This window comes from Gymnodraco acuticeps, unplaced genomic scaffold, assembly GCF_902827175.1.
Source record: "Gymnodraco acuticeps unplaced genomic scaffold, fGymAcu1.1, whole genome shotgun sequence".
Lineage (NCBI taxonomy): Eukaryota > Metazoa > Chordata > Actinopteri > Perciformes > Bathydraconidae > Gymnodraco > Gymnodraco acuticeps.
The window spans coordinates 81,090-153,178 of NW_022991434.1; the positions used below are offsets into that span (position 1 = coordinate 81,090).

A 72,089-nucleotide genomic window follows, 5' to 3' on the forward strand; every position below is an offset into this window, starting at 1 on the left:
TGTCTCTCAAAATCTTTACCGGCACGCTGATGTCACTTTCCACCAATGACACGTATCCGGTTGACAAAAATGCAGTAAACAGTGGGTCCTTCAACCCGCATGGCTCGCTAACCTTCTGACAGGGAGAGATGACAGGTGAGGGAATGCTCCGGTTTTGGGACAAAATTAACATGAGATCACTCCGGTCATTGTACGTACTTCGTCTCACTGGAATATTAACGGTCAGATTGAATACAACATCGACCCAATTTCTCCGGTCAATGACGGGAGAGTTTTGAAAGTGACAAAACACTGTTTCATACATTTAAAACACTTAAACAATTAAACAATGTTTAGGATTCAGGCACCTTCCCTGGCTTGTAAAATGCGGTGATGCGCCCTGGAGGTATCAGACTATTTAAAACATGTATACCCAGGATTCAATCACTTTTCCTGGCTTGTAAAGTGCTGTGAAGCAGCCTGTTCTCTGGGTGCAAGAGCCATGCGCTGCAAGGAGATATCTGGGTGTGCTCTGTGGCTCTCACAGCCCGCTTCTCTCTGGCTGCTCTCTCCCTGTATTCACAGCACTTTTCCCCAGCTTTCAAAGACTTATTGCTGGGTGGAATAGCCATGTGCATCACCCTGGGTCTCTGCCTGTGTGCTTGTGCGTGTGAGACCCTCCTAAGAACAGTGACTCTGCTGTACTTATCTTCTTGTACATTTCATGAGTCAAATGTGGACGAAATGGACAGTTTCCTGTCCATATGACCGGCTGTTTATGCAGTCAAATGTGCATTTGAATTAAAACAGTTTAATGCACTTTTAACACTCATCTACCCACGATTCAAGCTGCTTTTCTGGGTTACAAAGTGCTGTGAAGCAGCCTGTCCTCTGGGTGAAGTCTGGGTGGGAGAGCCATGTGCTGCAAGGAGCTATCTGTGTCTCTGTGTGTGAGTCTCACACCCCGCTTCTCTCTGGGTGCTCTCTCTGTATTCACAGCACTTTTCCCCAGCTTTCAAAGACTCATTGCTGGGTAGAAAAACCTTGTGCATCACCCTGGATCTCTGCATAGGTGCCTGTGAGTATGAGACCCTGCTAACAGCAGTGAACCTGCTGCCAGCATTACGAACATATCAATCAGGCGTTTTAACACTTGTTTCCATGAAAATGATTTGTATTCGCTATCATGGGGCTATATAAATCAAATTGCGGGTAATTCGGAGCAAAATTGTACCTTTTACTATTTAAATGTATTTGTATTATATATTTTTGGGCTATAAAAGTGACATTTCTGGGTGACTTTGTCAGTTTATGGAGCTTAGCCCACAATTCCCGGAGGTTCCAAGCCGAATTTGGGAGCTCATAGGCGGCCTGCCATGCGCCCCCACCCGTGGAAAGAAGAAACAAGTAAAGAAAACGGTCAATTATATCTTAAAATAATCAAAAATGAAGTTTAAAAAAATTCTCGAAAAAACGACTAAGTGCCAACGGAGGAGGGGCTCAAAAAAGCTCAACCCTTCGGCGCTTCGGGCCGAAGCCCCGGACACTTTTCCACACTCCCGTTGCAACTTACAACGGAGAGGGGAATCGAGGCCTCCCTTCCTCCGTCAAAAAAATGCATTCATCAATTTCAAGCTGCAATCCGCACGAAATCGGAAACCCGGTTTTTGAGAGGACTCAGAAAAAAAACGGCTGTTTCACATCATGGAGGAATGCATCCGGATACAATTGTTGCATGGAGACCCCCCAGCATGGTTCTTACCAAACTTTAAGTTTTTTAACTGGTCTCTGGAGGAATGTAAGGGGAGTTGTCAGGGGACTCTACCCACCTTATGAGACACTATTTTCGGATACTTTTTTTCCATTTTCACCCCTTTTCTCTGGTTCTCCGAAAAGTTAACTCAGACTTTTTCCGACTCCGGTGGAAGAATATGAGGAGAGTTGTCAGGGGACACTACCCGGGTTATGAGGCACTATTTTCGGATACTTTTTCTCCATTTTCACCCTTTTCTATGGTTGTCCAAAAATGAACTCAGACTTTTTCTGACTCTGGAGGAATGCAAGGGGAGTTGTCAGGGGACTCTACCCGCCTCATAAGACACTATTTTCGGATACTTTTTTTCATTTTCACCCCTTTTCTATGGTTGTCCAAAAATGAACTCAGACTTTTTCTGACTCTGGAGGAATGCAAGGGGAGTTGTCAGGGGACTCTACCCGCCTCTTGAGACAGTATTTTCGGATACATTTTTCCATTTTCCCTGGTTCTCCCACAACTTGAATCTGACTATTTCGCCTGTGTCTACCCGGGTTATGAGGCACTATTTTCGGATACTTTTTTACATTTTCACCCCTTTTTTATGGTTCTCCAAAAAGTTCAGTTAATTATTACGATTTAATTCAATTATATAAACATTTTGTACATCTTTTGTCCACGTTAGCACACAAAACATTCACACAAAACATTCTCTCTTTTAAAGGTCCCATGACATGATTTTCTGGTTATTACCCGTCCCCTTGTGTGTTATGAAGCTTTTTCTGCATGTAAACGGTCTGCAGAGTCACAAACCCTCAAAGTACACCCTGTAGTGAGTAAAACTCTAACACAGAAAATACCTGTCTGTGCTGCCCCAGAACGCCTCGTTGGAAATTCCTCTTTTTCTAATTTTTTCTTCCTGAGTAAAGTGATGTAACGGATGGTACACACACACACACACACACACACACACACACACACACACACACACACACACACACACACACACACACACACACCACACACACACACACACACACACACACACACACACACACACACACACACACACACACACACACACACACACACACACACACACACACACACACACACACACACACACACACACACACACACACACACACACACACCCACACACACACACACACACACACACATACACACACACTCACTGCTCAGGCTGAGTTCCTCTGTGTCTCGCTGTATCGCAGACCCCATGCCATCATCATTTTCTGTTTAAAGCAGCTTTGCTAGACTATTATAACATGCATTCTTCACATGCTGCAGATATGGATTTGAAAAAATTCACATTTTGCAACATAACACAAGTTAAGGACATGTCTTGACATAATAAACATCTAGCAAAGCTGCTTTAAACAGAAAATTATGATGGCCTTTGAACACAGATTCATTTCTGCTTCTGCTTTTATCCATCAGGTCAAAATAGGATTCACACACCTGACATCATTGTGATGAATCAGGCCTCAGCCTCTTCAGCACATCAAAGGATTTAAGAATAAACAATTACAATCCAGTGCCTCTTGTGAACTGGCAACTCACAATTCCACACATTTCAATTTCACTAGCAAATGGGACTTCATGCTTAAAATGACTGCATGTGCAAGCATGTACATTAGGGATGTAACGGTATCCATATTCGTCCCGTAACTTCACGGTTCGGACGACACGGTTCGGACGTCACGGTTCGGACGTCACGGTTCGGACGTCACGGTTCGGTGCATGAAATCACACGACGAATACGCCTTTTTTTTACGAGTGGGAAAAAGGTCTGTCATTCAGGGCAGTATCCATTACACTATTTATAATCCATGGGGCGGTATTGCGCCTAAAAGCTGTTTGCCAGCCGCCCTTTAACAACAAATGAAGAAGAAGAAAACACAACAAAACGAACAAAAAACAGGAAGAAGAAAAGTTAGTATGGTGATTTCAGATAACACACAGGAGCTAGAACCCACCTGCTTCTTTTAAATCAGCTGTGTGGGAACATTTCGGGTGGTGGATCAGACGAGGACGGTGTGGCTGCGTTGTTCGACAGCTGTATGCTAATGGTAACACACGCCAAAGCTAAATCATATCAGAAGGCATCACCGGAGCCCGGAAAAATACAGCAGAAGTTCAACAGCTTCTCCCCGCTGTTTTTAAGAAGCCAATAGACATCAAAGCTGAGAGACCAAAATAAATAACGGAAGCTTTTGGCATATGTTTTTCAACTGCCATGCACCCTTATGCAATAGTGGAGGACCCTGGCTTTTATTGATAGTGATTGAAAGTGATTGAAACACTATCTTATTATTTATTTTGTAATATTTTCAAGATATTTCAATTTAGTTTTACAGCTTATTGAACCTTTTTGTTTGAAATCAGCCATTATAGATAATATGGCCATCTGAGTGTGTGTGGTAGCCTACTGTTTGTTTTGTGTAATAAAGTTAATTATTCAAAAAAAGGTTCCTTATGTTTTAAACTGAAACTTGCACTACTACAAAATAAATAAAAAACAAACCTGGAATTATGCATTTGGGACTTTTTTTTGCTTTTTCTTGTTGTACCGAACCCGTACCGAACCGTGAATGCTGTGAACCATTACACCCCAAATGTACATACATTGAAGTTTTAACTGATCACTAACAATGAACTTGAACAGTAGAAATAGTGGATATGCCCCACTTTTGAACTGGCAACTTACACATCCACACAGTCTTTGATTCTCTATTTCAGAAGATAACTTATATGCTTAAAATGAAATAAATGCTGTGAGGCTTTACCTGAGCACTAACCACAATGCACTAGAACAGGCGAAACATAGATTAAAGTCATGTCTGGCTTCCCCATTAACATTCACAGCAAAAGCTTTGTTTTCCGAGACCTTATGCGCTGCGAGCATCTAGAGCCAAGTTCGTGAAAAGATAATCTGAATGGCTTCAAAGGTATACCTTATCTCCTTTGGATAATCCATGTTCATTGCATACAGTAGTCCAAAGAGGAAAGGCAGTAGAGAGGTCTGGTAGGTCATGAAGTACAATGGTCCCTTCCAACACAACAGCCACGTCTCGCAAATTTGGCGATATGGCGGCATCATCATCTTCAATGACGGTGAGGATGGCCACAGACACACCTCTGAGCAATCGTTCTTCATGGTCAGTGTCCTGAGGAAAAGTAAAATATGCACGAATGAGTGCTATGGAAAACTAAACCACAAAATACATATCCACTGATTCTAACTTTAGCACCAAGCTACTGATTCTCACCATTCAGCATTGAGGTTATAATTGCAACTTGACAGCACGGCGGCTATCACCACCAACCTGGTTGTGCCGAGTTCTATAAAGAAGTATTTTCTGACAAAGAACACCAGACAACAATGGCCAGCTGTATCGGGTTGGCTGTTGCTCAAACAGCGCTGATATTTATTTTAAATGTTGGGTGAACTCATCGCGCTCTGGTTCATGAGGTGAAAACATCTCTGGGCTCAAAATTCAATCTTACACAAAGTGTAACTCGTAAAGTAACTCGTGCGCACGAGTTACTAAAGCGTGCGCACAAGTTACTAAAGCGTGCGCACGAGTTACTAAAGCGTGCGCACGAGTTACTAAAGCATGCGCACGAGTTACTAAAGCGTGCGCACGAGTTAATAAAGCATGGCCTCGTTTTGTGTGTGTGTGTGTGTGTGTGTGTGTGTGTGTGTGTGTGTGTGTGTGGGGGGGGGCATTTGTTTATGATAGTATCGTTCGTTCCGGTGCACTCCGGCAGGACTATAGCACATCGAGATTAAGATTAAAGACATTTCTTTCACTTGGGAATACACTTAACTATGGGGAACCAGATTTGTTTAAAGTACTGTTCGTGGTAATTTGAAAAAAAATGCCGGTGGTGTCGGATACACACGAACACGCACACAGAGCGGAGCTGAGCACACACACACACATCATGCGCCCCGGTGACAGGACATCTCCTTCATAAAACGAGGGAGAATACTCTGGTAGTTCGATGTGTGTATAGGTGTATGTGGTTAAACGTAGTAGCCTCGATCTCTATTCAGCGGTTCTAATGAAGGGAAACGCAGTGAAGTAAACAGTAAAAGGCACAGCTCTTTGCAGCTGGTGCTGCTCTTCTCAGATTCTGCTGAGTTACACGTTACTGCCTCCAGTGCCCTGTACGACGAAGCCAGTTCAACAGACCCTGGACCTGGACATGTTCGATTTACCCGGCTTAACTAACCCTAACAAACGCGATGTCGATAAGCGGTCCTACGAAGCTGGTTATCAACTCAGTAAATCAACCAGGGTTTCTCTGTCCGGCTGAGAGCGCGTTCATGTGAAAGGGACGGGGTTAGCAACATTTGACCAATCACAAACATGGAGACGCGTGCTGACAGCGCAGCGTCATACTTCATGAATGAATAGTGTAAATAGCAAATCCTGCTTCGTAGTACAGGCCACTGGTGCCGCAAAGATTTCATAAAGTGAAGGAGGTTTTCCTTCTATAAAACAGCTGTGGGCAGACACTGTGAGTCACGGACAGGAATCCCTCAATTTAAATAAAACGAGGCCACGCTTTATTAACTTGTGCACACGCTTTAGTAACTCGTGCGCACGCTTTAGTAACTCGTGCGCACGAGTTACTAAAGCGTGCGCACGAGTTACTAAAGCGTGCGCACGAGAAAGTAAAACATGGCCACGTTTTATTTATTTTTCTCTCTATGAACCCTCCAGGGCTCCGTAATTATGCATAAAATGATCAGCATAAGCTATGAGGTCATAAAATGTTTAAGCTACATTAAGCAATATTACTTGTATTGTGTAAGTTTATTTCCTACAGTTAGTATTACTTGCCAAACACTCCAGAAGAAACTTGGTTGTGTCATCTCGGCAGGCCTCTCAGTGCTTCTGTCTTTCGGTGAAACACAATGTCGGATGTCTAAGGAGTACCCAGTGGAAACACACAAACATATCAATTAGTTTAGTACCGTAGTGAATTTATACAAAATCTGACATTCTGTATAGTAGTGAGGAGGACAAAGAACAGGTCAGATCCCAGTAGCATGCTTCAGTAAAAGACTGGCAAAACAAAACAAAAACTGCAATCCTGCGGACAATTTTAATTTCTACTTTTATAAATTAAAAAATACTGTTATAGTTCTCAAATTCCACCAACTAAGAACACCAAGCAATGACTTTTAACATCCATTTCTACTGAAGCCTTTCCATCAAAGTGTTTTTGCTCCTACAATTGTTAGGCGAAGGAGAATTTCATATTTTCAAACGGGGGGGAAAGGGCTTTGGTGGACCCGGCTCTGGCCATTTTCCCCTCAACTTTTACATGCTATTAGATTGAGGCACTTCACTCACTTTTTCATCAAGTTTTTCCAAGAGGTCTTCCATCTTCTGTCCAAAAGCTCCCTTCCTAGCCCGGTACAGTTTCAGCAGGCAAGGCACATGTTTGTCAAAGGCTGCACCGAAGGTCCCCAGGAGGTCTTTGCTGGTGATCCGATTAAATTCTTCAGATATCTGAAAAACACAATAACAAAACAATGTAATTTGATTGTAACCACAATGTCATGTTTTTTCTGTGCAGCAAATTCCTGAGTAGCTGTCTTGTTCAAAGTCTGCACCATCTTAAGGGGATAGTTTGGATGTTTTGAATTGAAATTTTTTTTATAATTTTGGGGACTGATTTGAAAGTGGGGCGTAGTGTGTTGGAGGGGCCTGTAGTGGAGTGGTAGGGCATAGTATAGTTTGCCAATTGACTGACATACACAGTCAGTGTGAATTAGGGCTTTCACCAACTAATCGACTAGTCGACTACCTCTACCACTAGTTGGCGCTGTAGGCCATAGTCAAGTAGTCGTGAACAAAATGGAGACAAACGTGGGATATGAGGATGCCGACATTGGCGCTGAGATGCAGCAAAATGCTCCAGCAAAACACGTCTGACATTCAGGGGTCCTCATCTTATGCGCAAATGCGCCGCAATAATGCGCTCTACAGTTTCAGTTTTAGCTCTGGCACTAAAAGTTCACGAGCGTGCTCCACTAACACCCCCCCTTTGAACAGCTGTTTGGACCTCATTTCGAGAGCAACAAGAAAAAACTTCTCAACAGTGGCGCGGATGAGCTACGGGATTACTGCCAGCAGACACCCCATATCCCCACAATGGATAACCCTCTGAAGTGGTGGGCACAAAACGCAAACCGCTTCCCCCGTTTAGCCAAGCTTTCCAGGAGCTAGCTGGCTAGCCACCAGCACCCCAAGTGAACGGATGTTTTGCATGTCAGTCAACACTGTCACCCGACAGTGGTCAAGCCTCTTTCCCTCACATGTTGATGCTTTTGTCTTCCTTAACGCACACCAAAAAACCTGGAAGGGTGGACATCGTTATCAAGGAGGACATTCCTTGTTAGGTAAAACACACACTTATCTATGACAAGGTAGACAAATGTCCCAAGAATCCCCAACTTCACATCCAAATTCGGCCACATGTCAATCAATCAATGTTTATTTATATAGCCCAATATCACAAATGTTACATTTGTCTCAGTGGACTTCACAGTTTGTACAGAATATCAGTATGACAATACGACACCCTCTGTCCTTAGACCCTCACATCGTACAAGGAAAAACTTCCGGAGAAAACCTACAGTTTAAAGGGAACATGGGAGAAACCTCAGGGAGAGCAACAGAGGAGGGATCCCTCTCCCAGGACGGACAGACGTGCAATAGATGCCGTGTGTAAATTGAAAGGATAATACATTTACAACATAGGTAGTCCAAATGTTTGGAAATGCATGTGTGTATAATAGGAAGATGAATCCACGAGGATATCCATCCAGGACTTATGATCCAGGACCACAGCCACGACTCAAGATCCAGGGCTCGCGATCCAGGACACAGGACCGCAGCAACAGGATCATCCATGACTCCGGATGCCGGCGTAAATAGACACCAAAAGAAAGAAATTTGGCAAAGCTGGGTTAATCGGAACATGAGAGTACACAGGTATAGACAGAGAGAAGGAAGAAGTAAGATGACCCCCGACAAAACTTAGCCTATATCAGCAAAACTAGGGGCTGAATCTAATCAGCCCTAACTATAAGCTTTATAAAAAAGGAAGGTCTTAAGCGCACTCTTAAAAACGGATAGGGTGTCTGCCGCCCGAACACAAACTGGAAGCTGATTCCACAAATGTGGAGCTTGATAAGAAAAGGCTCTGGCTCCCATTGTACTTTTAGAGACTCTAGGAACAACCAACAACCCTGCATTCTTGGAACGCAATGCCCTAGTATGACAGTAGGGTATAATGAGTTCTTTAAGGTAAGATGGCGCCTGCCCATTAAGGGCTTTGTAGCCGAGAAGAAGAATTTTAAATGCTATCCTGTGTTCTATAGGGAGCCAGTGTAAGGCAGCCAGAACAGGAGTAATGTGGTCCCTTTTCCTAACTCTGGTTAGTACACGAGCTGCAGCATTTTGAATCAGCTGAAGCCACTTGACTGACTTCTTGGTACACCCTGATAATAAAGAGTTACAATAATCCAGCCTTGAAGTAACAAATGCATGGACTAGTTTCTCTGCATCGTTTTGAGGCAAGATATGCCTGATTTTTGCAATGTTACGTAGATGGAAGTAGGCAGTCCTTGAAATTGATTTTATGTGGGCGTTAAAGGATAAATCCTGATCAAATATAACACAAAGATTCTTTACAGTCTCACTGGAGGCCAAATTAATGCCATCCATAGTTAGTATATCTTTAGATAATTTGTTTCGTAGATTCTTCGGGCCAAGTACAATAAAAGCAGTTCCCTGTATGCCAACTAAGTGCTCTAGTCTTTGCAATAGGATATCATGGTCGATAGTATCAAATGCAGCACTGAGATCGAGCAAAACAAGAATAGAGACACGTCCCTTGTCAGAGGCTATTAGAATGTCATTTGTGACTTTAACCAGAGCTGTCTCTGTGCTATGATGTGTTCTAAAGCCAGACTGAACATCTTCAAATAAATCATTGTTTTTTAAGTAATCACACAGCTGTTTAGCGACTGCTTTCTCAAGAATCTTTGAGAGGAACGGAAGATTAGAAATAGGTCTATAGTTGGCTAAAACCTCTGGATCGAGGTTGTGCTTTCCTGTCCCCTGTACTGCTGATCCTGTGTGCTGCTAAGTGCTAATTAATTGTCTGCTTCTGGCTATCGTGTCTGGTCTGATTTGGCATTGCCTGTGGCAGTATCATCACCTGTCCTACCGATCCTGTGCTGCTGGACGCTACCTCAATTGTTCACTTTTGGCTACTGTGGTTGGGCCGGTTTAGTGTTGCCTACTCTGTTGGTCCGCTCCCCTAGTGGGATTTTAGTGACTGGACTGCTGGGCAAACTCCTTTGGTTTAGTTATTCTTTCCTTCACCAATTTAAACTATTTTGTGTACTTTGTTCTCTTTCATTAATAGTTTATTTTGTTTATTCCTATTTTCTTTCGTTATTTTCTTTCTTTACTTTTGGCTTATGTACATCTAGTATCGATATATCTTTGGTTAATTCATTTTTTGTTTTTGTTAATTGAAACACGTCTCTTGTTCCATGAGTAACCGAACCTGTGTGTCCTAGTGACTTAAAACTTGTTATATTTCCCTGGGTGAAATTCCCGGGGTGGCGTTGTCCAAACTACTGTTAAATCAATGCATTTCTTCTGCGGCCGCTGCTACACTAACAACTATACTACATTTAACACATGTATCGGTACCAGTAAAGGAGGTAGGGGAATAACCAAACATTCCAGGTAGAGCAGGAAATAGCACCCGAGGGTGGGGAAAGAGCCATGGCTAGCTATCAAGCTAAAGTAGCTATCGTTAGCAAACCCGAAAAGAGTGTAGGCAACTGTGGAGTTACAGTCGCTAAGAGAAGGAGAGTTGTGAGTGCTTAAGCTGTAGTAACGTGTGATTACAACATCAGGCAGTTGCCGTGATCAAGAGTTTTAAAACGATCGATTAAGTTAAGATAATAAGCTAACGTACAATGACCGGAGTGATCCCATGTTAATTTTATAGTAACATGTGATTAAACTTGACGTGTTTTGGTATGTGTCTGAACCTCTCTTTAGTGGTTCATTAATACAACAGATATTTCAACGTGTGCCTACTATGTTCATGTACTGTTGAGATTAATTTCAGTAGTTGTGTGCTATAATGTATTTACCAAGTGTGAAGAGGAGGGAACTTTAGAATAGGGAACCTGTTCAGGTCCAGTAGAGTCAAACTAATAGCTTATTGGTTATGAACAAGACTTCACTTTAAAATAGGGAACATGTTCTTAGATATAAATACCATTTGTTTTGTTATTTAGACACAATTAACACTTATAGTTTCATGTCTTGTTACATAAGAATAGATCATATTTGTTAAGTGTTATTATGGGAGAATTACTATTCTTGTGGTACTACTGCCTTATTAGGCCCATATTGAGCAGAGCATATTAAGACCAAACCTCATGTACAACAACTTCCTTACTTGCAATAAATAAGCACTAATTAGAGGATAAACTCTCAACTAATGGCCTTGTACAGGGAGAATATGGTCATGTAGAATAAGGCATTAATAAGTGTTTTATAATGACTAATAAAGAGCCAATAAACTGCTAATATGCATGTTAATTAACAACTAGTTCATAGTGAATTTGTGTACCTTAATATAAAGTGTTACCGAAACATTTATTATTTTAGAGCCAGACAACATTTGACACAATGTCTAGTTTATTTGTACAGAATCTTTCAACAACAGAGCAAAACGACAGTCTTTACATCAGACAGGCATGAAGAAAATGCATATTGAAAAATAACAATATTATCCAAAAACATAAGGAATCAAAATGTTTTTTTTACAGATCTAAAGATATTGTAGTTGTTTTTCCAGCTGACTTCTATGTTAGGATGAATCCTTGTACATTTCAGGAACTGCACTTTATGTTAAATGTGTTTGGGCTCTTGAGTGTGAAAAAAGCCAAATATATGTTCTTTTTATACAAACCTAACATATCACAAACTTGACCACTTGTCACTCAGAAATGTAATCCTCATCACCTTTTCTCCAGGTGTTATTGATGCTGAGGAAATGAAATACATGATTTTAACATTAGCACCTTACACTTTACCAAAGAGAAGCCTCTTACATATGATGCGGATTTTTGTTAAATTCAGTCCATATATTAAAGGGTTGAAGAGCGGTGGGAATGTGATCAAGTACAGAGATAAAATAATACGCAACACGCTGGGAACACCGCTCATATCAAACCTGCTCTGTATTATTTCAAAGAAACCCCCAGAGGAGAAGTTGAACAGGGAAACAAGGTGAGGTGTGCAGGTGCTGACAGCTTTCTGTCTGGTCTGTTTGGAGCCAGAGAAACACACTCTGAGGATCTTAATGTACGAGTAAAACGTTAAAATTACGAGAGCAGCTATAACAGTAAACATGTAAACAAGTCCATACACATTATTGACTGTAGTGTCAGAGCAGGCCAGTTTAACAACCGAGAAGTTATCACAGTACACTTTGTTAATGATGTTCCCACACAGCTGTAAAGGGGCACTCAGTGATATCATGATAACTACATTAAGAATGGGGAAAAACCAGGTTAGAGCAATAAACATGGCAGCTTTGTTAGAAGTCATACGTGTGTTATAATGCAGAGGATGACAGATAGCAAGATATCTGTCATAAGACATGATGGCTAAATTATACATCTGTACATTTACATATGTATACAGAGAGAAAACCTGCAGGAAGCAGAGCGGAGCAGAAACAGTGTGAATGTCAGAGAGGATCTGAACCAGAAGGGATGGAAACAACCCTGTACTACCACACAGTTCATTTACAAACAGGCTGCACAGAAAAAGGTACATAGGTTCATGTAAGCTCCTGTTCACACAGATAACCACAATCAGAGACGTGTTGGCACCTATAATACACACATATAAACAAATGACAATCATGAAGAACAAGTATTTAAAAACCCCTGTGTGGAAGAAGGCACTCATTATAAAATATGAAACGTGAGTAGAGTTCACCATGATCCTGCTCATTCAAACATGTAATGAAACAGATGATATACTCATCTCTCCTTAAAGTCTGTATGATGTTCAGATCAGAATAACGGAGCTCAGTTAGTGGAGGACATTGTGTGAAGCTGCAGACTCACTGAGCTCAGACCCCCTGCTGCTTTGACCTTCTTCAGTGAGGGGAGCCAATCACAGCACTCCATCCCTATTGTCAAAGGACCCACTGACCGACCTGTAACCATAGTTTAGAAAAATAACATGCTAACATTAGTCGTAATTAGTTTGGCGCCTAACTGCCCTTAGTCTGCATTAGTTAGAGTTGTTTGTATGACCTAATTTATGTATGTATTTAATCAAGGACCATGCATACAAATACATTCATCTCAGAAAAAGAGAAGAGATGATTTATGCCAGATTTGAGGTAATATCTAATTTCCATCTGCATTCCTGAGGTATATAACAATCAACAGTCTTTACATCAGGCAGGCATGAAGAAAATACATATTGAAAAATAAGATAAGATAAGACTTGATTTATCCAGAAGGAAATTGTTTGCCAGAGTAACAAAATACAATAAACACAATAAACACAGCAGCACAACAGCAAAACTGTACACTAAAAGTGCAGCAAAAGAGCAATTAAACATCTACAGACAACATGAAACATAGAAACATAGAAACATAGATGGTCACACAATCAATGCAATTATTAGCAGTATTTAGTAGTTAGTAGTGCAAAATAAATAAATAATTAAATAATAGTATTATACAAAAACATAAGGAATCAAAATGTTTTGTTCACAGATCTAAAGATATTGTAGTTGTTTTTCCAGCTGACTTCTATGTTAGGATGAGTCCTTGTACATTTCAGGAACTGCACGTTATGTTAAATGTGTTTGGGCTCATTGCTCGCTAGTAGTAGTACACATGCCGCTTTCGTCTCATTAGTATGCATGAAAAAGTGACAGGTGACACGCCCCCAATTATGCAAATCAGCTAAGTCCCGCCTCCCATTGATCGACATCCTTTGATGTGGGGGTGAGGGGTCATCACAACTTGTCACTCAGAAATGTAATCCTCATCACCTTTCCTCCAGGTGTTATTGATGCTGAGGAAATGAAATACATGACTTAAAGATTAGCACCTTACACTTTACCAAAGAGAAGACTCTTACATATGATGCGGACTTTTGTTAAATTCAGCCCATATATTAAAGGGTTGAAGAGCGGTGGGAAGGTGAAAAAGTACACAGATACAAAAATACACAACATGCTGGGAACACCGCTCATATCAAACCTGCTCTGTATTATTTCATAAAAAGCCCCGAAGGAGAAGTTGAACAGGGAAACAAGGTGAGGTGTGCAGGTGCTGACAGATTTCTGTCTGGTCTGTTTGGAGCCAGAGAAACACACTCTGAGGATCCTCATGTACGAGTAAAACATTACAATTATGAGAGCAACTATAACAGTAAACATGTAAACAAGTCCATACATATTATTGACTGTAGTGTCAGAGCAGGCCAGTTTAACAACCGAGAAGTTGTCACAGTACACTTTGTTCACATGAGCAGAACAGAAACAGTGTGAATGTCAGAGAGGATCTGAACCAGAAGGAATGGAAACAACCCTGTACTACCACACAGTTCATTTACAAACAGGATGCACAGAAAAAGGTACATAGGTTAATGTAAGCTCCTGTTCACACAGATAACCACAATCAGCAACACGTTGGCACCTATAGTGCAATGCCTGCCAGGCGTTTCTTGGAAAGAGCTTTTCCAGTTACCCCACCCCCGAAACACACAAACAGATGTTCTGTGTGTCTAAGGGCAGCCGTGCGCTCCACATAATATGCCTCTAATTCGCCCTTGCATCCTGGCCGGAGAAATCACCTCTCTCCTCCGGGACGCTTCCTCCCACCGTCAGCCCACTCCTGGAGGACGGAGCTCCCCACCCTTCGCCGCGGCGCAGCAAAATACTTGAATATCTTATCCAGATATACAAGCCTCTCGCGGTCACGCGACAGCGGGGGCAGGGGCCTTCTCCCCTCTGCCCTCTGCCCACCCGGCTGTCTGCGGAAGAAGATGGGCCGCTAGGCCTTCCTCCTTATTAGGGAAGTAAAAAGGACTCGTTGAGATTCTGTGGAATTTAACTTTAGAGCTCCGGGTGCCCAAATGGACATTCCCTTATCTTTGCCCCAGAGTGCACCTAAAATAAGCCTGGGTGCACCAGGCAAAGGCACCGCCGGGTGCTTCCACATGGGAAAGAAACGGGGGTCAGGTGAGCTTTCTCTCAGAGATAGAAATGATTTGTATTTCAATTATTTTATGTTTCTCCGTTTATATGCGTTAGCGTAACCGGTGATTGCAACAATGGGTCCGATGATTCAATGCCTGGTACACGGAGCAAGGGAGGACTTGGGTTACCACCGCGTTAAATGGTCCCACCTCCGCACCAACGCCGGGCTGGTGATGGCAACATTGGGTCCGATGCATCAATTCATGGTGCCCCGACCATGAGAGGGTTTGGGGTGCCCCGGAACCAGGCAGTACCCCAGCAGGAAACACGTTTTATGGTCAAAGGAGGAAAGAGTGATAGAACCGGGGTAAAGCAAATAAAGTGTCCGAGAATAGTGACTTGTGTGGCGGCCAGAGAGTCTGTCATCTCTCGGTCCTATCCTCCAGGCAATGCGGTACCAGAACTGGGTCAAATTGACCAAAATGTAAAAATAATAAGTTTCAATTCATCCATGGAAAAGGGCTGAAAACGAAAAAAGGTATCTGAAAATAGTGCATCATGAGCCCGCAAGAGTCCCCTGACAACTCTCCTTACATTCCTCCAGAGTCAGGAAAAACTCTGTTATCTTTTGGGAGAACCAGAGAAAAGGGGTGAAAATTGAGAAATGGTATCCCAAAATAATGTCTCTTAAGGCGGGTAGAGTCCCCTGACAACTCTCCTTACATTCCTCCAGAGTCAGGAAATACTCTGTTATCTTTTGGAAGAACCAGAGAAAAGGGGTGAAAATGGAGAAATGGTATCCCAAAATAGTGTCTCATAATTCCCTGACAACTCCCCTTGCATTCCTCCAGAGACCAGTTCAAAAACGTAAAGTTTGGGAAGAACCATACTGGGGGGTCTCCATGCAACAATTGTATCCGAGCCAAAGCACTCATGTAGCGGACACATTCCTCCATGATGTGAAACAGCCGTTTTTTTTCTGAGTCCTCTCAAAAACCGGGTTTCGGATTTCGTGCAGATGGTAGCTTGGAAAACATGAATGAATTTTTTTGACGGAGGAGGGGAGGTCTCGATTCCCCTCTCCGTTGTAAGTTGCAACGGGGGAGTAAAAAAGTGTCCGGGGCTTCGGCCCGAAGCGCCGAAGACTTGAGCACTTTTGAGCCCCTCCTCCGTTGGCACTCTGTCGTTTTTTGATTATTTTAAGAAATAATTGACCGTTTTCTTCACTTTTTTCTTCTTTCCACATGGCATGGCAGGCCGCCTATGAGCTCTCAAATTCGGCCTGGAACCTCCAGGAATTGTGGGCTATAGTGTTATAACGCCTGATTAATATGTTAGTAATGCTGGCAGCAGGTTCACTGCTGTTAGCAGGGTCTCACACTCACAGGCAACGGCAAAAGGCAAACAGATTTTTTCACACTTCCAGGAGACAGACCGCAAAAACCACCTCTCTGTGGCCCTTCACAGAGCCCCAAAGGACATACTTAGCAGCTCCAGCATGTCTCCCTAACATGCGCACTTCCATAACCTCGCAAACCGTGAGACCCCCGGACTTAAGCACTGAAAGGGATGGCAGTGAGGAGGCGAGGCTGCCTTTTATGCTGTGAGATACACGCGCATTCAGGTAGACCCGCCCAGGATCCGGGTACGTCTAGGAAAGTCTCAGTTTAGGAATGCGTGCACGGATAGGATACATGGGAGTACCCATAGAGTCCAGTAGAGCAGGGGTTTCCAAACTTTTCAGCCCGCGACCCCCAAAATAACATTGCCAGAGACTCGCGACCCCCTGTCAACGGGGTTAATTTAAGTTTCCCGCACTCTCGCGGGAATATCTCCTCAATGGAGCGAGCTTAAGTTTCATGATACCCTCCTGGGACCCAGCCCATTGAAAATGTCCACTTTAGTGTAGCTTTGTTTCTATGAGCATGGTCAAATGGAGACCACATCCATAAAACTAGTCAAGATGACCCTACAGCCCATGCCGACTGGAGTCAATGAGGTAATTTTCCCATTACATTGACTACAAAGTCTTTGAAGATCTGGAAAGATTCACCAAAAACCAAACTAGTTTTTTATTGACCAAATAAACAGCAATGTTCAGATCAATTACTTATTCATGTTCGATTGTCGAACCTCAGATTGAGGAGGAACAATGCGGATTCCGTCCTGGTCGTGGAACGACGGATCAGCTTTTTACTCTCGCAAGGATCCTGGAGGGGGCCTGGGAATACGCTTATCCGGTCTACATGTGTTTTGTAGACTTGGAGAAGGCGTATGACCGAGTTCCCAGGGAGTTACTGTGGGAGGTGCTGCGGGAGTATGGGGTGAGGGGGTCTCTACTCAGGGCCATCCAATCTCTGTACTCCCAAAGCGAGAGCTGTGTCCGGGTCCTCGGCAGTAAGTCGGACCCATTTCCGGTGAGGGTTGGCCTCCGCCAGGGCTGCGCTTTGTCACCAATCATGTTTATAATATACATGGATCGGATTTCGAGGCGTAGTCATGGGGGAGGGGGTCTGCAGTTCGGTGGACTAAGGATTGCACCACTGCTTTTTGCAGATGATGTGGTTCTAATGGCTTCATCGGTCTGCGACCTTCAGCACTCACTGGATCGGTTCGCAACCGAGTGTGAAGCGGCTGGGATGAGGATCAGCACCTCCAAATCTGAGGCCATGGTTCTCAGCAGGAAACCGATGGACTGTCCACTTCAAGTAGGGAATGAGTCCTTACCCCAAGTGAAGGAGTTCAAGTATCTCGGGGTCTTGTTCTCGAGTGAGGGAACAATGGAGCGTGAGATGGGCCGGAGAATCGGAGCAGCGGGAGCGGTACTGCAGTCGCTTTATCGCACCGTTGTGACGAAAAGGGAGCTGAGCCAGAAGGCAAAGCTCTCTGTCTACCGGGCCATTTTCGTTCCTACCCTCACCTATGGTCATGAAGGATGGGTCATGACCGAAATAACGAGATCGCGGATACAAGCGGCCGAGATGGGTTTTCTCCGCAGGGTGGCTGGTGTCTCCCTTAGGGATAAGGTGAGAAGTTCGGTCATCAGGGAGGGACTCGGAGTTGAGCCGCTCCTCCTTCGCGTCGAAAGGAGCCAGTTGAGGTGGTTCGGGCACCTAGTTAGGATGCCACCTGGGCGCCTCCCTAGGGAGGTGTTCCAGGCACGTCCAGCTGGGAAGAGACCAAGGGGTAGACCTAGGACCAGGTGGAGGGGTTATATCTCTTCGCTGGCCTGGGAGCGCCTTGGGATCCCCCAGTCAGAGCTGGTTGATGTCGCCAGGGAAAAGAAAGTTTGGGGCTCTCTGCTGGAACTGCTACCCCCGCGACCCGACCACGGATAAGCGGGAGAAGATGGATGGATGGATGAATGTTTTAAATAAAGGTGAATGTATTATTGTATTAATATCAATCTATAACCATAATACGTTACATAGTCTATCTGTTAATTTTGGCTGTCTTTTCAAACTAATATGGTCCCGACGTTCACTCCAGTGGACATACTGTAACATTTTAAAATTAAATTAAATTAAAAAAGTCTGAATTGCAAGATATTTTTTTAACCCTAAATAGGTAGGAAATCACAAAAAAAAGGAAATTGGGAAATGTTTCCCTCGGGTCCCAGGAGGATACAGCTCAGCGCAACACCTTCGTCAAACATGTTGCCACTTGTTTGTACCATTTTCAGGCGATTTGTAATCTGTTCTAGAAAAACAATGTGTTTTTTTTGGATTTCAAGAAGCATATAGAACAAACAATGGATGTAATTTATGTACATTTATCCATGCTGAAATTAGATTTAGATGTGTTAGGGGTGAGATAGAGATAATTATCTATGCATCCAATGAAGCATTGCATGAAGTCTGCTAGTGATCAGAGGCTGTTGTTGGGCTGCAGAAAGGTTTTTTTGTTTGTTTTGTAGGCAGACCATGCAGAACTCAGAGAGTTAAACTTGGGCCTGCGACCATAGTTTTAATGTATTTTGTTTTGAAAATCCACAGCGGAGGTTTGTGTCGTACTACATGCGGTGTGTTTGCATATCTCTCAGTAGCCAGCGATCTGAGTCTGTTGGACATAAACTCCGTAATAAATGTAGTCTACATTTGATAAGAGGTGTAAAACCTGAGAGCATTTTAAATCGCATTTGAACTAAATGCTTATATAATCTGTATTTGATTTATTGTGTGAACGAGGCGATGTAGAGAAGGTTAAGTGTCCTTGGTATGAAAACATTTGAGAAACACTGCGCTGGTGGATTGTCAAAGGGGGAGCCTCGTTGCGGGGAAATTAAACAGATGGCTAGTCCGTCCCTGAAAAATGTCTATGCACACGTTATTATTAATAATAACAAAAAAATTGATAAAATAAATTGATTACAAAAATTATTATTATTTTTTTAATTTTCAATTTTATGTTGTAATCATCTCGCGACCCCCACTTTGGGAACCCCTGCAGTAGAGGGCGGAGCCTGTGAGAGATATAACAGATGATATACTCATCTCTCCTTAAAGTCTGTATGATGTTCAGATCAGAATAACGGAGCTCAGTTAGTGGAGGACATTGTGTGAAGCTGCAGACTCACTGAGCTCAGACCCCCTGCTGCTTTGACCTTCTTCAGTGAGGGGAGCCAATCACAGCACTCCATCCCTATTGTCAAAGGACCCTCTGACCGACCTGTAACCATAGTTTAGAAAAATAACATGCTAACATTAGTCGTAATTAGTTAGAGTTGTTTGTATGACCTAATTGATGTATTTATTTAATCAAGGACCATGCATACAAATACATTCATCTCAGAAAAGAGAAGAGATGATTTATGCCAGAATTGAGCAAATAGATAATTTCCATCTGCAGCCCTCATGCAGGTACATAACAATCAACAGTCTTTACATCAGGCAGGCATGAAGAAAATACATATTGAAAAATATCAAAAAATAAGGAATGGAAAATCCTTTTTCACAGATCCAAATATATTGTAGTTGTTTTTCAAGCTGACTTCTATGTTAGGATGAGTCCTTATGAAATATACTTCAGTAGCCAGACCTTTAGATGTATTATTATAAATTGTTAAAAAAAAGCCTGAGTTTCAGAAAATCTACTTTCAACCATTGAATATTATGTTTAAGATTGATTTTGGGATGATGGCAAATATATCATCTAGATATTCTTATTAAAGACAGGGTAATGTGTTGCATTTTAATAAAGCAGTAGACTCTCGATCTGCCATATAAATATCTGCATAAACTCGATATATTTGCGGCCCTTTGCACAGCCACACATTAGCAGGAAATAATGACAGTATAATTATAGTTCAATTCTAAATCATTACGGGTTAGAGTCGACATCAGGAGCTTAGGTTGGGGTCAGGGTTATGAAGGTTAGGCAACAAACTATGATTTATTTAGGTTGAGGCAACAAAAGAATAACTTCATTAGTTTGAAACGTTTAGAAGGTACTTTACAAGAATATAAAACAATAAGAAACATTTATTATTTTTGAGTCAAAGACTTTTTCAACATTTGACACAATGTCTAGTTTATTTGTACAGAATCTTTCAACAACAGAGCAAAACGACAGTCTTTACATCAGACAGGCATGAAGAAAATACATATTGAAAAATAATAGTATTATCCAAAAACATAAGGAATCAAAATGTTTTTTTCACAGATCTAAAGATATTGTAGTTGTTTTTCCAGCTGACTTCTATGTTAGGATGAATCCTTGTACATTTCAGGAACTGCACTTTATGTTAAATGTGTTTGGGCTCATTGCTCGCTGTATGAGGCAGCACATCCTCCCTTACGGTCATTGTAAAAATAGAAATGCTTTCCAGATTTATATTTGGTGTATTATGTGTGAAAAAAATCCAAAGATGTTTTTTTTATACAAACCTAACATATCACAAACTTCACAACTTGTCACTCAGAAATGTAATCCTCATCACCTTTCCTCCAGGTGTTATTGATGCTGAGGAAATGAAATACATGACTTTAACATTAGCACCTTACACTTTACCAAAGAGAAGACTCTTACATATGATGCGGATTTTTGTTAAGTTTTGTCCATATATTAAAGGGTTGAAGAGCGGTGGGAAGGTGAAAAAGTACAGAGATAAAACAATACGCAACATGCTGGGAATACTGCTCATATCAAACCTGCTCTGTATTATTTCAAAAAAAGCCCCGAAGGAGAAGTTAAGCATGGAAACAAGGTGAGGTGTGCAGGTGCTGACAGCTTTCTGTCTGGTCTGTTTGGAGCCAGAGAAACACACTCTGAGGATCTTAATGTACGAGTAAAACGTTAAAATTACGAGAGCAGCTATAACAGTACACGTGTAAACAAGTCCATACACATTATTGACTGTAGTGTCAGAGCAGGCCAATGTAACAATGTGGAAGTTGTCACAGTACACTTTGTTAATGATGTTCCCACACAGCTGTAAAGGGGCACTCAGTGATATCATGATAACTACGTGAAGAATGGGGAAAAACCAGGTTAGAGCAATAAACATGGCAGCTTTGTGAGAAGTCATACGTGTGTTATAATGCAGAGGATGACAGATAGCAAGATATCTGTCATAAGACATGATAGCTAAATTATAAAACTGTACATTTCCATATGTATACAGAGAGAAAACCTGCAGGAAGCAAAGCGGAGCAGAGACAGTGTGAATGTCAGAGAGGATCTGAACCAGAAGGGATGGAAACAACCCTGTACTACCACACAGTTCATTTACAAACAGGCTGCACAGAAAAAGGTACATAGGTTCATGTAAGCTCCTGTTCACACAGATAACCACAATCAGAGACGTGTTGGCACCTATAATACACACATATAAACACATGACAATCATGAAGAACAAGTATTTAAAAACCCCTGTGTGGAAGAAGGCACTCATTATAAAATATGAAACGTGAGTAGAGTTCACCATGATCCTGCTCATTCAAACATGTAATGAAACAGATGATATACTCATCTCTCCTTAAAGTCTGTATGATGTTCAGATCAGAATAACGGAGCTCAGTTAGTGGAGGACATTGTGTGAAGCTGCAGACTCACTGAGCTCAGACCCCCTGCTGCTTTGACCTTCTTCAGTGAGGGGAGCCAATCACAGCACTCCATCGCTATTGTCAAAGGACCCACTGACCGACCTGTAACCATAGTTTAGAAAAATAACATGCTAACATTAGTCGTAATTAGTTTGGCGCCTAACTGCCCTTAGTCTGCATTAGTTAGAGTTGTTTGTATGACCTAATTTATGTATGTATTTAATCAAGGACCATGCATACAAATACATTCATCTCAGAAAAAGAGAAGAGATGATTTATGCCAGATTTGAGGTAATATCTAATTTCCATCTGCATTCCTGAGGTATATAACAATCAACAGTCTTTACATCAGGCAGGCATGAAGAAAATACATATTGAAAAATAAGATAAGATAAGACTTGATTTATCCCGAAGGAAATTGTTTGCCAGAGTAACAAAATACAATAAACACAATAAACACAGCAGCACAACAGCAAAACTGTACACTAAAAGTGCAGCAAAAGAGCAATTAAACATCTACAGACAACATGAAACATAGAAACATAGAAACATAGATGGTCACACAATCAATGCAATTATTAGCAGTATTTAGTAGTTAGTAGTGCAAAATAAATAAATAATTAAATAATAGTATTATACAAAAACATAAGGAATCAAAATGTTTTGTTCACAGATCTAAAGATATTGTAGTTGTTTTTCCAGCTGACTTCTATGTTAGGATGAGTCCTTGTACATTTCAGGAACTGCACGTTATGTTAAATGTGTTTGGGCTCATTGCTCGCTAGTAGTAGTACACATGCCGCTTTCGTCTCATTAGTATGCATGAAAAAGTGACAGGTGACACGCCCCCAATTATGCAAATGAGCTAAGTCCCGCCTCCCATTGATCGACATCCTTTGATGTGGGGGTGAGGGGTCATCACAACTTGTCACTCAGAAATGTAATCCTCATCACCTTTCCTCCAGGTGTTATTGATGCTGAGGAAATGAAATACATGACTTAAAGATTAGCACCTTACACTTTACCAAAGAGAAGACTCTTACATATGATGCGGACTTTTGTTAAATTCAGCCCATATATTAAAGGGTTGAAGAGCGGTGGGAATGTGATAAAGTACACAGATACAAAAATACACAACATGCTGGGAACACCGCTCATATCAAACCTGCTCTGTATTATTTCATAAAAAGCCCCGAAGGAGAAGTTGAACAGGGAAACAAGGTGAGGTGTGCAGGTGCTGACAGATTTCTGTCTGGTCTGTTTGGATCCAGAGAAACACACTCTCAGGATCCTCATGTACGAGTAACACATTACAATTATGAGAGCAACTATAACAGTAAACATGTAAACAAGTCCATACATATTATTGACTGTAGTGTCAGAGCAGGGGAGTTTAACAGCTGAGAAGTTGTCACAGTACACTTTGTTCACATGAGCAGAACAGAAACAGTGTGAATGTCAGAGAGGATCTGAACCAGAAGGAATGGAAACAACCCTGTACTACCATACAGTTCATTTACAAACAGGCTGCACAGTGGAATTTAACTTTAGAGCTCCGGGTGCCCAAATGGACATTCCCTTATCTTTGCCCCAGAGTGCACCTAAAATAAGCCTGGGTGCTCCAGGCAAAGGCACCGCCGGGTGCTTCCACATGGGAAAGAAACGGGGGTCAGGTGAGCTTTCTCTCAGAGATAGAAATGATTTGTATTTAAATTATTTTATGTTTCTCCGTTTATATGTGTTAGCATAACCGGTGATTGCAACAATGGGTCCGATGCTTCAATGCCTGGTACACGGACCAAGGGAGGACATGGGTTACCACCGAGTTAAATGGTCCCACCTCCGCACCAACGCCGGGCTGGTGATGGCAACATTGGGTCCGATGCATCAATTCATGGTGCCCCGACCATGAGAGGGTTTGGGGTTCCACGGAACCAGGCAGTACCCCAGCAGGAAACACGTTTTATGGTCAAAGGAGGAAAGAATGATAGAACCGGGGTAAAGCAAATAAAGTGTCCGAGAATAGTGACTTGTGTGGCGGCCAGAGAGTCTGTCATCTCTCTGTCCTATCGTCCAGGAAATGCGGTACCAGAACTGGGTCAAATTGACCAAAATGTAAAAATAATAAGTTTCAATTCATCCATGGAAAAGGGCTGAAAACAAAAAAAAGTATCCGAAAATATTGCATCATGAGTCCCCTGACAACTCTCCTTACATTCCTCCAGAGTCAGGAAATACTCTGTTATCTTTTAGGAGTACCAGAGAAAAGGGGTGAAAATGGAGAAATGGTATCCCAAAATAGTGTCTCATAATTCCCTGACAACTCCCCTTGCATTCCTCCAGAGACCAGTTCAAAAACGTAAAGTTTGGGAAGAACCATACTGGGGGGTCTCCATGCAACAATTGTATCCGAGCCAAAGCACTCATGTAGCGGATACATTCCTCCATGATGTGAAACAGCCTTTTTTTTCTGAGTCCTCTCAAAAACCGGGTTTCGAATTTCGTGCAGATGGTAGCTTGGAAAACATGAATGAATTTTTTTGACGGAGGAGGGGAGGTCTCGATTCCCCTCTCCGTTGTAAGTTGCAACGGGGGAGTGCAAAAGTGTCCGGGGCTTCGGCCCGAAGCGCCGAAGACTTGAGCACTTTTGAGCCCCTCCTCCGTTGGCACTCTGTCGTTTTTTGATTATTTTAAGATATAATTGACCGTTTTCTTCACTTTTTTCTTCTTTCCACGGGTGGGGGTGCATGGCAGGCCGCCTATGAGCTCCCAAATTTGGCCTGGAACCTCCAGGAATTGTGGGCTATAGTGTTAAAACTTCTGATTAATATGTTAGTAATGCTGGCAGCAGCTTCTCACACTCACAGGAAACGGCAAAAGGCAAACAGGTTTTTTCACACTTCCAGGAGACAGACCGCAAAAACCACCTCTCTGTGGCCCTTCACAGAGCCCCAAAGGACATACTTAGCAGCTCCAGCATGTCTCCCTAACATGCGCACTTCCATAACCTCGCACACCGTGAGACCCCGGGCCCCCGGACTTAAGCACTCCCCCACGGACTAAACCTAGATGTTCACACCCTACAAAACCTCATGCCCCTGGAAACCCTAAAAGGGGGGTGGATTTTGCGGTGCTTTACCGTCCGCCCATCAGCATCCATATTCGGCTTTCTTCACGGCACCCCCCCTGTTCTGGAGGTTCACACTTTAACTGTTTTGTCATATTTCGTCTTTCCACGGGTGGGTGCGCCTGGCAAAGCTGTGTACCCAAACTCAAGCACTCTCACTCTGACTAAACACATAAAGACATCCGGGTAAGACCTTAGTGCCCCTTAGTGCCCCTGGTACGCCATGTCGTTAAATGAGCTCAGTAATGTACTGCACAACATCACATGGGTAAATGAGCTCCGTGTTGCCCTGCAATATCACATTTGGTGTATTTCCAAAAAGCTGTGAAAATACACCTATCTCCGTCATGTCCTGTAAAATATCATTCTTTGTTTATTTCCATCATTCAGGCAAATACACATATCTTTGTCTGCTCCAGGAGCTTCAAAGTGCAGACTCCTGAGCTCCGTCATGTCCTGCAAAATATCATTCCTCCGACCGCCAAGCACCGGCACGTGGACCCGGGGAGTAGGCCCTCCGATGGCGGGTCAAATTTGCTGATAGCACAGCTGATGGCTGGACACTAGCCATAGAGGAACACCAGGGCAGGACCAGGCAGTTTCATCTTTGCAGACAAGCATATGTGGTTTTTACGCAGGATCAAACAGGTAGCCTGTGATGAAGGAGGGTCGACCCTATATCATGTGAAGCCACCGAGCCGTGGTCCCCGAGGGAACTGGTGCCCGGAGCAAGGCCAATTGCTGAATGCCGCAGCCGACTAAGGCCGCTATGCAACAGTGGAGGATTAGAGAAACTGATGTTTGCCTGGCACTCCGCAGCGAAGTGGGGAGGTGGAACTTCCACCCCGCTGCGGAACCTGTGGTGGGACCCCTGAATCAGACGGTTCGTCTTGTAAACGCTTCATATCGGTCGGCCCGGGAGGTAAGAGACATGCAGGGTTACCCCCACGCAGCACACCCTCCCGGCCATCAGAGTCGAACCCGCAGTTCTGAGGAACCGACAGCCAGAGCACCGGCACGTGGACCGGGGGAGAAGACCCTCCGATGGTGGGTCGCGTTTGCCATTCGATCAGTGAGGTCAGAGGAGAATAACCTGCAGTTCGGAGGAACCGACAGCCAGAACACCGGCACGAGGCCGGGCCGGCGGAGGCCCTCCGATGGCGGGTTGCGTTTGCCATTCGATCAGTGAGGTGAGAGGAGAAGAACTCAGCAAAAATGGACAAAATCCGTTAATGTACGGTCGAGTTAGGGGGGGGGGAACGGCTGGACAAAGGCCGTCGGGGGGCACCCAGGACCGGGCAGTGCCCCCGGTAGAAGGAACCGGGTGAAACGGGCCAAAACTGAAATAAAAATAAATATAAAAAGAACCAGACAAAAGGGGTGAACATGTAAAAAAGTATCCGAAAATAGTGCCTCATAACCCGGGTAGAGTCCCCTGTCAACTCCCATGTCATTCCTCCACAGGCAAAATAGTCAGATTCAAATTTTGGAGAACCAGGGAAAATGGGTGAAAATGGAAAAAAGTATCCGAAAATAGTGCCTCATAACCCAGGTAGACCCTGACAACTCCCCTTGCATTCCTCCAGAGTCTGAAAAAGTCTGAGTTCATTTTTTGACAACCATAAAAAAAGGGTGAAAATGGAAAAAAGTATCCGAAAATAGTGTCTCATGAGGTGGTTAGAGTCCCCTGACAACTCCCCTTCCTCCAGAGTCAGAACAACTCTAAGTTATATTTTCGGAGAACCAGAGGAAAGGGGTGAAAATGGAGAAATTGTATCCCAAAATAGTGTCATAATTCCCTGACAACTCCCCTTGCATTCCTCCAGAGACCAGTTCAAAAACGTAAAGTTTGGTAAGAACCATACTGGGGGGTCTCCATGCAACAATTGCATCCGAGCCAAAGCACTCATGTAGCGGACACATTCCTCCATGATGTGAAACAGCCGTTTTTTTTCTGAGTCCTCTGAAAAACCAGGTTTCCGATTTCGTAGCTTGAAAAACATGAATTATTTTTTTGGACGGAGAAGGGGAGGTCTCGATTCCCCTCTCCGTTGTAAGTTACAACGGGGGAGTGCAAAAGTGTCCGGGGCTTCGGCCCGAAGCGCCGAAGGGTTGGCCCCTTTCTCTGTTGGCACTTAGTGTTTTTTTTGAGAATTTTTTTAACTTCATCTTTGATTATTTTAAGATATAATTGACCATTTTCTTTACTTTTTTCTTCTTTCCACGGGTGGGGGCGCATTGCAGGCGCATATGAGCTCCCAAATTCAGCCTGGAATCTCCGGGAATTGTGGACTAAGCTCCATAAACTGACAAAGTCACCCAGAAATGTCACTTTTATAGCCCAAAAATATATAATACAAATACATTTAAATAGTAAAAGGTACAATTGTGCTCTGAATTACCCAGAATTGGATTTATATAGCCCCATGATAGTGATTAAAAATCATTTTCATGGAAAAAAGTGTTAAAACACTGTGTGTGGAGAGAACCTCCATTTCCAAGTCAGAAATAGTGATTAAAATGCGGGGAAACTGTCTTAAATATGGACATAGAGTACCCAGAGAACCAGGCTGCTGCAGCACCTGGAGGAAGAGGGTGAGAGGGGAGTGCTTTAGTATGGGGAAGAAAGTGAGGTATTGAAGCTTCCTTCATGTACAACTGATGGACTGTAGTTAACATTGAAGCAGTCACTGAAGTGGACAATGTTGTACATTAAAGGGAGGGTTTCAATGCAAAACAGGTTCCATTAAATGGACACCAACCAGATTGCAGCACCTCACTTTCTGAGACAGAAAAATTGTTTAAAAGTGGTTTAAACGGCTGGAAGAGTGTTACACCATGTACAATTAATGAACTGTAGTTTGCATTGGAATTGTACAACACAGGGACATTTGCTATACTAAATACAGTACACTGTAAAACCTAACATCGTGTTAAATAAGAATGAATAAGAAAGCCTTACTTATGTTTTATTAACTTGTTAATAACACTCAGTTTAAATAATTAAGCTGTAATGCGGGGTCGAAAAACCTAACTAACTCAATGTAATTGATGTGAGCTAATTTAGAAAAACTAAGTTAGTGGAAATGGGGAACATTATGACATTCGCAGATCACTCCTTGACCACTTGGCGCTCAAAGTTACTTTCTGGAACTTTCTGGAACATTTACGAACATGCCCTGCAGCAGATGGACGTTTCCCCAATGGCTAGCCGCTATGGTCATTGTCATTGTCGCATTACAGTGAATCTTGTGCTTTGCACACTGCTTTGGTGAGTACATATTAACATCCTAACCGTTTTGCTGTCTTGTTGTATTTAATCTCAAGGTGTATATGCTTGCTAGTTTAGATAACATTAGCTAACGTTAGCTAATGTTAGCTAATGCTATCTTAACTATTGCAGACATAATGTGGCAAAATCGTGTTGCAGCTTGACCCAGGAGATAGTCTTAAGAGTGTCAACATTTAATATACGGAGATAGACAAGGGCTGACTTGATTTATCTGCATAAACGTTTTTAAGTACTTTTTGTATGAGTTGAGGTTCTGTTTAGAACGCATTGAACAAAGACTAGCACGTGAGTAACTTCATTATTAATGTCAGTGTTTTAGCCTAATGCCGTGACTTGTGGCTGTGTTCAGTTTTATTAGCCTACAACAAAGTATAAAGTTACACTTCACAACATGTGAGCGCCAATCAGTATATACTCCAAGTGGGTTGCGGTGCGGTATCGGGAGCTTGAGGAGGGACTCTCCCGCTAGGGGCGGCCGTTCCTGGGTGCAGACTGCGGGTCCCTCCGCCAGCTCCGCGGTGCTGCAAGCCGTCACTGCGGCGCTGGCGGAGAGACCCTCCTGCTACGGGCGGCCGTGCCTGGGTGGAGACTGCGGGTGCAACCTCAAGCTCCGCGGAGCTGGCTTGGCCATGTACCGGGCTTTACTTCACAGCGACTTGCTCTTTTGGCGGGGAAGCAGCTGGAGTGTAAATGTGTCTGGCGGCTATGTCTGTGGGCGTTACAATTCGCCGCAACGGGGAGTGGTGGGGGTCGTCAGGTTCCAACGTGAGGTGTAGATGTAACGTTCTTGCCGTCTGAAGTCATTGTTGATAATTATATAATCAGTTTCTTTCTATTTTAATTGTTTACAAATGCACACAATTGTTACAGGAGCACACACTATTTATGTTGCTCTCAAAGTGCATCAGATGAATCCATTTCAATTTTCAAATATATCTTCTGAAATTGTCAACAAAAACTAAAAATCCCAAACAATGTGTGACAGTTGAATCATGTATTACACAGTAACAGTAGTCTATTACCTTTTAATAGTTTATTTTTACAATAATCATATGGAGATACCAACTGAAATGGTTGTTTCACTCCTGCATATGTTTAAAGTGCATTTGGTGAAACTTGATTTAAATTAGCATAGTTTAAAAGCTAACTGATAGTAGTCTACATTTAAAAAGAGTATAGTGAAGATGTTGGCTGGCATACTCAGTTGAATAATATGTATTTGATGGTTGTAATATCCAGGTCTTTGTGATTTAAAGGCTATGCCATATTAAACAAATGTGGCTATGATTTGTCATGTTTGCAATCTTTGCTATAATCGATTAAATGTCTATGTTTTTGTTAGAAATATCTGCTTTCAAATGTTTTATTCTTCCCCATTCAGGCTTTAACAGATGGTGGCAACTCCACACATTCCATGATCACAGCAGTAAAAGGTATTTTTACACACTACACAATTCCTCTCTGATCGTTTGTATTTGTTCTATGAGCAGCGGCGTAAGAGCTTTATGTTAAAGGTCCCATGTCATGCTTTTCTGGTTATCACCCGTCCCCTTGTGTGTTATGAAGGTTTTTCTGCATGTAAACGGTCTGCAGAGTCACAAACCCTCAAAGCACACCCTGTAGCGAGTAGAACTCTAACACAGAGCGCCTCGTTGGAGATTTCTAATTTTCCAATTGTTTCTTCCTGGCCGTTACGACGTGTGAACACCCAGTGGCCCCACCCAGAGCCTTGACGTGCATAGAGCTCCGTGAGCGCTGACAGACGAGTTGGGATCTCACAGCGTTTATCAACCTTTTTCTTACTCAATATCTTATCTTATCAATATCAAGCCACACGTATTGTTTTTACTTCGGCTGTGAGTGTGTGTGTGTCAGGATGAGTTTGGCTGTGTTTAGGTGTGTATCGCCAATCAGAAAACCACACCGCCACGGAGCGCACACTGCAGCTCAGACTGCAGCTCAGACTGCAGCTGGGAGCTTCTCAACGTCCCGACCAATCAGAGCACACTGGGCTCACAGGGAGGGGGGGGAGCTCCAACAAGGCGTTTCGGACAGAGTGAAATTCAGTGAATACACGTAGTTTAGAGATGCTGTGAGAAACCAATGTGAGTTTGGAACATTGCACAATATACATCTATTCTAGTAAACCTCAACCATGGAATTATGATCTGTGGAAATGGCCATGACATGGGACCTTTAACATCACTAGAATTTGATCACAACAATAGCATGGATGCAATTTAGTCCTCTTCTCACTTTCACTTATTTCATAATACACGTTTTGCATTCTAAATCAGGTAAATACAACACTGTCGTTTCTAAATTGCTGTATACGTGATGTTTGATTGTTTTTATTGGTTTGTCGTTCTTGATTTTCAGATTTGCCAAGCAGATCGAAAACCTTCGATGCAGTGGACCTGTAAGTTCTGCTCATTTTTCATTATCATATCATTTGGCAAATATTATTGTTCTAATGTTTTGATCGACTAATCAATTAGTAAACAAAACGTTGCAGCAATAAATCAAAATAATATTATATTAATTATAGAGGCCTGAAATCTCAGCATACAATATTATATTGTTGTGGGCTAGACGTGTACCCTGCCTTTCTATCTAAGCCATAGTGGTTGCCTGCTTGCACAATTGTTATGATTTAAACTAATGTCTTCCTAATGTGCTGGCTTTCCATCTCCTACCCCACCCCCTTCTCTACTTGTTCAGGTATTTGCCGAATTTAATCAGATTACCAGTCGGAACCTCGAGGCAGACTTCTTTGAGGCTCTGGGCCAGCACACCCCACGTTTCATCCAACTGTTCAAGTCAAAAAAAGGATCGGTGGGACAGAAACTGCAGAGCATCAACTGGCCGGTAAGTAATATAACTTAGAAACTTTTTGTCACATACATTGATGACGATATGGTACTACTTCAAAAGCCTTCTAAAATAATTAAAACAACCCCTCAAAAAGATGGAAAAGGCCAAAATGTTTCATCTTGTGAGTTTGTCATTTAACCTTTATCTTCTTTATCTCTATCATTAGACACCGGACGTGACTGAACAGCGCTCTGTTGTCCTCAAAGGCATTCCGATTGTTCTTGGCGACGACTCCAAGGATTTCTTCAAGACATGCTTTGTAAGTACTTGAACACAAAAAAACTGTTTGGTTTGCATTTATTGAAAAGTCATATCCCCTATTTACACAAACTTGCAACCAAAAGATTGAATTTGGTGTGTTCAAAATACTGTACACTAAATTCCATGACCAGGAGTCTAGATTAGAAATGAGGTGTAAAATAAATGCACGTTTCCTAGCTGTATTTGCATCCATAGCATTAGTTTCCTCACACCACATTTACAGAACCTTTTTGGATATAATGTTACAACGCAGTTTGAGTGTGTACTTCAGCTACATCTTTTAGCAAAGACTTTAATGCAAATGCAACATGAATGTTTTCATAGGAAGACCTACTCTAATAGGTAGCGATGATAGTCTAAATAACGTGTTTTTCTTTGCAGGATACAACGAGAGATGAGGCCCTATCATCCGTCACTGTTGGTGTGCTGACTGTTCTCAGTGAAGACAGTCCTCAGGAGGGTCCAAGCTCAATCCACCTCGAGCCCATCTCCACTGACATTGTGCTTGAGGGAGGTATTGTCATGGAAAAGATCAAAAACGTTCCACAGGCCTGTTATTTGGCCTGATATATGCTTTGCATTTAGATCACCCAAAATGCATGGCAAATACTCTGAGGTTCGTTCAAACAGTGATGCTTGGACTGGGAACCAAAGCTCTCTCACCTAAACAATTAACTTTGAGAAACGCTCTACTGGATTAGACCTTAGTCAAGATAGTCATCAACTATCAGATAGAACTTGGCACTTAAAAAAGTTGCACCGTTAAATGTTATCACAAAAGTTTGTTACTCTGGGGAAACTGTTATAACTCTGTCAATTGTTGAGAGCAAAGTACAATGTACTCTTCTTCATAGTGGTCATTATATCTTTTTTCTTTTTACAATTGGTGTGTTGTGCACTGCTGTTTTTATTAAGATAAGGGTTTTGAGTACTTAAAAAGCACTGTTTGTTGGCACTTGAAAATAAATGTTATATTGCAATTGAATCAATTTGTGTTTTTAATGCATTATTTTTGGAGATTGTTGGAGTTTACACAACGTGTTTAGAGATGTGTTGTAGTACAATTATCTTAGTTAGCAGGAATTAGTTTGTTTAATTTAATAGTAAACCTTAGAATATACGAGTTAGTAGAATTTAAAAGGGTTAAGTTCTGGTGATTTGTATATTTAAGTAGGGTTTAATTTATTCATTGAGTTCACACAAATTAAAAAAAATAGGTTAATGCAAAGCATGCCTTTTAAGTTTACATAACTTAGTTTACATAAGTTTACATAACTTAGTTTACATAAGTTTACATAACTTAGTTTACATAAGTTTACATAACTTAGTTTACATAAGTTTACATAACTTAAAAGGTTTTTGTCAGCTGTACTTCTCAAAATTAATTGAAGCACACTTAGAATACACAAGTTGTTCATACTCACCATTCTAAGTTAAGTTAACTTACTTATTGTGAGGCAACGAGTTTGCATACTTTTTCTAAGTTATCACAACTTATTAAGTTTTACAGTGTACATCCATTGTTCTGGCTTCAATAGAGCATTGTGTGAGCCAGGAAATCATGTTTAAAAAGTGTTTTTAAACGTCTGGACCAGTGTTTTAGCATGTACACTTGGAGGAACTGATTTAACATTGAAACAGTCACTGGAGTGTACAATGTTGTACATTAACCTGTTCAACCCCGAGCCTGTTTTCCAGGTCTCAGGCTCGAAAATGACATTCCCAGAACAAATGACCATATCTTCTAAAAGGGGAAAATTAATAATCTTTTTTCTCAAAGTAATGATAAACCTGTGAGTTGGATGTAGAAAAGTCAGAATCAATATAGATGTTTTTTATTTTAAAGGAAATTCAGATTGAACATAGTAAAAAAACTGTAAATTATAGTGTCCGTCCAAAGATTATTTTTTACTTATAGTGAAAACTACCCTTGGATGATGGTAGGGTAGAATAAGAGCTTTAGGAATCCAAAGTACAACATATAATAAGTACCCTGTATCAAGATTGATGCAAAACAAGTGACATTTGACCTTTTTAGAGAGATTTAGCAACACAAAAACACTTCTGGGGTCATTTGGGTGGATTTGACCGATCTCTGGCCCTCCTTGGTCGATTTTTAACCGTCAGATCCAATGGAATCGAGGGAAAGTCCCACATACACACACAGTTTACCAAATAAGGAGTGAGAGTGACGCGTAGAAAAACCGGAAGCTGCGCTAACATCTGGTGGCTACCATTAGCAGCTAATTATTTGTGTGACAGACACATTGCTATAACCCATGGATTAACCTTCAGCCGCGTTTTTTCTCGTTTTAATGCCATTGAACACGACTTTTGATCAGAACAACAGCTAAGGTGAGCATATCTCTGTGTTCTGCTACCTAAAGCTACTCGTGTGTTGTCTGTATTTGCTTCCCCTGTCACGAGTTCTGATCGCTCAGTGATGATCCTTATAATTCTATAATCTGTGGAATCTCAGGATGTTAGCTTGTTTGTACGGATCCAATAAGTATATCGATCGGTAGAGTTCTGTAATAACGGCATTAAGATTTTTTCGCTCAGGGCAGATTCAGAGGCTCAACGTTAGTCTTGTGTTTTTCTTTGCTAAAAATGGTTCATATCATCAGTTAGCTGAGGTTCTTCCCGTTACATGGATATAAAACATTCATAGTTTATTAAATATTAAGAAGCCCTCAGACGTTGTTTCCTGCAGATGATGCGTTTTTCCGTCCGGTGTCGATGGGGATCAACAGGTTAAAGGGAAGGTTTCAATGCAAAACAGGTTCCTTTAGATGGACACAAACCAGATTGCAGCACCTCACTTTCTGAGCCAGGAAAATGGTTTAAACGTGGTTTAAACGGCTGGAAGAGTGCTACACCATGTACAATTAATAGGCTGTAGTTTGTTTTGGAATTGTACAACACAGGGACATTTGCAATGCTAAATACAGTACATCCATTGTTCTGGCTTCAATAGAGCATTGTGTGAGCCAGGAAATCATGTTTAAAAAGTGTTTTCAAACGTCTGGACCAGTCTTTTAGCATGTACACTTGGAGGAACTGATTTAATATTGAAACCTTCTCTGTAGTGTACAATGTTGTACATTAAAGGGAAGGTTTCAATGCAAAACAGGTTCCTTTAAATGGACACAACATATTTCCACAATGCATGGACATGCTCATATTTCCACAATGCATTGACATTTGAAGCTGATATTTAAACGGTGATATATAGGCCACCATATGATGTATTGGTGTGAAAATTGAGACTTTTGGACAATGTCAAATATTTTTAAACTCGCAGGGATTTCAAACTTGATATAGTGACAGGTGGTACCCACTGTAGCACACCCGCAACGTTTTGGGGCCAGGCACACTTGTTTACCCGTTTAAAGCGCGTTTCATCATAAATATAGTTTATTTTTATTTTTCCCAAGTGCAGCAACGATTTACATGGTCTTAGAGCGCCCCCTACTGGAAAATATATTTTACATTTTTTGTACACCTGTCGACGTTCTTGCCAGTGGGTGGAGATTTGCCCATCCTCCACTCTGAGGATTCCAGCCCAAGTAGTCACTGGAGCCTTCGTTCTCAGTGGCTGCTGCCACGTGGTCTCCACACACCACCAGATGTCTGGCAGGGGGGGTGAAACGAATGCCGGCTGTGCTGGACGGGCCGGGCCGTAAAAGCCCTGACGTAGGTGGCTCACCGGCCTCGGTGGCAACGGTGAGGGGAGCGGCAAGCCTGCACGCACGCCGCCATAGCCATCACCGCCGAGAAGTCCTGTCGTGCAGACCCGCTCTGCTGATGGCCTTCCTGGCGGTCACCTGAGATCTCGGACGACGAGGTGTCCTCATCATCGTCCCTCTCTCCGACGCTCGGACCCGTCCGGGGTCTGGGATGGCGAAGATGCAGAGCACTCCCTGCTCGAGGTCCTCCATCTCCACTACGTCGAGCTCTGGGTCCTCCACCGGCGAGACGTAGCACCCCTCGAACAGCACCAACCTCTGATGGCGGCTGGAGCGAGGAATCAATCGACAGGCGTTGCAGACTGCAGACACTCGACACACCGGGCATGGGGGTTGTCACCTTCGATGGAGCCCGGACACAAAGGACATGGGCGCTCCACAGGTGAGTCCATTGTCCGTAGGTTTCTTGAAAAATATTTTCTTTGTCCGTCTCTCTTCACTCAGTTACTTTTGCTGCTTCGCTGAAGAGAAAGGGATGGCAGTGAGGAGGCGAGGCTGCCTTTTATGCTGTGAGATACACGCGCATTCAGGTAGACCCGCCCAGGATCCGGGTACATCTAGGAAAGTCTCAGTTTAGGAATGCGTGCACGGATAGGATACATGGGAGTACCCATAGAGTCCAGTAGAGCAGGGGTTTCCAAACTTTTCAGCCCGCGACCCCCAAAATAACATTGCCAGAGACTCGCGACCCCCTGTCAACGGGGTTAATTTAAGTTTCCCGCACTCTCGCGGGAATATCTCCTCAATGGAGCGAGCTTAAGTTTCATGATACCCTCCTGGGACCCAGCCCATTGAAAATGTCCACTTTAGTGTAGCTTTGTTTCTATGAGCATGGTCAAATGGAGACCACATCCATAAAACTAGTCAAGATGACCCTACAGCCCATGCCGACTGGAGTCAATGAGGTAATTTTCCCATTACATTGACTACAAAGTCTTTGAAGATCTGGAAAGATTCACCAAAAACCAAACTAGTTTTTTATTGACCAAATAAACAGCAATGTTCAGATCAATTACTTATTCATGTTTTAAATAAAGGTGAATGTATTATTGTATTAATATCACTCTATAACCATAATACGTTACATAGTCTATCTGTTAATTTTGGCTGTCTTTTCAAACTAATATGGTCCCGACGTCCTCTCCAGTGGACATACTGTAACATTTTAAAATTAAATTAAAAAAGTCTGAATTGCAAGATGTTTTTTTAACCCTAAATAGGTAGGAAATCACAAAAAAAAGGAAATTGGGAAATGTTTCCCTCGGGTCCCAAGAGGATACAGCTCAGCGCAACACCTTCGTCAAACATGTTGCCACTTGTTTGTACCATTTTCAGGCGATTTGTAATCTGTTCTAGAAAAACAATGTGTTTTTTTGGATTTCAAGAAGCATATAGAACAAACAATGGATGTAATTTATGTACATTTATCCATGCTGAAATTAGATTTAGATGTGTTAGGGGTGAGATAGAGATAATTATCTATGCATCCAATGAAGCATTGCATGAAGTCTACTAGTGATCAGAGGCTGTTGTTGGGCTGCAGAAAGGTTTTTTTGTTTGTTTTGTAGGCAGACCATGCAGAACTCAGAGAGTTAAACTTGGGCCTGCGACCATAGTTTTAATGTATTTTGTTTTGAAAATCCACAGCGGAGGTTTGTGTCGTACTACATGCGGTGTGTTTGCATATCTCTCAGTAGCCAGCGATCTGAGTCTGTTGGACATAAACTCCGTAATAAATGTAGTCTACATTTGATAAGAGGTGTAAAACCTGAGAGCATTTTAAATCGCATTTGAACTAAATGCTTATATAATCTGTATTTGATTTATTGTGTGAACGAGGCGATGTAGAGAAGGTTAAGTGTCCTTGGTATGAAAACATTTGAGAAACACTGCGCTGGTGGATTGTCAAAGGGGGAGCCTCGTTGCGGGGAAATTAAACAGATGGCTAGTCCGTCCCTGAAAAATGTCTATGCACACGTTATTATTAATAATAACAAAAAAATTGATAAAATAAATTGATTACAAAAATTATTATTATTTTTTTAATTTTCAATTTTTATGTTGTAATCATCTCGCGACCCCCACTTTGGGAACCCCTGCAGTAGAGGGCGGAGCCTGTGAGAGATATAACAGATGATATACTCATCTCTCCTTAAAGTCTGTATGATGTTCAGATCAGAATAACGGAGCTCAGTTAGTGGAGGACATTGTGTGAAGCTGCAGACTCACTGAGCTCAGACCCCCTGCTGCTTTGACCTTCTTCAGTGAGGGGAGCCAATCACAGCACTCCATCCCTATTGTCAAAGGACCCTCTGACCGACCTGTAACCATAGTTTAGAAAAATAACATGCTAACATTAGTCGTAATTAGTTAGAGTTGTTTGTATGACCTAATTGATGTATTTATTTAATCAAGGACCATGCATACAAATACATTCATCTCAGAAAAGAGAAGAGATGATTTATGCCAGAATTGAGCAAATAGATAATTTCCATCTGCAGCCCTTATGCAGGTACATAACAATCAACAGTCTTTACATCAGGCAGGCATGAAGAAAATACATATTGAAAAATATCAAAAAATAAGGAATGGAAAATCCTTTTTCACAGATCCAAATATATTGTAGTTGTTTTTCAAGCTGACTTCTATGTTAGGATGAGTCCTTATGAAATATACTTCAGTAGCCAGACCTTTAGATGTATTATTATAAATTGTTAAAAAAAAGCCTGAGTTTCAGAAAATCTACTTTCAACCATTGAATATTATGTTTAAGATTGATTTTGGGATGATGGCAAATATATCATCTAGATATTCTTATTAAAGACAGGGTAATGTGTTGCATTTTAATAAAGCAGTAGACTCCCGATCTGCCATATAAATATCTGCATAAACTCGATATATTTGCGGCCCTTTGCACAGCCACACATTAGCAGGAAATAATGACAGTATAATTATAGTTCAATTCTAAATCATTACGGGTTAGAGTCGACATCAGGAGCTTAGGTTGGGGTCAGGGTTATGAAGGTTAGGCAACAAACTATGATTTATTTAGGTTGAGGCAACAAAAGAATAACTTCATTAGTTTGAAACGTTTAGAAGGTACTTTACAAGAATATAAAACAATAAGAAACATTTATTATTTTTGAGTCAAAGACTTATTCAACATTTGACACAATGTCTAGTTTATTTGTACAGAATCTTTCAACAACAGAGCAAAACGACAGTCTTTACATCAGACAGGCATGAAGAAAATACATATTGAAAAATAATAGTATTATACAAAAACGTTATAAGGAATCAGACTTATTTTGTTTACAGATCTAAAGATATTGTAGTTGTTTTCCAGCTGACTTCTATGTTAGGATGAATCCTTGTACATTTCAGGAACTGCACGTTATGTTAAATGTGTTTGGGCTCATTGCTCGCTGTATGAGGCAGCACATCCTCCCTTACGGTCATTGTAAAAATATAAATGCTTTCCAGATTTATATTTGTGGCCTTGAGTGTGAAAAAAAGCCAAAGATGTTATTTTTATACAAACCTAACATATCACAAACTTGACCACTTGTCACTCAGAAATGTAATCCTCATCACCTTTCCTCCAGGTGTTATTGATGCTGAGGAAATGAAATACATGACTTTAACATTAGCACCTTACACTTTACCAAAGAGAAGACTCTTACATATGATGCGGATTTTTGTTAAATTCAGTCCATATATTAAAGGGTTGAAGAGCGGTGGGAAGGTGATAAAGTACACAAGATAAAACAATACGCAACATGCTGGGAACACCGCTCATATCAAACCTGCTCTGTGAAACTTCAAAAAAAGCCCCGAAGGAGAAGTTAAGCATGGAAACAAGGTGAGGTGTGCAGGTGCTGACAGCTTTCTGTCTGGTCTGTTTGGAGCCAGAGAAACACACTCTGAGGATCCTCATGTACGAGTAAAACGTTAAAATTACGAGAGCAGCTATAACAGTACACGTGTAAACAAGTCCATACACATTATTGACTGTAGTGTCAGAGCAGGCCAGTTTAACAACCGAGAAGTTGTCACAGTACACTTTGTTAATGATGTTCCCACACAGCTGTAAAGAGGCACTCAGTGATATCATGATAACTACATTAAGAATGGGGAAAAACCAGGTTAGAGCAATAAACATGGCAGCTTTGTTAGAAGTCATACGTGTGTTATAATGCAGAGGATGACAGATAGCAAGATATCTGTCATAAGACATGATGGCTAAATTATAAAACTGTACATTTGCATATGTATACAGAGAGAAAACCTGCAGGAAGCAAAGCGGAGCAGAAACAGTGTGAATGTCAGAGAGGATCTGAACCAGAAGGGATGGAAACAACCCTGTACTACCACACAGTTCATTTACAAACAGGCTGCACAGAAAAAGGTACATAGGTTCATGTAAGCTCCTGTTCACACAGATAACCACAATCAGCAACACATTGGAACCTATAATACACACATATAAACACATGACAATCATGAAGAACAAGTATTTAAAAACCCCTGTGTGGAAGAAGGCACTCATTATAAAATATGAAACGTGAGTAGAGTTCACCATGATCCTGCTCATTCAAACATGTAATGAAACAGATTATATACTCATCTCTCCTTAAAGTCTGTATGATGTTCAGATCAGAATAACGGAGCTCAGTTAGTGGAGGACATTGTGTGAAGCTGCAGACTCACTGAGCTCAGACCCCCTGCTGCTTTGACCTTCTCCAGTGAGGGGAGCCAATCACAGCACTCCATCCCTATTGTCAAAGGACCCACTGACCGACCTGTAACCATAGTTTAGAAAAATAACATGCGAACATTAGTCGTAATTAGTTAGAGTTGTTTGTATGAACTAATTTATGTATGTATTTAATCAAGGACCATGCATACAAATACATTCATCTCAGAAAAAGAGAAGAGATGATTTATGCCAGATTTGAGCTAATATCTAATTTCCATCTGCATTCCTGAGGTATATAACAATCAACAGTCTTTACATCAGGCAGGCATGAAGAAAATACATATTGAAAAATATCAGTATTATACAAAAGCATTATAAGGAATCGAAATGTCTTTTTCACAGATCTAAAGATATTGTAGTTGTTTTTCAAGCTGACTTCTATGTTAGGATGAGTCCCTATGAAATATACTTCAGTAGCCAGACCTTTAGATGTATTATTATAATTTAAAGAAAAGCCAGGCAGTCCTGATTCTGCATCTGGAGGAGCATCCAGCAATTCTGAAGTTGTAACCATTCTTGCAAGATGCCACATAAGTAGCTTTGCCATCTGAGGAAGTATCCAGACTCTCTAGCTTCTCAATATGCTCAAGTGACCTGGACCTCTGCCTGTCTTTAGCTGAGACGTGTCACATGGGAGCAGGTAGGTTAGTAACATCTGAGAGAGTCTTCTTTCTGTCCAAGGTAGAAGTGGGGAGTCTGGCACCCTCCTGGACCCGCACAATCTTTTGGTTTTCAATTTTGATTGCAGTGGTGGCATTCAAACTCCCACCTTCCAGTGTCTTCTTCTTCCAGTCCAGATTGTCCAGAGCAAACACATGGGGGATCTCGCTGTTTTTCATCATGGTCTCTGGGATGTAAACACCATCCGTTTCAACATGCTGCCTTCTAACCTTCTGCTGTTAGCTATTTTGTGTTCAACTTCTGATCATATCTGTTTATTTGTAGTTAATAACTAAGAAGAGAGTATGTGAAATAAATGTTTTGCCACCGGGAATTTTGTTTATTTCATGATCAAAATAGGATATTTTTCACAAAAACAAAGACATTGATTTGCACAAATAATAAAAGGGTATTGATTTGACATTAAGTTGAACTTAATGTCAACTTCCAGATACATTTAACTCAGTTTGCCTTGTCCTATAACATAGAAAACCTTTAATTAAAGGGTTTTGCAAAGAAAGTGGCGGCCATTTTGAATTACGCTGCCTTTAGCTTTCCAGACTGTAAACTGAAAAATCTGTAAACATTGAATCAATTCAACTTACAGTAGCATCGGCAGCAAACCTTGTGTATATTAATGTAAACCCTTCAATATGTTATATAGAAATAATCGTTTAAGTATATTTACTAGGGCTGTCAAGTTAACGCAAAAAAAAATTAACGCCACTAATTATTTTAACGCGATTAACGTATGTGTATTTTTTTTCCTCGGCCGCCCCGTAGTTTCAGAGCGCATCGAGTTTAAAATACCGTCTACAAGCTGATGCTGACAGCCCCGCTCCTGCCGCCCGCTTGTGGCAGACCACACTTCCACGCTCACCGGCAGGCACCGACTGGCCATCGGGAGGACCGGGAGGGTGTGTGTGTGTGGCCCGAGCGAGCGAGAGAGACCTTACGTGCATTGTTGTTGTTAGCATCTGGTGATAGCTAGCTGCGCTAACGGATATAAGGAGCTGTTTAAATGAAAACAGAGGAACGACATTTCGCCACAACTGCGCCGAGCACTTGACTTTATGCAGGAAGCCAGACAGTGGGACATTGTACGAAAAGTCAGCACACTCAGCACGGATAGTGCGCAACATGATTGCAGCGTCCAGGCAGCTCCCGTTCGAGCATATGCCTTGAGTTGCACATAGCTCCAACGCACACACGCGCATGCGCATGTGCGCACACACACACACACACACACACACACACACACACACACACACACACACACACACACACACACACACACACACACACACACACACACACACACACACACACACACACACACCATTTGTATTGTATTATTGTATGAGAGGTTCCAGATTGAATTGAAGCGAATATTTGTAATGTTCAGAGGTTGTTGTGTTTAATATTCATGAGAATATTTGTCATTGTTCAAATGATAATAAACATTTGCATAAAGCATATTTGTCCACTCATATGTTGATAAGAGTATTAAAAACTTGAAAAATATTCCTCTAAGGTACATTTAGAACAGATAAAAAATGTGCGATTAATTTGCGATTACTCGCGATTAACTATTTTAATCGACTGACAGCCCTAATATATACCCATTTTGAACACAGCAAACAATCCAGAGGACCACAAGTGCATTGCTTAAAATGGATTTTGCTTTGGAGAGACAAAAAAGGCACAGCGCCATCTAGTGACCTTATTGAGAACAGGCTTAACCAAGGCATCACCTGAAAGCTTATTTTCTGCTCTTTCAATAGGTTGGCTCAGTTTGTCTTTACCATGAACTGTCACAGAGATATTCAATCAGAAAGAGAATGATGGCATCTGATCCAGAATTTGTGACTTTTTTACATATAGGGGTTGCATTGTTTGGACCCTCACTGTAGCTTTCCAGTAGCTAGTTGACCGGGTTGTCCACCCAGGTTGTGATCCTTGAAGGTCCTAGATATCATTTCTGGTGGACAACCTTTTACAACATTCCATGTCTGATTTCCGAAAAAATTGGGTTTTGCCCCCTGGGTATCAGCTTTTTTAAGCAGATTAATGACCTGAAGTTTAAAAGTAAGACAGTCATCAAGCCAGATACCTAGGTATTTATAAGAGGGAACCACTTTGAGTTGTCCTTGCATAGTAACAATATCTAAAACAGGCTCTGGTGTCTTTTTAGCTTTAGAAAAGAGCATTACCTTGGTTTTATCAACATTTAAAAGAAGCTTAAGTTCAGAGAGCTGAGTCTGAATAATGTTAAAAACAGCCTGTAATTGAACACCAGCCTTCTGAATGGAGGGACCTGCACAGTACATCACGGTATCATCCGCGTACAAATGTAAAGTAGCTTCATCCACATTTTCACCTAAACTGTTGATATGGAGAATAAAAGTGGACCTAAAACAGAACCTTGAGGAACACCATTAGCAATGTTTAACCACTCAGAAGACAGCCCATCAAAGTGAACACATTGGGACCTTTCAGAGAGGTAGTTCACAAACCACCCACTGCATGGCTGGATATGCCTATACTGAGTAGCCTCTGCTTTAAGATGCGATGATCGACGGTAGCAAACGCTTTGGACAGGTCAATAAATAGAGCTGCACAACTATGCTTATTATCTAAAATACTCGTAATGTCATTCACCACTTTCATTGTGGCAGTGATGGTGCTGTGTTGCTTTCTGAAGCCTGACTGATGTTTAGACAGGATGTCATGTGTACATAAAAACTCCTTTACCTGCTCACTCACTAGGCGTTCGAGCACCTTCGCCAGAACTGATCATTTAGAGATTGGCCTATAGTTATTTAAAATAGTTGCCTCCCCTCCTTTTAGCAAAGGCAGGACATAAGCTGACTTCCATACTTTTGGAATTGCATTTGTGCTGAGGGAGAGGTTAAAAAGAGTAGTGAGAGGTGGAGCAATAACATCTGCAGCTATCTTTAAAAAGAAAGGTTCTACGTTGTACGGGCCAGCCGGTTTCTTAGGATCTAGCTTAGATAAGGCTTCATGAACAACATTGACAGTAAAAGGAGTAAAACTGAAAGGGTTTTCCAGACCACATTGTTCAGAGTCACGGATTGGGGTGTTCACAGAAGCAGAGTTAGTCACAGAATCAAACATAGAACCGCAGGACACAAAATGCTCATTAAAGCAATTTAACATAGTGGCCCCGTCCGATATAGAGCCAGATGCTGTGGTAATGCACGGAGGTAGCTCATTACGGATCTCACCGGTGGATATCGATTTTATGGCTTTCCAAAATTTCCTAGGATTATTTAGGTTTTCTGTGGAAACTGACAAATAGTACTTCGACTTTGCACTTTTGACATTTGAAGTGAAGCTATTCCTTAGCTGCCTAAAACGCAGCCACTCTACCTCTGAGCCTGATTGCCTAGCCTTTGCCCAGGCCGTGTTTCTCTCATGCAGGAGACTAGACAGCTCAGCAGAAAACCAAGGATTGTCTCGTCCCTTTACTCTGAATGTACGCAGGGGTGCATGTCTATCAATGATCTCCATAAAACCAAGATAAAAATAAGACCATGCAGTTTCTACATCAGCACACAGATCGATTTTTCCCCAATCAAACCCAAACAGATCATGCACAAAACCCTGCTCCACAAAATGTTTTTTGTCTCTCTTAATGATAATACAAGGTTTAACCTTTTCGACCTTAGTGTCCCTAATTGTGGTTACATCACAGTGATCACACAGATCATTCGCAAATACAACCACAGCTGAGTATTTGTGGGGAATATTAGTTAAAATTAGATCAATTAGGGAGGATTTATTAGGGGACTTAATGTTAGGGCGAGTAGGACTGTCAACAATCTGAGTAACATTCAAAGAGATACAAAGGTTTTTAAAATCCTCTGACACTGCAGTTAACCAGTCCCAGTTAAAATCTCCAAGTAGCACTATTTCCTTGTAGTCTAGTTGCGATAAAAGATTTTCTAGCGAAGACAAGGAGTCTTTGACAGCTGAGGGGGGTCTGTAACAGCCCACCACCATGACCTGTTGACCCTTTGCCACTTCTATATTTAAGGCTAAAAATTCGAATTGCTTACTGATAGATTTGGAAACTACAGCGGTTACACTGAACTTATTCTTAACATAAATGGCAACGCCACCACCTTCATTAGGCCGGTCGGTACGATACACATTAAAACCATTTAAGGCAATGTCTTCTTCATGTCTCTTCTACATCAACATGTGTCCCCTTTTCTTCATGTCTCTTCTACATCAACATGTGTCCCCTCTTCTTCATGTCTCTTCTACATCAACATGTGTCCCCTTTTCTTCATGTCTCTTCTACATCAACATGTGTCCCCTCTTCTTCATGTCTCTTCTACATCAACATGTGTCCCCTTTTCTTCATGTCTCTTCTACATCAACATGTGTCCCCTCTTCTTCATGTCTCTTCTACATCAACATGTGTCCCCTTTTATTCATGTCTCTTCTACATCAACATGTGTCCCCTCTTCTTCATGTCTCTTCTACATCAACATGTGTCCCCTTTTCTTCATGTCTCTTCTACATCAACATGTGTCCCCTCTTCTTCATGTCTCTTCTACATCAACATGTGTCCCCCTCTTCTTCATGTCTCTTCTTCATCAACATGTGTCCCCTCTTCTTCATGTCTCTTCTACATCAACATGTGTCCCCTCTTCTTCATGTCTCTTCTACATCAACATGTGTCCCCTCTTCTTCATGTATCTTCTACATCAACATGTGTCCCCTCTTCTTCATGTCTCTTCTACATCAACATGTGTCCCCTCTTCTTCATGTCTCTTCTACATCAACATGTGTCCCCTTTTCTTCATGTCTCTTCTACATCAACATGTGTCCCCTCTTCTTCATGTCTCTTCTACATCAACATGTGTCCCCTCTTCTTCATGTCTCTTCTACATCAACATGTGTCCCCTCTTCTTCATGTATCTTCTACATCAACATGTGTCCCCTCTTCTTCATGTCTCATCTACATCAACATGTGTCCCCTCTTCTTCATGTCTCTTCTACATCAACATGTGTCCCCTTTTCTTCATGTCTCTTCTACATCAACATGTGTCCCCTCTTCCTCATGTCTCTTCTACATCAACATGTGTCCCCTCTTCTCCATATCTCTTCTTCATCAACATGTGTCCCCTCTTCTTCATGTCTCTTCTACATCAACATGTGTCCCCTCTTCTTCATGTCTCTTCTACATCAACATGTGTCCCCTCTTCTTCATGTCTCTTCTACATCAACATGTGTCCCCTCTTCTTCATTTCTCTTCTACATCAACATGTGTCCCCTCTTCTTCATGTCTCTTCTACATCAACATGTGTCCCCTCTTCTTCATGTCTCTTCTACATCAACATGTGTCCCCTCTTCTTCATGTCTCTTCTACATCAACATGTGTCCCCTCTTCTTCATGTCTCTTCTACATCAACATGTGTCCCCTCTTCCTCATGTCTCTTCTACATCAACATGTGTCCCCTCTTCTTCATTTCTCTTCTACATCAACATGTGTCCCCTCTTCTTCATGTCTCTTCTACATCAACATGTGTCCCCTCGTCTTCATGTCTCTTCTACATCAACATGTGTCCCCTCTTCTTCATGTCTCTTCTACATCAACATGTGTCCCCTCTTCTTCATGTCTCTTCTACATCAACATGTGTCCCCTCTTCTACATGTCTCTTCTTCATCAACATGTGTCCCCTCTTCTACATTTCTCTTCTACATCAACATGTGTCCCCTCTTCTTCATGTCTCTTCTTCATCAACATGTGTCCCCTCTTCTTCATGTCTCTTCCACATCAACATGTGTCCCCTCTTCTTCATGTCTCTTCTACATCAACATGTGTCCCCTCTTCTTCATGTCTCTTCTTCATCAACATGTGTCCCCTCTTCTTCATGTCTCTTCTTCATCAACATGTGTCCCCTCTTCTTCATGTCTCTTCTTCATCAACATGTGTCCCCTCTTCTTCATGTCTCTTCTTCATCAACATGTGTCCCCTCTTCTTCATGTCTCTTCTACATCAACATGTGTCCCCTCTTCTTCATGTCTCTTCTTCATCAACATGTGTCCCCTCTTCTTCATGTCTCTTCTTCATCAACATGTGTCCCCTCTTCTTCATGTCTCTTCTTCATCAACATGTGTCCCCTCTTCTTCATGTCTCTTCTACATCAACATGTGTCCCCTCTTCTTCATGTCTCTTCTTCATCAACATGTGTCCCCTCTTCTTCATGTCTCTTCTTCATCAACATGTGTCCCCTCTTCTTCATGTCTCTTCTTCATCAACATGTGTCCCCTCTGTGTAAAGAGACTGAAAGTTTCAGGAACAAAGATTCTCTCTCTCTCATAATTAGATCAGTAAATATCGCTAATATGAACCTTTCGTCTGCATTTGCCTTTGGTAAGGATGAAAACAAATCTTCTAAAGTTGACCTCCATAGTGGCAGAAAGTGCTCAGACCAGGAGAGAATTCTGCCCCTTTTCCACCAAACCGGTTCCAGAGCCAGTTCCGGGCTCCAGCCTGATTTAGCTCTTCCTGTTTCCACCGCAGCGGAGCCGGCTTTAAGCACCGAAAACCGGTTCTTTAGCTGGCCCCACTCGGCTGCATGGCAAGAACCAAGAACCAAGAACCAATACTTCACGCTTACGTTGGAGGGCGGGATTAACCTGATCAACAACAACAAAATGCCGCAAATTCTATTCAGCAACACAACCAGGAACCAGGATGGATGCCAGTGAATGTGAGCAGCAGTGGACCGCTGAAGAGACAAATGACCTCCTCGGGCTTTGGTCAACACAAGAGGTACAGAGAAAGTTGGACGGCACAATGCGGTCTGAAGCTATTTTCCAGCAGCTGCAGCGGGAGTTGGCCTCGCTGGATACTACCGGACTCTGGAGCAAATAAGCATCAAGCTAAAACAACTCAAGAAAGACTATCAGGCTCATTGTTGTTGTTGTCGATATGAGGGATTTTCGCGCTGTGTGGATGTCATAAGCAGGCACGTAAACGTGATGACGCGAACGATGACGCAATGACGCAGCTTCCCTCGAGCTCCACTTGAGCTCCACTCGGGCTCTGAGCGGTGGAAACACAAGTGGTGCTACAGAGAAGAGCCGGTTCAGCACCAGAAAAGAAAAAGAACGGTTCTTGAACCGGATCCGGTTTGGTGGAAAAGGGGCTTTAGAGTCCTTAGTAGCTCTCCATCTGGACACAAGCTGCAGTCGGATGATCACCTGGAGGACAGTGTTTCATTTAAAACTCCCTGAAGGTGTGTTCAGATGCACCAGTAGAGGCATGTCCAGGGCATGGATTGTGTGTCACTAAAATAAAGAGTGGCTCACTAGTGGTGTTGGTACCAGAACAACGCAGTCACATCACAGATGTATATCTCGGGACATCTGATCCTCCCTGGTGCTCAGTTGGTTCAGGAGGTCTGCTGGACACACCTGACCAATCAAAAATAATTGTGAGGGTGAAACATCTGGCTGAGTCTTCTATTCACAAGCTTCAACCAACACCACACATTTGGAAGAATGGGCAACATACAAGGCCTCCATTAGGGGAGTGGTTACTCAGATTGGGAAGAGGAACTTGGAGCCTGTTACCACTAGAACCAGGCCTTGAAGCCTAAGAAGGTGTCCTTTCAGACCTGGTTGTCCCCACGGACTCCTGAAGCTGCTCCACAGACTCTGGTCTCACAAAGCGAGGTGTCTAGGTGAATGGAGACTCGTCATTGATAACCGCATATGTATGTTTTGATCATGTTTAATTTCAACGACTCAAAGAGGTGAAAGAGACCACCCTATCTGTGCTCTCCTGCTCCCGACAGATTCCGTTTGTAAGCCTGTTCAAAAGCTCATGAGTGGGATCCATGATATTTGAAGGCTCTCACATGGTCAGATATTGCTGTGATTTGTGGTTTTAATACAACTTTTCAGTCTTAAACCTTCATGTATGTTATGTGTTATTGAGCCCGGCAGGCTGCAGAGGTCAGGAGGTTAAACGATGCTCACCGTCTCTGAATGTGTCCCATAGTGCAGAGGGAATTCAGCAGCGTGTAAACAGGATGTGCCGCAGGTCATTCTGCAACAGGTCATTAGCGTGTTGTTCCTATAATTCCCCCGGTGGTAATTAACAAGCTTCCCACAACAATGAACTCTACACTTCCTAGCTCCACATGGTGCAATAATAGTTGAAACATTAGTGCAAACAAACTCGTCAGCTGGACGAAACCCCAGAGACCGACGCTGAGGAGTCTGGAAGATTCACCTGAAGAGCAACTCTGAACTAAAAGGCTTCCTGAGCTTCAGGCCCAGAGGTTCAGATGTAGATCTTTGGGGGTCAAGGGTCACTGTCGCCTCATTCTGTTCACCACATTATATTCAGTTTGTGCTTTATTTCTCTGTTGATATTTATGGAAGATTTGAAGAAGCAGCCTCCATGCACCCTGCAGATTAGTGTTTGCAGGAATGGGATGGACGGATATCCTGTTGTCAGGCCAGGCGCATCGGGGATGTTGTGCTAAATGTTAAAGCATCCCTATTCTGCTATATGTGGTGACCCCTTTCCTGTAGTGTGTTCTATAGGTTTTGGTGCATCTAAATGGAATACAAAGGCTAAAATCCCTGTTTCCCCCCTTCCTGCCTGGAACGCCTCCATTGGACTCCTTTAGGTACTTTTGTTTATTTTGTTTCTTTTTATTATGCCTCCTGTAGTAAAGGTGCTTTACAAATCAAATGTATTCATATTATTATTACTTCCTGAACATAGTGACATCACTATGGAAAACTCATGCTCCTAATGGCAAGCGCTCCAACACATTGTCCGTGATAGGCAAAGGGGCGGAACATCTTCAAGCGGTTGATCAATTACAACAAAAATCTGGTGGGCGAAATTCAAGGTCACTGTGACCTCATGTTTGTACCGTCCTTGTGAATGTGAGATATCTGAAGTTTGCCTTGAGAGATTTCTCTGAATATAGGACAGTTGTCCACATGGAAGGACTGAGGAAGTTTTTGGGGTTAGGGTTAATTAACGTGTTTCTTAAGAACGCCCGTCAAGATTTTATTTTGATTCTGGACAAATGTTCACATGGATTGCAGGGATTTGGTGTTCAAAGGTAGATCAAATGTTGCTAACATGACGAAGTGAGGCTGCCTCCTGTAAATTATAGCTGTTACTTCAGAGCCAACCTCAATAAGTCACATTTTTTTACACTAACACTTTTTTAAACCAGTCCATCTGTATATTCTATGTACATGTGAGGACTGGTAATTAAAAGGCCAATTACACAACACTTAACCACAAATGACCCCTGATGGCCAGGTCTGCCCCCTGCATGAGTGTCGTACTGACTATTGGCCATAAATCGAATTATGATAAATCCAATCTCATTTATGTTTTAATCACTTCTGCAGCTGTGTGTGAAATAATGTTAATGACAAAAGTGTATTGTCTACTTCTGAAAGTTTGGATACTGGGCCCAACTGTCAGTTCTTTAAACACGATATCCTAACACAGAGTCACAGTCTGAAGGTAAGGAATAGGAAGATTGAATGAAAACAAAAATAAATTTGGAGATCTTAAAGAAATGCTTTTTTAATCTGGTAATACTCTCATTCAATTAACAAACAAACAAACATCATCAATGGCCACGCTAGATTTATTTTCAGATATTTTCATGATTCTAAGGCAATTAAATGAATGAGTTGTTTAGACACAAATCACTAACTAGTCTCAGAGTTCTTTTCAAGCTTAAATCCTTGAAGCATTAATTCGGATGAAAAACTCCACACAACTCTATCAGGGAAAAAGGTGTATGGAAGAACTGACGATATCAGATAAAGATATTAAAATATTAAATGTTAAGCATTTCAGGAGCAGGGTAAACACTTACTTTTCACCAAGCATAGCCTTTTACATACAATAATGCGGATTTTGGTGATATTCAGTCCATACAATACAGGGTTGAAGATCGGCTGGAATGAAAGATAGTATAATGATAAAAAAATGCGCAACATATTTGGTACAAATTCCATATCAAATCTGTTCTGTATTACTTCAAAGCAACAACTACATGAAACATTAAGAAGGGAAGCGAGGTGAGGTGTGCAGGTACTGAAAGCTTTCTGCCTCGTCTGTTTGGAGCCAGAGAAACACACTCTGAGGATCCTCATGTACGTATAAAAGATTATAAATACGGGAGATATAATTAAAAGGAAAGTGACAATGAGTCCATACACATTATTGACTGTAGTGTCAGAGCAGGCCAGTTTAACAATAGAGAAGTTGTCACAGTACACTTTGTTGATGATGTTCCCACACAGCTGTAAAGATGCAGTCAAACAAATCAAAATCAAAATGGCAATACATGGTATTGACCATGATAGAGCTATAAGTAAGATGACCTTGTTAGAAGTCATACGTGTGTGATATTGCAGAGGATGACAGAGAGCAAGATATCTGTCATAAGACATGACGGCTAAATTACTAAACTGTATATTTGCATATGTAAACACAGAGAAAACATCTGCAGGAAGCAGAGCGGAGCAGAAACAGTGTGGATGTCAGAGAGGGTCTGAACCAGAAGGAATGGAAACAACCCTGTACTACCATACAGTTCATTTACAAACAGGCTGCACAGAAAAAGGTAAATAGGTTCATGTAAGCTCCTGTTCACACAGATAACCACAATCAGAGACGTGTTGGCACCAATAATACAAATATAAAAAGTCAGAATAATCAGGAAATATAAGGGTTTGAAAACCCCGGTGTCAAAGTATGCACCAAGAGAGAAATATTGTGTAGAGTTTGTCACCGTCATTCTTTTGGTTCACCACACACTTTCAATCATCACAGGAACAAACAGTTGCAACAACTACTCACTTCAGATTGTTATTAAACCACTTCAACTGCACTTAAACTTTTTAGTATGAAACATAAACATAGCAGTTATGAACGTGCAGACATGCTCCCACCTCTCTGCTGCTGAGCTGGAGTCAGACTGAAACTATGCTTCTCCTTCTTTTAGACTTTTAAAGTCAGGAGACGCCCTCAGCAGCAGACTGAAGACATCATCAAAGAGTGTCAGAACCCAACCTCATTTTTTAATACTGGCACGTCATAAACAAAACATAATTAAAGTGATAAGTCTCTGTGTTGTCCCTCCGTCAGTCAGCATCTCATGAGCAAAATATCTCAAGATTGCTGAAGGTAACTTACTAAAATGTTGACGCAAAAGTCAACAAGGACGCAAAAATAAACTGATAAGAATGAATATACTTTGGTAAAGGTCAAAGGTCATTGTGACCTCATAACACACGTATTATGCCTCCACGCTTGCAACAACCAAGGCCGGAGGAATCCTGTTCTTCCTTTGTTGATCCGTCCCATTGTCTTGATATCTCAGGAATGGCTCATTGGAATTTATTTTAAATTTGACACAAACGTCCACCCACTCAAAGATGAAGTGTATATATTTGTATGGTCAAAGGTCAATTTAACCTCATCTTAAAGAAGAGTATATTGAGCATTGATCAATTCGTAGCAAATCTCAAAGGAATTCGAGCGAGGTTACACACACTGCCAGACAGCGGTCGGTTTTAAAATGATCAGTGTTTCTAACGAAAGGAATCTGGGCAAACGTCACACTGCCCACAGCAACAAACTGTAAGAGGATATTAGGAAAATGTCAACCCTGATCTTCAGAGATGGGAAGTAGATTTTTCAGGTATCTGTACTTTACTAAGTATTTATTTTTCTGACAACTCTTTACTTTTCCTCCATACATTTTAACACAAATATCTGTACTTTCTACTTCTTACATTTTCAAAACAGGCTTTTTACTTTTGTTTTAATGCATAAGAGGTGAATTATCAATTATTTTATTTTGCATCATTCCCCGACATCAACACTGATTTAAAACTAAATGGATGTGACAATAACACGTAGAGAAGACGAGCCATGGTGTGCATATCATGCACGACAGACGAAAACAACGTCAACAACGTAGAAGACGTATGACGAAATAGCTCGGCAGAGACGGGAGAAAGGTCTAACGGCATAATGTCCATGAGTAACGCTAGTGCAGTCAGCGACAGGACTGAAAATGAAGATAACATCGACGGAGGTGGTTCATCAGACCACCAGCAAGACATCTCGCATCCACGGCCTTACTTAAGGGAGATGTTTGAAGTAACAAGTTGTGACCTCGACCTTTGACCACCAAAGAATGCCCTCAAAGCTTCCTAAGATATCTGGCACAAATGTTTGCTAAGACTTAAAGATGGACTCATTAAAATATGGTGGTTAAAGGTAGAGTGCACAGTGAGGTCCTTGCCATCCAGTTAGCCCCTTCCTCAGATTTGGAAAAATCTATTACGGACTCCAGGACAAACTGATGGTGTAGGGGGATTTATGTAACATATACAGAACGTTTAAAATCAGAATGGACGGTGACAAATTAATACAACAATAACATGTTATACAAATATAATGGTGAGCCAGCATTAAAAAATGAGGTTGGGTTCTGACACTCTTTGATGATGTCTTCAGTCTGCTGCTGAGGGTGTCTCCTTTAAGACCTTAAAAGTATAAAAGAAGCAGACGCAGAGTTAGTTCAGACCCTCAGTCTGACTCCAGCACAGCAGCAGACAGGTGTGAGCATGTATGCATTATCTTTGACCGTCAATGAGTGGTACATTGAGGTAATTTATCAGATCAATATTTGTCTGCAAAACAGAGTTTATTTATTTGCTACATAACTGCTATGTTTATGTTTCATACTAAAAAGTTTAAGTGCAGTTCAAGTGGTTTAATAACAATCTGAAGTGAGTAGTTGTTGCAACTGTTTGTTCCTGTGATGATTGAACGTGTGTGGTGAACCAAAAGAATGACGGTGACAAACTCTACACAATATTTCTCTCTTGGTGCATACTTTGACACCGGGGTTTTCAAACCCTTATATTTCCTGATTATTCTGACTTTGTTTATTTGTATTATTGTTGCCAACGTGTTGCTGATTGTGGTTATCTGTGTGAACAGGAGCTTACATGAACCTATGTACCTTTTTCTGTGCAGCCTGTTTGTAAATGAACTGTGTGGTAGTACAGGGTTGTTTCCATTCCTTCTGGTTCAGATCCTCTCTGACATCCACACTGTTTCTGCTCCGCTCTGCTTCCTGCAGATGTTTTCTCTGTGTTTACATATGCAAATGTACAGATTAGTAATTTAGCCGTTATGTCTTATGACAGATATCTTGCTATCTGTCATCCTCTGCATTATAACACACGCATGACTTCTAAAAAGGTCATCTTACTTATAGCTCTATCATGGTCAATACCATGTATTGCCATTTTGATTTTGATTTGTTTGACTGCATCTTTACAGCTGTGTGGGAACATCATCAACAAAGTGTACTGTGACAACTTCTCTATTGTTAAACTGGCCTGCTCTGACACTACAGTCAATAATGTGTATGGACTCATTGTCACTTTCCTTTTAATTATATCTCCCGTATTTATAATCTTTTATACGTACATGAGGATCCTCAGAGTGTGTTTCTCTGGCTCCAAACAGACGAGGCAGAAATCTTTCAGTACCTGCACACCTCACCTCGCTTCCCTTCTTAATGTTTCATGTAGTTGTTGCTTTGAAGTAATACAGAACAGATTTGATATGGAATTTGTACCAAATATGTTGCGCATTTTTTTATCATTATACTGGCTCACAGGCCAACCGCTCTTGAACCCTGTATTGTATGGACTAAATATGACCAAAATCCGCATTATATGTAAAAGGCTATGCTTGGTGAAAAGTAAGTCTTTACCCTGCTCCTCAAATGCTTAAAATGTAATATTTGATATTTGTACACTGACAGTCCAGCTGAGTCAAGACGTCATCTTTTGAGTCTCTCCTGAGGTTTGACCTTTTTTCCCTGATAGAGTTTTGTGGATTTATCTTCATTGCAATTGATGCTGTAAGGGATTAAGCTTTAAAAGACCTCTAAGACAAGTTATTGATTTGTGTTTTGTAAATATGATTCAAGTCTAAGACATTGCAATGGCTCATATATCATGGTTATACTGTATCTAAAAATGAATACAGTATAAAACTAATGATTTCTGTATTTTTTAATCAAATGTGAACATTTCTCAGATAAAAAATAAAGAAGTCTAAAGTTACAAATGTTTGAATGGCAAATTGGTTTTAATCGTCCCATACTTATGGATATTCTGACTGTGATTGCCATGTTAAAGATAAGATAAGATAAGTAGTTATTCATCCCAAAGGAAATTATTGTGCCAGAGTTACAAAAGATACAAGGTAAAAAACTGTCAGGAACGTATTGTAATAGTACAAAAAAACACAGTGGCAGTTAGGTAATTGCACCTTATTATTGAACATTATTATTAATATTGCACATGATATATAGCAGAGAGTGTTTTGTAAAGATGGAAATGGTTCACCAGTGTGGCATGCAGGGGTAAATACAGCGTTGAAGAATTTTAGGCTGTCAAATCTCAAAACGTACTTTAATAGATAAGATAAGATAAGATGGACCTTTATAAATCCCCGGGGGGAAATTCAGTAGCTAGATAAAATCAAGAGATACAAATAAAAAATAAACTAATATAGATATTGGGTCATATATACATAATAGACCAACACTTTTGTGTTTAATATTATTTCACACACAACTACAGAAGTTATTCCAACTACTTGTTGTGCTCGAACAGCTCGAGAACCAGAATCTTTATCACAGATTAAGTCATTTAAGGAGGAAGAATTACAAATATGTGTTTGCAATTTTTTTACAAGTTAAAACACAAAAATATGGTTTACAAAGTATTGTACTTCTCCCTATTCTTAAAAGTGCATATACAGTATATATACAGTATATATACAGTATATATATATATATATATATATATATATATATATTTTAAGCAGGCCATGATATAAAACCACAAAAACGGAATCCACTGGCCTTATTGAGCTTTACCCTGTTGTTGTTGTTGTTGTTGTTGTTGTTGTTGTTGTTGTTGTTGTTGTTGTCAAGTTAAGTTTATCCTTTCATTACTTAAAGGTGGGGTAGGTCATTTTGGAGATACCAGCTCGAGTGCGCTAGAATTTGAAAATACACAACCGGAAAAAATCTGCCACTACCTTACAGAGCTCCACCTCCAACACACACGAACACGCATATGACCAATGAGGGCACGAGATGAGTTTGTGCCCAGATGGAAGGCTGACAGGCAGGTAGGCCATCCACTTATTTTAGCTGGGCCGGCTAAAATGATTGGTCGTGCTTTATTACAGTACTACGGCTTCCACAGATTACATTTTTTTATGTATTTATTGTCAAAGCATTTAATATATTCATTGCTATCGGGATGTTAAGAGCATTCCATGGAATATAACAAAAAGTGTTTCTGAAATAAATTACATACCCCACCTTTAATTATGTAAGGAAAATGTCTGTCTTATGGACAGAGTTAACATGGGACTTGTCCTTCAAATGTACTGAGGTCCGCACAATGGAAATGTGATGTGAACTACCAATGCAAATTCCCTGCCACTGGCTAGACAAATGATACCAACTATGCCTACACACATGCAACCCTTGGGGGTTCTATTTTTTTGTTATTCAGTGTTACCAGGGGCACGAACTTCTGACCGGTGTTCCCTCTTGGTTTAGTCCGTGGGGGAGTGCTTAAGTGTGGGTACACAGGTTCGCCTGGTGCACAAGGTTATGGAGGTGGGGGTCTTGCTGGTGCTCAAGTGCCCATATACATCACCCCATATTCCCATGACTGTTACCCGCCTTAAGAGACACTATTTTGGGCTACACTTTATCCATGTTGACCCCTGGTTCTTCCTCCAGGTAACCCCTGGTTCTTCCTCCAGGTAACCTGGATGCATGTAATGTGAACTTGGCCGTGGATGAATGTGATGTCAACTTCCAATGCAAATGGCCTGCCGCTGACAGGACATCACCCCATGACTGTTACCCGCCTTAAAAGACACTATTTTGGGCTACAATTTATCCATGTTGACCCCTGGTTCTTCCTCCAGGTAACCTGGTCTTGAATGAATGTAATGTGAACTTGGCCGTGGATGAATATGATGTCAACTTCCAATGCAAATGGCCTGCCGCTGACAGGACATCACCCCATGACTGTTACCCGCCTTAAGAGACACTGCTGCTGCTGCTGCTCTATCTCCCTCCCTGTATTCACAGTACTTTTACCCAGCTTTCACACACTCATTCCGGGGTAAGAAAGCCATGTTCATCAACCTGGATCTCTGCCTGTGAGTGTGGGACCCTGCTTACAGCAGTGAACCTGGTGCCACATTTGGTCGCGTCCATTTCATGTACATTTAATGGGTAGTCAAATGTGGATGAAATGGACACAATTCCCGGAGGTTCCAGGCCAAATTTGGGAGCTCATCGGCGGCCTGCCATGCGCCCCCACCCGTGGAAAGCAAAAAAAAGTAAAGAAAACGGTCAATTATGTCTTAAAATAATCAAAAATGAAGTTCCTGTCCATTTCATGTACATTTCCTCCTGTCCATTTCATGTACATTTCCTCGTGTCCATTTCATGTACATTTCCTCGTGTCCATTTCATGTACATTTCCTCGTGTCCATTTCATGTACATTTGATGGGGAGTCACATGTGGATGAAATGGACACAATTCCCGGAGGTTCCAGGCCGAATTTGGGAGCTCATATGCGGCCTGCCATGCACCCCCACCCGTGGAAAGCAAAACAAAGTAAATACAACGGTCAATTATATCTTAAATTAATCAAAAAATAAGTTTTTTTAAATTCTCGAAAAAACGGCTAAGTGCCAACGGAGGAGGGGCTGCAAAAAGCTAAAGTCTTCGGCGCTTCCGGCGGAAGCCCCGGAGACATTTCCACTACCCCGTGGCACTTTTCAATGGAGAGGGGAATACTGACCTCCCTTCCTCCGTCGAACAAATTAATTCATCTTTTCCAAGCTACCATCTGCACGAAATCGGAAACCCGGTTTTTGAGAGCACTTAGAAAAAAACGGCCTATTTCTCATGATGGGGAAATCATGGAGGAATGCGTCCGCTGCGTGAGCACTTTGGATCGGATACAATTGTTGCCTGGAGGACCCCCAATCACGGTTCTTACCAAACTTTAAGTTTTTGAACTGTCCTCTGGAGGAATTCAAGGGGAGTTGCCACGGAATAACGAGACACTATTTTCGGATACATATTATCAATTTTCACCCCTTTCTCTGGTTCTTCCAAAAGTTAACTTATACTTATTTTGCCTCTGGAGTAATGCAAGGGGAGTTGTCAGGGGACTCTACCTGCATTATGAGGCACTATTTTCGGATACATTTGATCCATTTTCACCCCTTTCTCTGGTTCTTCCAAAAGTTAACTTATACTTATTTTGCCTCTGGAGGAATGCAAGGGGAGTTGTCAGGGGACTCTACCTGCATTATGAGGCACTATTTTCGGATACAATTGATCCATTTTCACCCCTTTCTCTGGTTCTTCCAAAAGTTAACTTTAACTTTTTCTGACTCTGGAGGAATTCAAGGGGAGTTGCCACGGAATAACGAGACACTATTTTCGGATACATTTTTATCCATTTTCACCCCTTTCTCTGGTTCTTCCAAAAGTTAACTTATACTTATTTTGCCTCTGGAGGAATGCAAGGGGAGTTGTCAGGGGACTCTACCTGCATTATGAGGCACTATTTTCGGATACATTTTTATCCATTTTCACCCTTTTCCATGGTTCTTCCAAAAGTTAACTTTAACTTTGTCTGACTCTGGAGGAATGTAAGGAGAGTTGTCAGGGGACTCTACCCGCCTTATGGAACACTATTTTGGGGTACTTTTTTTTCCCATTTTCACCCCTTTTCTCTGGTTCTCTGGTTGCATCCGCTGCATGAGGACTTTGGATCGGATACAATTGTTGCCTGGAGGACCCCCAATCATGGTTCTTAGCAAACTTAAAGTTTTGAACTGGTCTCTGGATCATGGAGGAATGCATCCGCTGCATGAGGACTTTGGATCGGATACAATTGTTGCCTGGAGGACCCCCATTCATGGTTCTTAGCAAACTTAAAGTTTTGAACTGGTCTCTGGATCATGGAGGAATGCATCCGCTGCATGAGGACTTTGGATCGGATACAATTGTTGCCTGGAGGACCCCAATCATGGTTCTTAGCAAACTTAAAGTTTTGAACTGGTCTCTGGAGGAAAGTAAGGGGAGTTGTCAGGGGACTCTACCCACATTATGATGCACTATTTTGGGATACTTTTTTCACTTTCATGCATCTTTCCATGAATGACTTATTGTATTTATTTTAACTTTTTGGTCAATTTCACCCAGTTTTGGCTCCCGCCTTGCCTGGAGGATAGGACCGAGAGATGACAGGGATCTCTGCCCGCCTAACGAGTGCCTAAATGGGACACCTTTCGCACGATGATACAAATGGAAAACACAATGTTTTGAAAATAAACTGGAGAGATTTGACATGGGGTCTTTCTAGTTCGCTGAGTGCAACTTTCTTCTTTTCACCTATCCTTTGTCGCCCCCGGTTCTATACAATTCTACTGGTGACACTTCCCGGTACCGAAATGCTCAGGCATACAAAGAGGATGGCGATCGGTTGTCCTATCTGTAATAGTCCCTACCGCGCCCTGAGCAAGCACCTGCAGAGGAACCATAGTGTGTGTAATTTAGTTGAAAGAAGAATTCTGCTGTTGTTGGCGAAAGGACGGACAAACATTAGGCTCCATCCCTGCACCATTGCAGGATGCGAGTACATCGGGACAAGGCTGGACCGCCACTTGTACAGAGACCATGTTGAGCTGTCCCGGGAGGAAATACATGTGTTTGTAACTAAACTAAAAATGAAAGTGGCCACGAAGGAGCTTCATGAACTCAGATTGACAAACCCCACAGTAGCAATGATTACCTCTTGGGATGTGGACACTGTGGGTGATGATGTCCTGTCACAACCTCCGCCCTTGTCCCCAGTGATTGAATGTGACAACCCTGGACTGTAAGGAATGGAGGATGGATGCAAACACAATGAGGGCTCAGAGGGACAGATATGCTGCTGAGGTGAAATCCCTGCGCTGCATGCTGCAGCAGAGGATAAAACGTAACCGACAGAGGAGGAACCAGAGGGCCGAGGACCAAGAGCGGGTGTTTCTAAGGAAACGACCCCGAACAGAGTCAACACCAAAGAGGCTGTCCAAGTCCAAAGGTCCCTCCTGCAGGAAGTCCTCCATTGCCTCTCACACACCTGTATCCAGCTCCTCAGAACCTGCATCCATAGATACCGAGGCCTCGTCATCCTCCCCTCCCATACATTCCCCCTGGTTCAGCGGCAGGGGCCGGGGGAATCGAATGCGGGACATAACATTCCCACGCATCATGGAGAAGTATCTGCAAGGCTACCGGGACCATTATGAGGGCATCGACCCAACAGTGAGGCTCCAAGAAAACGCAGTCTCCAAAATATGCAGAGTGAAATCATTCCTAAGCTTCATGGTACACGGTTTCAATCGCCTGTCCGACTGGCTCTTTTTGAGGGATCTGAAGAGGATACGTGGGTGGTCCCGGAGCCTGATAAATTCAAGCCTACAGGTCACGACATCTGACTTCTATATTAAAAATATATCACACTTTCTCAAGTACATGGATGAAACACCATGCAAGGGGAGCAGGCTCAACCACAATGACATGATGTTAATCACACGGGAAGTTGCTGCCATCCTGAAGTCCCTGAGAAAGAAGGTGGTTATCCACCAGATGCAGGTGAAGCGGGACAAGATGGAAGGTCTGCCAAGCCATAAAGACATCATGGCATGTTTGACTGCGGCCAAAACTCGCATCCCTCAGCTCCTGGACGTGATGATCAGCAATCCGACTAACGCAACCCGGATACTGCTCTATGGGTACATGACCCTCAATTGGAGCTGCATTTATGGGCACCGTCCGGGTGTCTACTCCAACATGACCAACGCCGAGGTCCAAAAGGCGGAGACAACTGGCACTGCCTTTGGCTACCTTATCCACGTGAGTGAGCTATTAAAAAATGTGTTTATTCTGGCAGTGATACACATGTTGTGCATTATTGATACTTGTATTGACGCTCTCTAACTCTGTCATAACAGGTAAACAACCACAAGACGGCCAACGAGTTTGGGGAAGCGCAGCTGTACCTCACCATAGAAGAATTTGGATGGATGAAGAGGTGGCTGGAAATCAAGGGGATGCTGACCGGCACCAACAACCGCTACTTCCTCTGCACAGTGGGGAAGAACCCATCGAGGAACCTTGCCTCCTTCCTGAGGTTGGCATGGGCTGATGTGGGACTAAAAGGTCCCATTAACTTCACCGACCTCCGCACAGTCCACGCAGATAATGCGAAGAGGTTTCAGGACATAGGCAACCGCCAAAGAGTGAGTGATTTCATGTGTTACAACACTGCAACTGCAGACAAATTTTATGCCAAGAATCCTTCTTTGAAGGAGGCTGCGGACATACGGCTGCTCTTCACAGAGTCACTGCAAGCAGCGGCAGCAGCATGCAGCATCAGGGGGGAGTGAAGACAATTTGGGGGACATTGACATCCACAGTGACCGTGACAGCTCTGGAGAGGAGCATTGCCCCACTCCCTAGCAAGACTCCCCCGATACCGAGACGTCAGATGAAGAATTCTACAAAGACTTCAACGCTTGGAGAGCGCCGAAGAGGGAACAGTCAATGGCCGAACACAGTCCCTCAGACACGGGTGAAGAGAGGGTGCCAGCCTCTGCACCAACTTCACCCGATACGGACAATGTTGCCAGTGACCAACTTGTAAATATGCAATGTTTTGTTGTACTCAGTCCCCTTGTGCTGGATGAGTGAATAATGTTATAATGTTGTAAAGTGTCAATGTATATATTTCTGTAAATAAAGTTTGTTAAAATTACTTAATTTGTCCTCTATTTTATAACCCAATATGGGTGTTTCCCCTTTAAGATCCCCAGGGGCATGAGGTTCTGGTGGTGTGCATGAAGGGGTTTAGTCCGCGTGAGGAGTGCTCAAGTGTGGGAGGATGTGTAAGGCAGAGGAGGGTAAAAAAGTTAAAGTGTGAACCTCCAGCAGGGCAGGTGGTGCTGCTGTGAATAAGGCCGACTATGGATGCCGATGGGCGGACGATAAAGCACCGCAAAATACACCACCTTATAGGTTACCAGGGCCATGAGAACATCCGGTACAGGAGGGTGGGGGATGCTGTGAATAAGGCCGACTATGGATGCCGATGTGCGGACTATAAAGCACCGCAAAATACACCACCTTATAGGTTACCAGGGCCATGAGAACATCCGGTACAGGAGGGTGGGGGATGCTGTGAATAAGGCCGACTATGGATGCCGATGTGCGGACTATAAAGCACCGCAAAATACACCACCTTATAGGTTACCAGGGCCATGAGAACATCCGGTACAGGAGGGGGGGGGGATGCTGTGAATAAGGCCGACTATGGATGCCGATGTGCGGACTATAAAGCACCGCAAAATACACCACCTTATAGGTTACCAGGGCCATGAGAACATCCGGTACAGGAGGGTGGGGGATGCTGTGAATAAGGCCGACTATGGATGCCGATGTGCGGACTATAAAACACCGCAAAATACACCACCTTATAGGTTACCAGGGCCATGATAACATCCGGTACAGGAGAGTGGGGGATGCTGTGAATAAGGCCGACTATGGATGCCGATGGGCGGACTATAAAGCACCGCAAAATACACCACCTTATAGGTTACCAGGGCCATGATAACATCCGGTACAGGAGGGTGGGGGGTGCTGTGAATAAGGCCGACTATGGATGCCGATGTGCGGATGGTAAAGCACCGCAAAATACACCACCTCTTTAAGGTTACCAGGGGCACGAGTTTCTTGAGGGTGTGATAATCTGGGTTTAGTCCGTGGGGGAGTGCTTAAGTTTGGGGGCCTGGGGTCCCAAGGTGCGCAAGGTTATGGAAGTACGCATGTCAGGGAGAGATGCTGGAGGTCTGTAGTCCGTGTTTTGGGGCTCTGTGAGCGGCCACATAGAGGTGGTTTTCCCGGTGTATTTCATGGAAGTCTGACATAGCCTATTTCCTCATGTCAGGGAGAGATGCTGGAGGTGCTTAGTCCGTCATTTGGGGCTCTGTGAGCGGCCACATAGAGTTGGTTTTCCCGGTGTATTTCATGGAAGTCTAACATAGCCTGTGTCCTGTGAAATAGCCTGTTTGCCCATGTCAAATCTTGCTATTAATTGATAACTTTTAATAGGAATGTCTGTTTGACATATGTTCATAAAGTTATATTTATTCAGAAATAGCACATTCTGAATGACCCAGTGTACACATCGTTGTGTACCTCTGTGTCACAGCCCGCTGCTGCTCTCCCTCCCTGTATTCACATCACTTTTACCCAGCATTCACACACTCATTCCTGGGTAAGAAAGCCATGTGCATCACCCTGGATCTATGCCTGTGTGCCTGTGGGACCCTGCTTATAGCAGTGACTCTGCTGTACATTTCATGAGCAGTCAAATGTGGATGAAATGGACAGGTTTCAAGCTCTCTGGGTCACAGCCTGCTGGTCCTCCTCTTCCCTGTATTCACACCACTTTTACCCAGCATTCACACACTAATTCCTAGGTAAGAAAGCCATGTGCATCACCCTGGATCTCTGCCTGTGAGTGTGGGACCCTGCTTACAGCAGTGACTCTGTTGTACATTTCATGAGTAGTCAAATGTGGATGAAATGGACAGGTTTCAAGCTTCTTTCCAGGGTTACATAGTGCTGTGAAGCAGCCTGTCCTCATGGCCGAGTTTGGGTGCTGAAAGGCGGACTGCCAAACCTCCATGTCGACCCCCATCAGCTGTGGGCAGCCTGTCAGGCTGTCTCCCTCTCTCCAGCGAGCTCTCCGGGGCTGGATGTATCAAGGCCGAATTTGGGTGCTGAAAACCCCATTTTTAGCACTCTTTTCCCTGCAGAAACTAGTTTAAATCACCGTTAAACACTTATTTGCAATGTTTATTTCATGGACACCACTCTATGTATTAATGTCTGTGATATGGACATATACACGTGTACACGCCACGGCCAATGATGTCCGCTCAGTGGACATTATGCCCTCTGGTCTCCGGTTCTTTTTCCACGTGGAAGGTCCCTGCACTGGCTATCCATGAAGCACCCCAGATTATTTTTATTTTGCTCCGGGGCGGAACTGCATGTCTGTACATTTGGCGGACCGCGACTGGTAGTTTATGTCCCTACGGGACATAAGGTACTTTTATTTTTTGTAAAAAAATTACGTAGCTGTTTTATATTTTTAATTTCAGGAAATCAAGATAATGTGTAACCAGGCCAAGCCCTCCAGCTTGCTATGTCCTCAATTCAATTAAATACTTCTAGAGCAAGCCTATCCAAGCTCTCCAAATACATGTTACTACGGTGGCCTTGAAGTGCTGGTCAAGACAACATTTCACAATACACTACAGCATTTCACAAAACACATCTTTCCAACTCAGTTTAAAATTAGTGCAGAAACAGCTGAATAGTACCAAACAGGAATATACGTGGCGCTGTCGGGTGCTGACCAATCATGTCTTGACTGGCAGCGATACAACCAATCACAGCAGTGCTTCTCCGGCTGGCTCTGTCCAATCACAAACAAGAAGTGTTCCCCCTAAAGTAATACCCTTTCCGTAATTTTTGAAATGTTGTTGTGTTTTGTGAAATGCTGTAGTGTTTTGTGAAAGGCTGTAGTGTTTGTAATGTCTCTCTACCTCTCTGAAGAACCAGCACCTTACCGTGGTGGAGAGGTTTGTGTGCCCTGATGAACCTGGGGGCTGTGTTGTCTGGAACCTTGTGTTCCTGGTAGGGTCTCCAATGGCAAATTGGTCTCAGGCAAGGGGCCAGACTAAAATTGGTTGAAAGACCTCATGAAAAACGACACAAGAAGTGAGGATACCTGCCCCGGAGGAAGCCCGGGGTCCCCTTCTGGAGCCAGGCCCAGAAGGAGGACTTGTCGGCGAGCGTCTGGTGGCCGGGCTTGCCACGGAGCCCGGCCGGGCACAGTCCAAAAAGGCAACCTGGGCAAAATCTCCGCTTCTCCGTCCCGCAGGCCCACCACCTATGGGAAACAGCGATGGGGTCGGGTGCGTTGCCCTTCTGGCAGTGAAAGCAGAGGGTCTCGATGAACCAGACCCGGGCGGCAGAAGCTGGCTTCCGGGATGTGGAACGTCACCTCTCTGGGGGGGAAGGAGCCGGAGCTTGTGCAGTAGGTGGAACGTTACCAGTTGGATCTTGGTGGGCTCACCTATACTTACAGCGTTGGCTCTGGAACCTGACTTCTGGTGAGGGAATGCTCCGGTTTTGGGACAAAATGAACATGGGATCACTCCGGTCATTGTATGTACTTCGTCTCACTGGAATATTAACGGTCAGATTGAATACAACATCGACCAAATTTCTCCGGTCAATGACGGGAGAGTTTTGAAAGTGACAAAAGACTGTTCCACACATTGAAAAGCACTTAAACAATTAAACAATGTTTACTCAGGATTCAGGCACCTTCCCTGGCTTGTAAAATACGTTGATGCGCCCTGGAGGTATCAGACTATTTAAAACATGTATACCCAGGATTCAATCACTTTTCCTGGCTTGTAAAGTGCTGTGAAGCAGCCTGTTCTCTGGATGCAGTCTGGGTGCAAGAGCCATGCGCTGCAAAGATCTCTCTGGGTGCGCTCTGTGAGTCTCACACCCCGCTTCTCTCTGGCTGCTCTATCCCTCTATTCACAGCACTTTCCCCCAGCTTTCAAAGACTTATTGCTGAGTGGAATAGCCATGTGCATCACCCTGGGTTTCTGCCTGTGTGCCTGTGAGTGTCAGACCCTGCTAACAGCAGTGACTCTGCTGTACTTATCTTCTTGTACATTTCATGAGTCAAATGTGGAGGAAATGGACAGTTTCCTGTCCATATGACCGGCTGTTTATGCAGTCAAATGTGCATTTGAATTAAAACAGTTTAATGCACTTTTAACACTCATGTACCCACGATTCAAGCTGCTTTCCTGGGTTACAAAGTGCTGTGAAGCAGCCTGTCCTCTGGGTGCAGTCTGGGTGGGAGAGCCATGTGCTGCAAGGAGGTATCTGTGTCTCAATGTGTGAGTCTCACACCCCGCTTCTCTCTGGGTGCTCTCTCTGTATTCACAGCACTTTCCCCCAGCTTTCAAAGACTCATTGCTGGGTAGAAAAACCTTGTGCATCACCCTGGATCTCTGCATAGGTGCCTGTAAGTGTGAGACCATGCTAACAGCAGTGAACCTGCTGCCAATATTACGAACAGGCGTTTTAACACTTTTTTCCATGAAAATGATTTTTATTCACTATCATGGGGCTATATAAATCAAATTCCGGGTAATTTGGAGCACAATTGTACCTTTTACTATTTAAATGTATTTGTATTATATATTTTTGGGCTATAAAAGTGACATTTATGGGTGACTTTGTCAGTTTATGGAGCTTAGCCCACAATTCCCGGAGGTTCCAGGCCGAATTTGGGAGCTCATAGGCGGCCTGCCATGCGCCCCACCCGTGGAAAGAAGAAACAAGTAAAGAAAATGGTCAATTATATCTTAAAATAATCAAAAATGAAGTTTAAAAAAACAACAACTGATTGCCAATGGAGGAGGGGCTCAAAAAAGCTCAACCCTTCGGCGCTTCGGGCCGAAGCCCCGGACACTTTCCCACTCCCCCGTTGCAACTTACAACGGAGAGGGGAAACCAAGCCTCCCCTTCTCCATCAAAAAAATGTATTCATCATTTTCAAGCTATTATCTGCACGAAATCGGAAACCCGGTTTTTGAGAGGACTCAGAAAAAAAACGGCTATGTCAGTTCATGTGTCCGCTCCATCTGTCCTCTGGCTCGGATACAATTGTTGCATGGAGACCCCCCAGCATGGTTCTTACCAAACTTTAAGTTTTGTAACTGGTCTCTGGAGGAATGTAAGGGGAGTTGTCAGGGAACTCTATCCACCTTATGAGACACTATTTTCGGATACATGTTCTCACTTTCACCCCTTTCCTATGGTTCTCCAAAAAAGTAAACTCAGACTTTTTCTGACTCTGGAGGAATGTAAGGAGAGTTGTCAGGGGACTCTACCCGCCTTATGAGACACTATTTTTGGATACTTTTTTCCATTTTCACCCCTTTTCTATGGTTCTCCCAAAAGTTAACTCAGACTTGTTCTGACTCTGGAGAAATGTAAGGAGAGTTGTCAGGGGACTCTACCCGCCTTATGAGACACTATTTTCGGATACCTTTTTCTCACTTTCACCCCTTTTCTATGGATCTCCAAAAAGTGAACTCAGACTTTTTCTGACTGTGGAGGAATGCAAGGGGAGTTTGAGGGGACTCTACCCGCATTATGAGACACTATTTTCGGATACATTTTCTCACTTTCACCCCTTTTCTATGGATCTCCAAAAAGTGAACTCAGACTTGTTCTGACTGTGGAGGAATGCAAGGGGAGTTGACAGGGGACTCTTGGGGGCTCATGATGCACTATTGAATTGATGCATCGGACCCAATGTTGCCATCACCAGCCCCGCGTTGGTGCGGAGGTGGGACCATTTAGCCCGGTGTTAACCCAAGTCCTCCCTTGGTCCGTGTACCAGGCATTGAAGCATCGGACCCATTGTTGCAATCACCGGTTACGATAACGCATATAAACACAGAAACATAAAATAATTTAAATACAATTCACTGTGTCTGTTTCAGTAAGGATGTCGTCCGAATGCCCGGTGTGCAGACTCTTCTATCTGGCTTTGAACAAGCACCTTAAGCACACACATGCAGTGCAGATCTTGGAGGAAAGAGGCATCATTCTTAAAATGGCCAGTGGCAGAATAAATGTTCGGACCAAACCCTGTCCCATCACAGGGTGTTCGTATACTGGGAAGAGAGTAGACCGTTATGTAACTCATGACCACCCTGAGGTCTCCCTAGATGAGGCACATCAGGTCCTGGCAAGGCTGAAGCATAGTGTGGACCTGCAGTTGCTCCATGACCTCCGAGAGACTAATCCCATCATTGGAATGGCTACATCATTGGATATAGACAATGAGGAGGAATACCCGGTGCACCCTCCACCCTTCTCCCCACATACCGAGTGTGACGAAGAGGACTGCAGGCAGGTGATGCTGGAAAATGTGGCATTGAGGGCTCAGAAGGATGCCCTCATTGATGAGGTGAAGACCCTGCGCTCCAGGCTGAAAAAGGGGCTAAAACCCAGGAAGCAGAGTGCCACTGCTGCTGTGCTTGAGGAAGAGGAAGAATGTATACGATTTAAGGGCCTGGCAATGTCAAGTACCTCCGGCATAAACACAGTAGCCTCCGGCAGCAATACCCCTCTCAAGACCCCGGTCAAGACTGTCATGCATTCACCAGAAGCCTCCGGCAGCAATACCCCTCTCAAGACCCCGGCCAAGACTGTCATGCGGTCCCCTGAAGCCTCCAGTAGTGAGACCCCTCTCAAGACCCCGGTCAAGACTGTCATGCGGTCCGCAGAAGCCTCCGGTAGTGAGACACCTGTATGCCAGAAGACCTGTGCGTCTGTCTACAATAAGCTGAAAGCTAATCTGGCTAAGGACTGGCCCTCTCCCCCAAATCACTTGTCCACTGGGAAGGGACGGGGGAATACCATGCATGAAATCACGTTGCCTAAAAGCATGGAGACGTACATTTAGACATACAGGGATCATTGTGATCCGACAGTAAAACGGAAAGAAAATTGTCTGTCTATGGTCAGCCGGATAAAGAACTTCCTCGTATTCATGGCCCATGGTGTTAACCGGCTGTCAGACTGGCTGTTTCTAAAAGACACGAAGAGGGTCCGTGGCTGAAGCGAGTATATTTCAAAGTCGGGCCGGGCAGTCACAACATCGCTGTTGTTCCTGAAGAATGTGAACCATTTCCTGAGGTACAGCTCTGAGTCAAAGCTCCGGGGGTGCAGGCTCACCTAGTCTGATACGACCCACATCATCAGGGAGGTGACAGTGAACATGAACGACTTGAAAAAGTCCGTCATTGTCCACCAGTTTAAGGTGAAGAGGAACAAGCTGGATCGTCTGCCGAGCCAGGCGGAGCTTCTCGCCGCCATGGCGGCCGCTGAGAAGCGCATCCCTGATCTCCTTGACCTGATGGCTAGCAATCCGACCTCAATCATCCAGTACCTGCTATATGGCTATCTAACCCTCCATTGGAGCCACCGTCCGGGTGTGTACGCAAACATGACCAACACTGAGGTCTTTGAGGCGGACAGAAGGGGCACTGCTGAGGGCTACATCATTCACGTTTAGGATCACAAGACTGCCAAGACATTTGGCGAAGCACAGCTGGTGCTTACAGTAAAGGAGTTTAGCTGGGTCATGCGGTGGATGGGGATAAAAGAGGGCTTGTCGGGTCCTCAGAATGAATTCTTCCTTTTCACAACGGGGAAGCATGCCTCCAGGAACCTGAACGCTCACTTGAAGAGGGCTTGGGCTGATGCTGGGATAGAAACAGCCGTCACCTTCACAATCCTGCGCACTGCCCTGGCTGACAATATCAAGCATCACCAAGATCCAGAAAGCAGGTCGATTCTCGCCAGGTTTACGTGTCATGACGTAAGCACTGCAGACCGGTTCTACGCAAATACGCCTGGAATAAAGGAGGGATTGAAGATCCGCTCCATGTTCAGGGCGGCAGCAGCTGCAGCAGCATCATCAGAAGGAGGTCTACCACCGCCAGATACCTCTGAAGAGGGCTCAGGGGCGGAGAGCAGCGATACCTCTTCTTCAGGGCCGGTTGATACTCCTGATGAGGGGGTAGGGGCCGTGGACTCAACCTTTTTTCCCCGGTGCACCGTACAAGTTAGACGGCTAATATGGCCCCCCGCTAATCATGTTTTTATTATGTTTATTATGCATATTGTGTATACCAGCGACGTGCAGTCAGGGGAGGCAGGGGAGGCAGAGCCTCACCTGTCATACTCCAATGTAACGGAACAACAACTAAAGAAAAACTAAATAGTAATAATAATAAAATGTCTCCACTGATCTGTGTTGTAAATGGGATTTCTGTTTGATTCCAATCGCTTTTTATAGTTAAAATCAGCAAATTTGACGAGCTCCGCTACAACTACGGGTAGCGATGATAAGTGAGGCAGGGACGAGCTCTGCCTCACGTAAGCCCACAGTAACTGGCTGGAGCGCGGGCACTAATTTAACGCGGGCACTTATTTTGTGAGCGCGCTCAAGCCAGTTACTGTGGGGTGAGTTGAGGCACAGATGAGCTCTGCCTCACCTCAGAATGCGTCACCCCACAGAAACTGGCTGGAAAGCGGGCCCTAAGCGCATGCCTGCACCATCTCACTGTATGTCACCAATGTAATGTTTGTAGATCCCTTTATTACATTTATCCTCGCCATCCATAGTCTCTAAATAACTTATTTCACGTATTTATGATATTTAGGCTCGCTGGTCTCATCATACAACGGCAATGAAAAAAGCACCAGGGGAGGCAGCCATAACCTCTGCCGCACTGAAGGGGGCGCAAGTGAGCCCACAGATCCTTGTTGCTACTGTTATTCTACGCAGAGAAGGTAGACGTAAACAACAAACTAGACTTTTGAAACTAGAGGAAGATAAGGAGGACTTTTACAAAAAAGTAATAGAGATTGTTGTCCAGAAGGAGAGCATGGACTTCATCTTCAAGTCAAGGTAAGACCCCAATTGTAATGAAAATGGGATCTTACTAAGAAAGAACAATCCAATATTTAGATTTTGGGTATCCTTTTGTTGAAAGATCTGTTTAAAATGAATCGAAGCATCAGACTAAAAAAGCTTTTGAAAATAACCGAATATTTCGATTATGGTCAAAATATGATATTTGTAAATCTGACTCTGAAAGAGTCAGTGCCTCACCAGCCATGAACCTCACCGCACGTCACTGGTGTATACTGTTTTTGTAAAAATCGTGTGATAATTAAATAAATAATAAAACATTAATATAACCTTGAAGGTTCCCAGGGGCAGATACAGTGCCAGGTATCAGACTATTTAAACAATGTTTACCCAGGATTCAGACACCTTCCCTGGCTTGTAAAATGCGGTGATGCGCCCTGGAGGTATCAGACTATTTTAAACAACTTTTGCATATCGATATCATTTAACATTGACCCTCTCCTGAAAATGCACATATTCTGTGCATTTCCAGGAGAGGTTCAATGTTAAATGATATCTTGCAAAATGACAGGCGTTCCAGACGTTTAAAAACACTTTTCCCGACCATTTAAACATTATTTCTGGCTTGTAAAGTGCAGTGATGAGCCCTGGTAGTATCAGACTATTTAAAGGGTTACCAGGAGCATGAGAATATCCTCCACAGAAGGGGTGGTGGTGCCGTGAAGAAGGCCGAATATGGATGCTGATGGGCTGACGGTAAAGCACTGCAAAATCCACCACCTTTAAGTGTTACCAGGGGCATGAGAACATCCTCCACAGGAGGGGGGGTGGTGGTGCCGTGAAGAAGGCCGAATATGGATGCCGATGGGCGGACGGTAAAGCACTGCAAAATCCACACCTTTTAGGGTTACCAGGGGCATGAGGTTCTGTAGGGTGTGATCATCTGGGTTTAGTCCGTGGGGGAGTGCTTAAGTCCGGGGGCCCGGGGACTCACGGTGTGCAAGGTTATGGAAGTGCGCATGTGAGGGAGACATCCTGGAGGTCATTAGTCCGTCGTTTGGGGCTCTGTGAGGGGTCACAGAGAGGTGCAATTACTGGTCCCTCTCCTGTAGGTGTGAAATAAGCAGAGTACCCATGTGAGGGAGACATACTGGAGGTGTTTATTCCGTCCTTTGGGGGCCTGTGAGCCGCCAAAGAGAGGGGCTTTTCCAGTTATCTCTCCTGGAGGTGTGAAATAACCTGAGTGCCCATGTTAGGGACACATGCTGGAGGAGTTTAGTCCATCTTTTGGGGATCTTGGACCAGCCAAATTGGCCAATTGGCCATCATAAGATGCATCAACACATGTGGTGACAGAATCACCACACATGATGCATGGTGCAGCACATGTGCTGCAGAGTCAACCTCAACAGCCTGACTCTTTTGCCCAGAAAATATATTTGTTTCCGCCATTGTTAATAACTTTTCAAGAAGATTCGGAATAT

At 42.9% G+C, this 72,089-nt stretch overlaps 3 protein-coding genes and 1 pseudogene across 3 annotated transcripts; 1 reads left to right on the forward strand and 3 right to left on the reverse strand.

Annotated features, from left to right (window-relative positions):
* Positions 1 to 21,047: 21,047 nt before the first annotated feature.
* On the reverse strand, positions 21,048 to 21,974 carry LOC117532565 (olfactory receptor 142-like). The gene has a single exon (XM_034195899.1). The coding sequence runs from the start codon at positions 21,972 to 21,974 to the stop codon at positions 21,048 to 21,050; it is 927 nt and encodes a 308-aa protein (XP_034051790.1).
* A 13,439-nt stretch (positions 21,975 to 35,413) lies between these two features.
* Positions 35,414 to 39,977, reverse strand: LOC117532540 (olfactory receptor 142-like). The gene is given in 3 exon segments (XM_034195870.1): positions 35,414 to 35,697; positions 39,061 to 39,154; positions 39,156 to 39,977. Coding segments are annotated over 3 exon segments (1,200 nt in total).
* A 10,722-nt stretch (positions 39,978 to 50,699) lies between these two features.
* On the reverse strand, positions 50,700 to 51,649 carry LOC117532541 (annotated as a pseudogene).
* A 2,067-nt stretch (positions 51,650 to 53,716) lies between these two features.
* LOC117532542 (olfactory receptor 142-like) lies at positions 53,717 to 57,020 on the forward strand. Its single transcript, XM_034195871.1, is given in 3 exon segments — positions 53,717 to 54,022; positions 54,025 to 54,640; positions 56,902 to 57,020. Coding segments are annotated over 3 exon segments (1,041 nt in total).
* The last annotated feature ends 15,069 nt before the right edge of the window (positions 57,021 to 72,089 follow it).

Excerpts from the sequence above, each read along its gene's own strand:
- LOC117532565 (XM_034195899.1), bottom strand. The coding sequence starts at position 21,974 with ATGGTGAACTCTACTCACGTTTCATATTTTATAATGAGTGCCTTCTTC.